Below are 72089 nucleotides of genomic sequence, written 5' to 3' on the forward strand. Positions count from 1 at the left end.
ATTTTATAGGTCCTCCTTCCTATTTCCCCTTCCATCCTCTCTCTGCGGTCTTACCCTCCCTTTTGAAAAATGAACTAGTGCCCAGAACACATGAAAGCAGAGTGGTGACCATTCAAAGGTAGGCAAGAGCCAGGAGAAACCTGGCTGGGCCATGATAGTGATTTGGTTCCAGCTTTTGGGCACTAACTTCCTCCTGTGTGCAGGGCATGATGGAAGGAAACACCAGCCACTCGATATCCCTTATAACTGACGTGCAGAATCATCCCATGCATGTTTAAATGACTGAGGGGTTTTCTTTGGTCTCTGGGGGGCTGTGTATCACTTGAAGAGGAAGCACATATTCTGTGAGCTGGTCAGGTGAATGCTGGAATGTCATTTGCTAGTGTATCCCCACTGTTTGCTTTCAGTAATACAATGTTATCTTTCGCCCCAACTGCCTTGAGGGTGGCAGGGCACCAGCATATTAAAGACATGTGCTGCAGCATTCTGGTGATGGCCTGGATGAATGAGACATGGGGCAGTTGACCTAGGTCTTATTGGAGTCCAGAGTGGCAAAGAAAAGAGGGAAAACAGGTGCTGAAATGAAGGATTCTGGGCACATCATGGGGACCTGACCAGCAGGCACGGCAGAAAGGATGGAATCCAAGGAGACATCCTCCCTTTGGTGAATGGAGACTTCTTCAGTGGGCACTTGGTACCAGCTCAGAGAGCCCTTTAGCCCTGTTTCCTGCCATGATGTGGGCCAGACGCTTATTCCTTATCACATCAGGAGGCCAGTGCTAATGTATGGCGCTTGTGTGCACCCTAATAAAGAAGTATATTCATAAAACAGATATACTATTTTACCACATTTCCATTTTCTCTGTCTCTTGGTAGTGTGAGTTTCTCAAGGACGGGGACCAGCCTATTGCTCACTGACTGCCCTCTTCACCCTTCCCCCGTGCCGTGCCCCGTACCTCATATGTAGTACGTATTTAATGTATGTGTCTTTAACAAAAATACATTTAGAACAGTATAGACGCTAAGTCCGTAAAAGATGACTGAAAGTGGACCTCAACAGCGGGTCTGGATTTCAGCTGTACATGAAATAATCTTTGCAGATGGTAGTGAATTCAGATTCTGAAACATTTTGGCTCACCAGATAGTTTCCACCAAAGGAAGCATTGAAAGATGATAGGTTTTCTTATCCAGGGAAATTTGTAAAAGGGTGGATAACTCCAACCATTGCCAATTTTTCTTTGCATTACTGTACTACTTTGTTCATATCATAATAGAATACAAACTGTTAATTGTATCCTAGTCTTTTTTTTTTTTCCTGCTAGCTGGTGAGTTTTTTTTTTTAACTGGAGGAACTCTTAGGTTTTACTGAGTGCTTAGCAAATAAGTTGTCCTGACAAACAGGAGGTCACTCAACAAATGTGGTGAATTAAAATGTATTCGAAGAATGCCTTACTGTTGTCAGTGTTGTTGTTAATACTTTCAGAACTGTGCTATCAGAATCATTCAGAGTCGCTTCTGGAACTTTAGCCCTAATGCTTGTCATATCACAAAATGTACAGATCTTTCATATTGTTAGGCATAGAGACAGTGTGCTACAAAACACAAATACGTGTACAGTATTTGTTCAAGCAAGTATATCTTGCAATGTAAATAGGCAGGTTTCTGGCACAACATTCGACTATGGATGGAACGTGTGTCCAATGCTGAGCTCTTCTCCTCAGACGCACCCCAATGCCTCTATTTCCTCTTACAGATTAGAACCAGGATCTGCCGAAAGGTAGGAATTTATGCCCCCTATGTAAAAATCACTAAATCCTGTTGTTTCAACATACATAAAATTTCTAAAAATCTGTTGTCCTGTTACCATCTCTCATCCATTTGGTCTCCTGCCTATAATCTGGTACAAGGAAAAAGAAAAAGGCATGGACAGAAATAGAAGAAAAGTATTATTTGGGTTAAGATATAAATGTTTAGATATTAGTTTAGCCAAGCCAAAGAAGAGTGGTGAGTTTTAAAAGAAAGGGACAAAATGAAAGAATGTGAGATAAACCCAGCTAGAATGAAAGGCAGGATCAGACCAGAGATGACATCCTTTGGGGGCAGACAGTAGTAAAATCCCCACATGGTTTGTACTGCTCTTATTAACAATGCACATTTATGTGGTTTTCAGTTCATAGCTTCTTTACTGAAGTCTACCTTTTATCTGTTGACAAGGTTTTATTTGCTCTGGTATTAAGGAGTAAGTAGGATTATTATTTAGTTATCGCCACAAGGAAAATCTCATCAGTAATTTCATCAGACTAAAATACTTTGTCAGTATTTGCCAACATTCAAGTAGCTAAAGTAGAAGGTGGACTGACGGCCCTGCTGAGATACCTATGTATTAATCCCTGGACTTGTAAATATATTCAGTTACCTGGCAGAGGCCAATGGAGGTTGCAGATGAAATCAATGTTGTTAATGAGCAGACTTTAATGAGAGGGTGCTGGATCATCCAGGTGGGTCCCATGTCATGACAAGGCTATTTAAGAGTGGAAGAAGAACTCAAAAGAAATAGATGATAGCATGAGAAGGAATCAATCCACTGTCACTGAGAACTGAAGATTCTCAAGGAAACATGAGCCAAAGAGAGCAGATGGCCTCTAGCAGCCAGAAAAGACAAGGAAATAAATTCTCCCCGACACCATCCAGAAAAGAATGCAAGCCTGCCTACATCTTGATTTTAGGCTTTTGAGACCCATGTCAGATTTCTGAGCTACAGAACTATAAAATAATAAATGTGTTGCTTTAAGCCTCCATATTTGACATACTTTGTTACAGCAGCCACTGAAAACTAACACAGCTGTCTTCAATAACCTCCTCATTTGGGAACTTAAAGTATATTTTTTGTTAATTTATCCTGGCTCCCAACCCCTATAATAAAGTAAATGTTACAGGTCTATCTGGTTCAAATCTAGCCTTGATTTAATCAACAGCTACGTCTGGGGTGTTTGCTCTGGACTGACTTACAGTCCTTTCTCTCATGGGCCTCACAGTCTGATGAGAGACTAGGGTAAAAAAATAAACCAATGGCTTTTTTATTAAGTGCCACCCAAGAAAAAGCCCCATGTGCAATAAACAATTAAAAACAGAGGATCTAAACCAGTTAGAAGTTAGAAAAGTTTCCATGAAAAAGTAATATTTAAGTAGTAACCTCAATGATGAATAGAAATTATCCATAAATATGGGGGGAGCTGGGGGGATGGGGGTGGAGAGGGCATAGCTCAAGTGGTAGAGCACACGCCTAGCATGCACAAGGTCCTGGGTTCCTTCCCCAGTACCTGCTCTAAAAATAAATAAGCCCAATTACCTCCTCCCCCATCCCCCCAAAAAGGCAGAGAGAATTACATTGCCAAAAATAAACAAATAAATAAAATAAAAAAGAAATTATCTGTAAGTAGGGCTTGGGTTGAGAATTCTAGAGACCGTGGGAAGGAGGTGACATTTCATTTCAGGGAGGTGAAAGGAACCACAGTCTCTTCTCTAACATAACTCCTTGATGAGATAGCACTCATAGCCTCCACTGACCCGTGTTCCGACCTCGGTCTGCATAGAAAACCTCTTTCCCTCTGGTTGTACATCCCTACCTTCTCTGCTTTTCAAGGTCTGTGTAAAAAACCATCTCCTCTCATATCTCACGGCTGGAAACAACCTCTTTGCCTACTGCTTTAGCACTGTATCTGTTCCTCTCCTCCAGCATTTATCACTCTCTCCTTTGTGGTACAGTTATTTTTGAGCATTTCTTACTTCCCAGTCTAAACTATAGATTTTAGCTTTTCAAGTGTTCTTGGAAAGTGTGAAAGGGCAGAAAGCAGCATATGGTGTGACAGCGCGGGGTGCAATAGAGAGATTCAGTCGGAAGGAAAAAAAAAAAAAATTGGAAAGCTGAAAAACAGGAACATGCTGCCAAAGGATTAGGAGCTGAATAGAGGCACTGGTAGCATTTTAGCCTTTTCAATTTCTCACAAGCCCTGTAGCCACATATGGATAATCGTTTCTCAGTTAAACAATTGTTATGACTGCTATTCCCAGCTCCCTGCCAACGACTTCAATCTGGAGATAGACTACTCTGATCTATTTAAGTAAAATGTATCCAAAGGATTTTCAACCCTCTGCCACCAAGTGAGCTGGCACATTCTAAGTCACAAGCACATACCTAACGTGAAAGCATATGGAAGAAAGTATAAAATATAAAGAGTTAACTGAGTTTTCAGTGCTTAGCACAGAATATCTGAGTATTTGAAAACACTCCCAGATTGCATTTGGCTATTTTAGTGGTGGGCAAATTCTGAAGTCATAATTTTAAAACTCTTCTGTAAGATATTGTACAGTATCTTACTATAAATGTCAGGATATGTTGGAATAAAACTTTTTAAAAAATCAACGTTTTAAAGCAATAAAAAAGAGTTCTCACTCTTACTACATATAATTCGAAAGTTGCATAGGGTCTAATCCTCACAGTCCCCAGCCGGGGACCAGGAGATGAAGTTCCACCAGCTACAGGGCGAGCTGCTCTGGCGGTAGGAAGAAAGCACGAGGAACCGCGTTTGCGGGACGTCTCAGCTGCATCTTGTTAATAACTTTACGGTCTCGCGGGATCCCGCCGCTCCGCTCTCCGGGGCGCCGAGGAGACGCGAACCGCTCACCGACGCGGAGGCCGAGGGACAGGGGAAGCGTCGGTGAGTAGCGATGTCTGCTATGTTTATTTAGTGATAAACACTGTTTAAAAACAGTCTTTTAAAATCAATGTGTTAAGAGCCAGAAAGTAAAACAGAAAAATGCAAAGAAAAATCTTGCCCACTACCAGCGTGACTGTTAAACAAGTAACTTCTACTGAAAACTGGTATTTAAAGGTAAGAATTAAGCAGATATCCTAACTTTTCAGTGGGAACCATATTGGATAATCGAAAAGGCCACAGTTGGTGGAGTCACCTATTTGCAGAAGAACAGTAACTAACCATTATAGAACGAATATCACTAAGCATTTGGGAGTTTGCAACACTGAGGAAGTGACTGACCCAAGAAAGGAAGGCAGTGGTACTAAAATCACTACATGACAGTTGATTGGACCTAGATGTTCCCATAAAACCAGATTTTCCTCACACCGTGACTTGCTGCTCACAGGCAGGAAACTGTGGCTCCACAGTGGAGAGAGTTAGGTGCCTCTGCTTAACCCTGTCAGAAATCCCGTCATTACCGACAGTGGGGAAAAACACGTGTCGTCATTACATGGTATCACCTGTGAAGTCTTCTGGCCAAATACAGTTAAGCTGCGTCTAATACCTTTTAATCTAGTTTTGTTTGTGTGACGTTCAGAAAATAGAGACAGGAGCTAAATCATGAAAATCAGTAATAAATGTGTTTATTCAGATAAAATCAGAAGATGAAATAGTCTACAAGATAACTAACCCAGCCTCAACAAATTCATATCCTAGAAAAACAAAAGCTGGGGGAGGGGAGATGTTCTAGATGGAAAGAGAGTTGAGAGACATAGTATCCAAATGCAAACTACGCGGTCTTTGGTTAAATCCTGATCTCAACAAAATGATTTTGGGAAGCGCATAAAAATGTTAATATACTATGCTTTTAGGTAATTGTGGCCAATTTTTATGTATGATAACGGTTGATGTGGTATGTAACATAAGTAGAACCTAGTTTTATAGAAGTGCTAATATCTTTAGGGAAAAAAATGCAATGGTACAATTTATCTATCTAAAAATATTTCAGCAAAAATTAAGCATATATGGCAAAATGTTAACAATTGTTCACTGTAAGAAGAGGCTTTGTGGGTCTTTTGACTAGAAAGATCGAGAAGATTGGCCAGGTCTGAGTCTTGTTTTGTCCATCCTTGAGGATGGAAGTGGGTGACCAGTCCAATTCAACGTCATGGACCAAGAGTAAAAGGGGGATTGTTTCTTAAAAGAAAGGGTGTGATTACTTGAAGAAATACAAATGGTTTCTGAGTTGGGATAATAGTCTAAATTAGTAAGGGTAAGATCCATGATTCAAATTTAGGTCTGTCTGACTCTACCATCTTCTTCCAACCACACTACACTAAGGAATTAATCACCCCCTCTTTGTTCTTCCATAGACCTTTGGACGTGATAGAATTTGACGTTATCTTTTGTTGTACATGTTTATTCCTCTTTGAGATTTTATGTGAGTTGAAATTAGCCTTACTCATTGCTGTATATTTAGCATCCAGTATGCTAGTAGCATCCAGTGGTATCTGGTTATGTGTGTTAGAGTGAATTAGTTGGTACTAGTGCTCAACGAATACTTGTTTGATTATGAGTAAATGAGGTAATTCAAACGAATTACCTTTTAAAAAACTTTTACAGTGAGTTTGCTTTGTAATAACAAACTCATATACTCATATAAATGTTTCAGAGTTTCTTGGTAGGTTTAGCAACTTTGTTTTTACCACAGTGAAAAAAAAAATGGAATTGGATAATGTCTGGTGAAAGTTGCAAGATGTCCTTGTACTAAATCATTTAAACACACGCATCAAAGTTTACAACTGAGTAAACTTTACATGCTTGACATTTTTAATACTTTTAATCACATACTGGCTTGTCTCCCAAACTGGAATTAATAGCCTCTGTTACCACTCAATGTTTATGAAATCGTCTGAAGAAATATTGTTTTTTTAATTTCACGTTTTGGGGAGTAAGCAAAGCACTACAATAATTATTCCCATGAATAAACTATAACTGTTTTTATCTGTATGTTTATCTTAATATTCTCCTAAGATGTTTACTTCTGTCTACCAAGTCTGCACTATTTAGCATGTTAATTCATCAGTTAATCTCTGAATTTTATTTGTTCTGTCATGCCAGAACAACTTTGATTTTGAATATAAGGCATACCTCTGCATTTACATTACTGTAATGTTTGATCTGAAGTTTTTAAGTGAAAGTGTACATCTATGGTGATATCAGCATCAGATAAGCTGGCTTAAACTGGATGAAATTTGTATTGCTGGAAATAAATCGTATCTCTTGGCTAGCTTCCTATTAAGTTCTTTTCTACTGCAGCAAGTGCACTAAATATTACTTATAAAAGTAACATTTATTGCTTGTTTAGTTTGTGTCTTAAATAACCTCATTCAATACTCCAAAAACCCTGATGGAGATACATGTAGTACCCCATTTTACAGACAAATTTCTATAACTTCACACACAGTCACTCAGCCGCAAAGTGGCAGGTAGATGAATGCTTTCATGCTCAGCCTCTATAAATTTGGATTTTCCTAAAAGGCAAGCATGCACTCACTGCTCCTTCTAGTGACCATGTTGGTTGGTGGAGGAGCCTGGCAGAGTTGGCAAGGAGCCTTGGACGAGATGGTGAAGCTGGGTGGATGGTGACGGCGGCTGAGCTGACCTGCCTTCCTCTATCAGCTGCAGCAGGGCAAGTGCAAGAGCAGCAGATCCCCCAGCATCCAGTTTGCTTATAAGCACAGGTGGGGCACTCTTTAGTCTCTGGGTAAAATTAGCAGACCTTTACAGGTACACGTGGTTCTGGATGAGCAGGTAGAGTAAGAGCCATCAAAATCCCACTATTCTGTTAACTGTTGTCTCACCTGATAGCATAGGGACAGGTCTACCATTAACTTGGTTTATTTCTACCTGGATATGCTGTAGGTTAGTCGGATAGTCAGTAGTAAGTATATCCTAATTTCTGTTCTAGTCAGTAAAATTCATTCATCTCTAGAATTCTCCTAAAATATAAGGATCCCACACTTTCCTTTTGATGTTTATATTATGGAAAAGCTATTAGGAAGAAATGAATGGAAGAAGGCAGGAAAGTGTTGGAAACCATTTAAAATAGAACATTCAGCAAACAACAAAAATATTATTGAAATTAACTAGTTCCCTTACCACGTTAGGTAATTTAACTTTTTCCAAACATCCTAAATATTATATGGGATGGTGTTAAATCCAGGAATTGCTCTTAATTTTTATTTTTATTTAATTACTCCTACTGACCTACCAAATTATTCTCTTCTCTGAGTAAAAAGACTGTGTTTTGTGTATTTAAATTAACAAGTGATCTAGAATTATGAATTCCCACATTATTTATATAAAATAAACAATTCTATCCTTCTAATAAGAGATCCTTATTTCATATTAGGACTTAGGTCTAAGTCTAGATCTGGGTCTCTAGTTAGATTTTAGCCCTGCTAATATGAAATAAAAACTTACTGATTACTATGCCTTCCAGGTTCATAAGCAATTTTATTCCTTACTTATTTTGATAATATTAAGAATCTTGTTTTTCAACTCATACAAAATTATTGAGCAAAGGGAAAATATGAAAATCTTCATGCTATAAATAAGAAACCATTTTAATGATTATTTTTAAAATGTACAATTATATATTCAGTATAAAAGACAATAATATTATATTGCTAATATTTGTGTAATGAAGTTTGACCTATAAAATAAAAATTGTGTCGAGATTAACTCAAATATATAGAACAGAGGAAAATAAAAGTAAGAAAATCCTCAGAAATACTTCATATCAGTGAAAAGTAACTTTTAGGATTTTTTTTCCATCCTCATGAGGATTTTTTCATGAGTATTTTTCACAAGGATTTCATCATGAGGATTTTTTTTAGGAGAGAGAAGGCTAAGATCACTGGAGATTCTGGGGCTGAGCATAGTATTATGTAGCTGCCATAAACTGAGTTTGGGGGGAAGTCAGGTAGTTGGTATTGACTAGCCAATTCTGTTTTGGACATGGTAAATCTAAAATAGCAGTCCAAGAGGGGATATTAAATAAGCCATTGGATATATGTGCCTTGTATTCAGATAGGTGGGCAGAATTAGATATATGCATTTCAGTAATCAGCATATATGTGGGTTTCAGTTTAGCTCTTTTAGAAGACTAATTTACATTTCCTTCATATATGTTTTTTTGAGTTTCAGCATTTTCTTGATATCTTAATGGCTTGCAGGATCAGATAATATCCCTTCTTTTCAGCAACTCAAATCCTGCATAACTCCCAACAATTGGAAAATTCTAAGCCCTCTGCCTCATAAATCTTTCCTATCCTTTTTCTGGAGAATAGGATTTGAATACAGCTGAAGGAAAGACAGATATAAAAACAATTTGAAAGATAGTTGAGAAATAATTGAATAGTCCACTGCTGAAATTAATAAAAAACATTCCAAAATATGAAGTATTAATGTTCTTTTTTCTTTTTAAAATGCCTCTGTAAAAATATAGCCAATTCTGTTGTTTGAGCTATTCTCAACTTTTAAATTCACATGTGTAAGCTACACTAAATAATTTATATTTAAGGATGTTCTTTTTCAGATTAATGAAAACTAATTATTTTTAATTATCCAGATTCTTTCCCAAAACTCCTCTTGTGACCATTGGCATTGATACTGATAAATTGATGCCTATGGTTAGGAATGCAAACTTTTGTTAACAAACAGAATAAAGTGTTTGTTTATTAAGGGTTTAGTTTTTAACTCCTTAATTACATTTATTTATAATAGGTATAACTGAACAAAAAGTTCCACAGATGTTGTGTCATCTGTTATCACCCAAGTTCACATCATCACCTCTAGGAGTGGACAGGAGACTATATTGTCTTTAGTACTTTCTATGTGAAAGTCAAGGTTCATTCATTCAGTAGTCAACAGATGTTTCTTGAACACCTACTCTGGGTTGAACACTGGTTTTGGTGTTAGAAATACATCAGGAAGAAGTCAGATCTAAAAGCAGTTTATTTTTCAGGTAGTGGTGCTCGTAGTCCTTCTAGCAGTTCAGTATGAAGTATGTTAGGCATTTTAATAAAAATTCTAAGTAACAGACCAACCTAAACCCCTGTGATTTAAATATTTTTCAAGCTCATATGTCTGCATGTCGGTTGTGGATGTGTTGATGTGGACTGGTCTCAGCTGGGTGGAGGCCTTCATGTCATGGGTTGATAGGAAAAGGCTCTTGGCTGTGATTCGGTCTCAAGGCTTTGTATGTGTTTTTGTTCTTGAGCCCAAGCTGAAAAGACATTGATACACCAAAGTCATGCTCTTCGCAGAGTTGATTACAAGAGTGCAAAGCTCATTTCGTGATGCTTCTATGTCACATCTACAACATCCCACTGGCCAAAGCAAACCATAAGGACAAGTCTAAAGTGAATGAGCACAAAGCACAGCAAGAATCTGGGTATATTATAGGGAAGGGAAGAATTTGGAATGAGAATTAATTATATCAGAGTAATAGAAATTTCATTACCATTTTAAGGTAAGCTATAGAGAGACTACTGGCTGTTCCAAGGGCACAGTTCTAATAAATGGATGAGGACTGTCTGGCTCCACAGACTGTGACCTTAACCACTGTACTGTACTGCCTGAGAATTTATGTTTTGGTTAGTTATCTACAGAATGACATTTGTTATATATTTATCATTAAATCAATTGCTGAGATATTATCTTGTGCTCTTAAGTTTAGTTTAGTAGACTGATTTTTTTGTCTCTCTCTTCCTGTCTCTGTGTGTATATATATAAAATTTTCTGAAATAGATTATAGAATCTAAGAACATTATTAACGATAAGCAAGTAAGCCTACTGTAAAAGAAAGAATGGAAATTTGGAATCAAAGATGGTTTTGTATCCTGGCTTGGCTGCTGCACAGCCATATGATCTTCAGCAGTTTGTCCCTCTGAATCTTGATATTATTTATTAGCTTAAGCAATTTTATTTATCTGAAATATTTGTTATTAAGACTAAATAGAAAATATATTCAATGTTCCAGGTTCACAGTTCATAATTTACAGTTCCTGATTCTTGGTTTCCACCCTTTCCCCTCTTCCTGGTAGTAAATTAAGTTGGTCTGCTAGACATGTATCATCTGAGAAGGAAACATTATTACAGTTTAGAGAAAGTATATTAGAGCTATATAGAGATATATTAAATATAAGATCTTGTGATACCAACAAATGGCTTCTGTAGATCAAACATAATTTATGTATCTTAGAGGTTTTGTTATTCTCATTTTATGGTACTGTTCAAACTGTAAGAATGTTGTGTTTATATTTTTTCCCATAAATATACCTATAAGTGTAACAAAATATTACCTAATTTTGGAATTTATTAAATAAAATTTCCATGCTTATGGCCAGAGAATTTGAATTCACATTAGTGGATAGAAGAAAATTTGTTTTCCATACACATTCTATTTATGGACTATCTCCTGAATTTCATAAATTATCAGGGTTTAAAAGAATTTGTGAAAATTAATGTGTACAAACCTAAGACACACTCCTGAATGCTATAGTCCGTATCTTATTGCCATGAGGATAACCCCCCATTTATTTTTCCTATTTGTGTAAAAAAATAACTTGTAAGATTCATGATTTTAAAAGAAAAGACAAAAACATGGAATTTTCAGGACTAAAGTTACTAATGAGTTGGTACATTGTTTTATTAATTTAAGTAAATTTTCATAAGAGTTTCTATATCAGAAAGCCCCCTTGCCTATTAAGATGATTTCTACATGATATGGAAGATTTTGAGGAGACAATATTATGACAATATTTGACACTGAGAATATCTGACATGAGAATATTTGACAGTGTCAATGGTAAGGCACCCTGGTCTCTCCAAAATTGGGGACTCTCAGGAGATGAATTCCTTGGGTGGCTACTGAACATCTGATTTTTAAAAAGTGAAATAATTTTATAGAATAGCTTGAAAAGTATTGTTAATCAATTTTAAATCTTAGATGAAATGAATCATTCTTTATAAAAATCAAATTTTCACATTGATTTAAATAGAAAAAAATGGGATAGACAATAAACATTAAAGGTATTTAATTGTTATCCAAAACCTACTTATACACAAAAGGTGACAAGGCCCCATGGTTTTACAGACACATTTTACCAGACTTTAGAAAATATAAAAACAAAATAGTTTATAAGCTCAACTTTGAGGCCTGAATAACAATTATAGTAAAACCAGATATAGTATGAGAAGGGAAAATTATTTGCCTATCTCATTTAAAAACATAAATGCCGTATTATATAAACAAATGTTACCAGAAAATATATAGCAAATAAAAGCCAATAGTGTGTGTATTTATAGGATTTATTCTAAATAGGATGTATCTAAATAGGATTTATTTTTGAAATACAAAGATGATTTAACATTAAAAAATCTAAAAATCTATTGATAGAATTCATTATATAGTTGAATTATATATATATAATTAATAAATTTAAAAATCCATATAATATGTATAGAAAACTTTGACAAAAAGTATTTTAAAAAGTCCTTAATCTAATAAAGAGTGCTATAAAACCATGAACATAAGATGTCTTTAGTTTATGTCTTTTGTTTCTTTGATCTAAGTTTTGTAGTTTTCAGTAGACAAGTCTTTCACTTCCTCGGTTAGCTTTGTTTCCAAATATTTTATTATTTTTGATGCTGTTGGAAACAGGATTGCTTTCTTAATTTTCTTTATGGGTACTTCAAAGTTAGTGAAAAGAAACACAAGAGATTTTTGTATGTTGATTTTGTATCCTGCAACTTTACTGAATTCATTTATTTTAACAGTTTTTTTTTTTCTTTTGGTGGTGTCGTTAGGGTTATCTACATATAACATCATAAGGGTTATCTACATATAACATCATACCATCTGTAAACAGAAATAACTTTACTCCTTCCTTTCCACTTTAGATGCCCTTTATTTATTTGTCTTCCCCAATTTCTCTAGCTAAGACTTCTAGTAATATGTTCAATAGATGTGGTGAGAGTGGAAATTCTTGTCTTATTTCTGATCTTAGAGGAAAAGTGTTCAGTTTTTCACCATTGAGTATGTTAACTGTGAGCTTCTCATATATGGCCTTTATTACGTTGAGGTAAATTCTTTTTATGCCTTATTGTTGAAAGTTGTTGTCATGAACGTTGTTGAATTTCCTCTACTTTTTTGTTTTTATTGAGATGATTATGTGATTTTTTTATCCTTCGGTTAATGCAGTGTATTATATTAATTGATTTTGATATGTTGAAACATCTTTTCATCCCAGGAATAAATTCCACTTGATTATGGAATATGATCTTTTTAACATGCTGATGAATTCGGTTTGCTAGCATTTTGTTGAGGATTTTTGCATGTATATTCATCAGGAATATTGGTCTGTAGTTCTCTTTCCATGTCTTTTCCTTCCTTTGTTATCAGGGTAATGCTGGCCTCATAAATGAGTTTTGAAGTGTTCCGTCTTCTTCAATTTTTTAGGAAAGTTAAAGAAATATTGGTGTTAACTCTTCTTTAATGTTTGGCAGAATGAATCAGTGAAGCCATTTAGTCCTGGGCATTTCTTTGTTGGGAGATTTTTAATTACTGACTGAATGTCATTACACATTACTGGTCTGTTCAGATTTCTCAATTTTTCATGATTTTATCTGGATAGGCTGTATGTTTCTAGGAAGACAATATTGTTAAAACCAATAGCAAATATTAGTGGCAAATAACTGTATGCTATCCCTTTAAAATCAGATACGTACTGGGCAGACTACCATTGTTATTTCTACATGCTACATTCTATGATTACAATGTATATAACGGCTGAGCAGGCTACCTCAGGCTGCTGGGTAGTAGTGTAGCTTTGTAAAGCCTCAAACTTGTCACTTATCTTCTTTTTACCTCATTTTTGTCACCTGTAAAATTTAAATAATTATCCATGTCTTCTAGGATGTTGTGAATTTTAAATAAGTTATTACATGAACTTTGGATGAAACCTAGGACATAGCCCTCAGTAAATGTTACCCATTGGTATTTAGCATTGTGTTGGAGGTCCTACTCAAGTGCAATTTAAAAAAAAATCAAATGAAAGAAGTAAAGTTTTGAAAAATAAAACTGTGTTACTATGATAAAAAATTCAAGAATATCTACAGAAAACTCTATAAGAAAAGCTCATTTGCACTATGGCAGCAAACATATACAGTACCTAAGAATACATATAACAAATTATGCATAAGACTTTTAGAAATATTATGAAACTCAATGGCATAAGATAAAATAAAAACTAAATACATGCAGAGATATACCATGTTAGTGGATCTGATGACTTAATTTGTTTAAAAAAAAATCCCATGTTTGTATCTTGAAAAGCTTGTTTTGACATGCACACAGAGGTATATAAAAAATTAAGTCAGTTTAAAATACTGTATATCTTGATATGACTTACTCTACCAGATACCAAAATATATAATAATTCTGTAGTTTTAAAATGTGGTGGTTTTTATGTGAGATTAATCAAGTAGACCAATGAAAGAGAGCAGAACACCTGAATAAAAGTCATTGCCATATGCAAATCACTCAGGAAGAAGAAAGAATGGGCTATTTATTGAATCATGTTGAAAATAACTAGCTCTGTTTCTGAAAGTACAATGAATTTAGTGCTCTGTCTCATATTATAAACAAAGACATATTCCATATTGATTAATGACCTAAATGAAAAGCACTTCTTTGAAACATTTCTCCATGAAGCATAAAATGCATTAATCACAAAGAAAATTAGTCTTATTTAAAATTAAAACTGTAGCACAAAAAGCAGTAACAGTGTTTTAAAAAAAATCAAAACAAAGCAATAGCAAAAACAAAAACAAGTCATCTATTGGTAGAAGGTATTTGTAATGTCTTTATGAAGGACAATGGACTCAGAATTCATCCCGCAAATCAGTAAAAATAAAAGACACATGACTACCTCAAAAATTGCAAATATAAGAATAGGTAATTCACATAAGAGGAAAGAGGAATGGCTGAAAATAAATGTGACAGTCTTGCTATTATGTGTGGAGGGTGAATTTAAATAATGATACAGCATTTTGCATTCAACAGATTGATGCCATTTGGTAGTGTTCAAATCAAACGCCGTTGGGGACGAAGGGAAATAAGAATGCAAATCTGGTTCTTGGGCATTACTCTTCCACTGAGGGGCTCCCTCCTGAGAGGGCTTATTTCAGGCCTTCCTCAGGAAATAGAAAAAACTCCATCTAAATGATTTTGCAACTCTCAATTAAGTGAATAGCATCCTTCGATTTAAAAAATGTTCAAAAACAAAGCTATAATTTGTCTCTTGGAAGCATCTTCTGTCATATACATTTTAAAGTAAAGATTTGCCTCACTGGAATCATAATACATCCTGAATCAGAAAAAAATAAGCAAAGCATTTTGAAGTGAACAGCCAATTAGGAGCTGAAACCACTGTTGTGGTTTAGACCACATATACAACATAATCTCTTCACGTTTGGTATCCTGTGGTTCTCGCCTTTTAATACACAATTCCTTATTTCAAGATTAAAATTGCAGATCTGTTTTGTAATCATAACATCAGCCAGCAGATGAGCAGAATATTAAAGTCCCACAGCAGCTATATGATCAGATAATAATTAGACTATATAGGGACGTTTTCAAGAACCTAAACTAGAATTTATGTATATATATCCATATCAGGCTTTAACCCAAAGAAAATAAAAATCAAGTAGATCAGACATTTCCACAAGACTAATCAGCTGTGTGAACTCTTACAAGGTCTCACCAAAGCATGTGGAAACTTTCATTTAAGGATCATTCAGTGCCTTCAGGATCACTTCAAGGTCCTCAACACTTCAGTTAAAAATGCCAAATAAAACAATAAATAAATAACTCTGGAAAAAAAAAAAAACTGGAAAAAAAAAATCCCAACTGATGACTTCAGTGGTAACTGAACTTGTAATTGCCTATGTTGCTTATCATTTCTCACAGTAATTAAATGTTTATGAATATAAAATCCTACTTTATCCCTTTTTACATGAAATTAGTGGACATGGCTGAAATATTGTTGCTCTTTTTATATTTGAATTATATATTAAAGCTTAAGGCAAACACTCCTAACACAGGAAGAAAGAGATTTTGGCTTTCTGAAAAAGAGCTGGAAATCATAAGAGCAAGTAATACAAGTTCTGGAGTAAATAAAAAAAAGTGCAGAGATTGAATTCTGGCTTGACTACCTCACGCCAATACCCTGCTTGAGTTACTTGTGTTTGCTTATGCTTTGTTACGTTATATCCGATACGAGGATCTTATTCTCTGTCTCGCAGTGATGTCTGGGTCCAGTGGAAGGTACATAGTGCTGCCCTGGTGCATAAAAAGTGTTTGTTTCTGTAGTCCTTTCCCACATTGAACCTGGACTGGCCTGTGTCTTGAATTAACCAGCTGAAGGTGGTAGAAGATATGTCCCAGGACTGAAGATTCTAGGTATCAGGGAAGGTTTGGCAGCTTCTGCTTTTGACCTTTGGGAATTCCTGAGCCACTACAAAGAAATCCAGTTACCCTACTGGAAAGACCAATTGGAGAGACAAGGAGAAGGCATATGAAGAAGGAGAGTCTCTGAGAATACATGAGAGGCAAAGGAGCCTGGCCACCCCAACGTTGCATGGGAGTCCCCGGATCACCCCAGCCCCAGCCCCCATCTGTCCGGACCTTGCAGAGAACTAAGTGAGGGGAGCGGAACTGCCCAGCTAAACCCAGTGGCTGCTGTCTTAAGCCATTAAATTTGGGATGATCTGTTAAGCAATGCAAAACACAAACAAACAAAAACCTAAAACCATTATATCAGCGTCTCTGGTAGAGCCTTCACTCATTCGTTAAAATAGAGTTTGTTGAGTCTCTATTATGAGCCAGGCCCTATGATGAGGATACCATGGTGAACTCAAGCAGTAAAAGTTTCTGCCCACGTAAAAATGTTCGAGTCCCGTAGAATACACACACGAAGGCAAGGGGTTAAAATAAGGTGCTGTGAAGGAACATTACAAAGGCTGTGAGGAAATAGATGGTCCAAACTGTCCTGCAGGATCCAGAAGAAGTAAATTTGATGACAAAAGGATGAACAGGGGTCAACTAAGTGAAGTGACAGCAGGAGAGGCATGTGCAGGTGGAAAGGAATGTGTGCAAATGTTTTTAACAAGAAGGAAACCCTCAAGGGGCTCAAAGGGAGCGACTGGGGCTGAGCGCTGCTGAGAACAAAGGGGAGCAGAGGACAAGATGGGTTTGATTAAGGCCAGATTAGGATGAGCCTTGCAGACAGTGATGTTGGAGAACTAGTTTAGGAGCAAAGTGCATACCCTCCATCTCTTCTTTGTTACATACAGAATGATCTAACTCTCACCTTAAGAGGGTTATTTTTTGGGATGTGGGAGGTTTTTCTGGCAGAGAGGGAAAGCTGTCTTTACATAGACATAGATTTGCAAGTCACACTTGAATTGTACCAAATGCAAATTTTCAGAAGCTGGACATCAGGATTCAGTATATATATATATATATATATTTTTTTTTTTTAAAGTTCCTCTTCACTTCTGAAGCAGAGAATCCACAGACTGGTATTAGGGAAACAAGGTCTAAAGGAGCAAGAGCTAAGTGTATGTATTCTTGTTACTTTATCCACTTTATCTTATTTAATCCTCACAGCTCTGGGAAAGAATTGCAATCATCTTTCCCCATATTTTATAAGCAAAAAATCAGAAGTAAATGAGGTTCAGCAAGATGACTACAGTTGCACAGTTAGCAAGTAGCGTAGCTGACATTCTAACTTGGGCAGCTTGACTCCAGAACCTGTCCTTTTGAGCCAGACTGGAAAGGATATCTCTGATCCTGCTGACCTGAACAAGTGGTTTAAATGTCTTTGTTTTAAGTTTCCTTGTATTTAAACACAGAAACTGGACTTAAGATTCCTGCAATTTCTCTAAGCAATTAAGACTTTTTGTCTACCTTGCTTCCCAAATTTGGGGAAGGAGCATCAGTATACAATACAAGAGCATGAAGGAAACTCATGGAAGCTCACAAGTGCTGACTTACTTCCACACACAGCAGAGGCACCATCAGTTCACATTTGCAGGTTCTAGGACCCCGGAACAAAACTGGCCTCCAAGCAGCTTTCAGAGAAGCTAAGATCCTGTCAAAACAGAAATAAAGGAGCAGGATACCTGGATTATTTTCTCAGAAAATAGATCCAGAGCTGGGTTTCTGGTTATTGGTCTGGGTGGGAGGAGCCCATGGGTGCGTGGGAGCATGGGAGCCGAAACACAAGTGTTAGTGTGAAGGCTGAATCAGTTCAAGCACATGTCAAAATAAAGCACCAACTGAAAGAAGATGCTGAGTTTTGAAAACACTGGAAAGGAAAGAAACAACTGATAGGAGACCGTGAAATCCAATCTGGAGAGAGGCATTGATCTTAGAAAAATTGGTTGAGCTTAAGGAATGATGAAGTCATACAAAGGCTGAAGTGCTGCAAGGGTTTTTTATCAATTCCCTGTGGCATCTTCCCTGGGCCGATGGGACCACACTAAGAGGAATCAAAATTCTTCTCTCTGTACCTATATCATGAGCCAGTCCATTTTATCTGCCATGTCTTTAGGGCTGAATAAATTAAAAAAGGAAGTTTTGAATACACCACAATATTTTCACCTGGAAAATCTCTACCAGTGTCTTAGCTTATTTGTTTCAACAACTCAGTTCATTGTGGCAGAAAAGAGAATAGGTACACTGCTTACTTGAAGGATCTTTAAATAATATTTAGGTAATAATTAAAACTTGAATTTTTAAAATTTCTTTGTAAATGCTGTTTAATTCCAAGGGATTATTTAGACACAGGAAATTCCAAGCCATTTTTCATTAAAATAATAATTACCCTTCCTTCTTATATAGACAATTTAAAAAGTTGTTCTTGAATGTCACTGAGCCAAAGTCTAAGACATGAGTAATTATAAGAGAAGATAAAGACAGAGGATTTTTCTATAGTTTATTGTCTAGTGAACAATTTCGAATCTTCTTGTTCCCTCCCCACCCCATAGAATAAATATCTGACAAGAGATAAATAATTTTTTAGAACAGACTTTTAGAAGACTAAATTATAGCGAAAATTTTCCATCTCAAAATTAATCTGTGATGTCAGTTTTGTTTTTCTAAAGAAGCATTGCTTTCATGGTGGAATGGTATTTTAATGTCTCCATAGATAAATTCAGTTATCAAAGTAAAGGAGAAATAATCGATATTTTTCAATGGTCAAAGAGACACAGTTGTTTGAGGTCTGCAGTTGGTTTTAACAGTTTTCAATAACTTTGATCATATGCCATCAGAATATTCTGAAGTGATATGTCTGTTAATTTGGAAGTAGTCTGAGTTTATTTTTATATATGCTATCTTTCAGCGTGTCATGTAAGTAAAAATTGAGTATTCCATGTGCCAGTTTTCTCCTTTGGAATATTTTGTCATTAAAATTATATAGTGAAATATTTCCATATTTAAGAGCTATAAACCTGGGGAGACAGATGGCTAAATGCTGGGCAGATAAATAAAAATGATGAATAATTCAAGAAAGGTTAATAGCAGTACATTTGTCCACCACATTAGTTCGGTTTACTTCTGTCTAGACTACAGCTTGAATATTGAGGAAATTTTTAATGAGGGAAATAATTTTTATACTTCATTTCCCTGATGAAACTCTTCTTTATGTGTTAGTTCAAACCATATAACTACTTACTTACATATCGTTTTATTTTTAGATACAGTGTTGCCTATATTTTGTATCCATCCCTGAGTGAGAGCATATATTAGTATTATATGTGTTAGGCAACATCTGTTATTGAAATTAATAGCTTGTTTTTTCAAAAATTCTCAGATTTTTATCAAGTTTGTATCTTTTTTTGTCATTTAACAAGAAAGTTTAATTTGCTTTAAAAAATTGAAGTATAATTGATTTACAGTGTGTTAGTTTCTGGTGTACAGCATAATGATTCAGTTATACATATACTTTTTCAGATTATTTTTCATTATGGGTTATTATAAAGTATTAAATATAGTTACCTGTGCTATACAGTAGGACCTTGTGGCTTATCTATTTTGTATAGGGTTGTATCATTTTAATGTTTCATGTGTGGAGAATTTAATTTAAAAATTTAAACTATCTGCATGAATGAATGCTAAATATATTGAACAAAAATTACCAGAATAGAATTTAGAATTTGAGCTTAAGGTATATTTCAGTAAGTTGAAAGATTATTTCAATTCTGTTTTTCCTGCTTTGTCTGACAGAAAATAATAAATGAATAACTGAGGAAACAATCACCCAGAATTAAAAAAAAAAAAAACTTTAAAACATACTTAAAAAATAAATATTTGAAGACATATAATTAAATTTGATAGCTTAAACACAAGAGCTTTTAACTAGTACTTCCTGGAATCCCACTAAAGTTTAATGAGTACATGAAAACCTTATAAACTTCCGGGTAAAGATGTGATAAAGAAGGTAACACCAAAGAATTGATGTCAAAAAGTATCATTAAAAAAAAAAACAGTGGATTGATGGATCCAAAATGAATTAGCAAGATGCAGAAGGCTGAAAACTTACAAACTTCACAGGGAAGGGTATAGCTCAGTGGTATATGAGGTTCTGGGTCCAATGCCCAGTACTGCCACTTAAAAAATAAATAAACAAACCTAGTTTACCCCCCCCCCCAAATAAAAAAACCTTACAGACTTCAGAGGAAAGGCCAAAGCAAGTTAAAAAAAAAAATTGGCACTAGTTAACTGTGAAAATAGGTAGGGGGTTGTTTGATAAAAGAGTATGTAGTGAGATGCTCAGAGCATCACTAAACCAGGTGAGTACCACTCTCTGTTCTGTCAAGAGAAAGGAGGCATGTTCGTGGGACAGCTGGAACCAGACAGACTCTGGTCTCCTGTCCCCAGGCACTGCAGAAAGAAGGGGTTTGCTCGTCTACTGGAGACTGAAAAGTGACAGTGAGAGTCCATCTAGGAATGCTAGGAGTCCCCACCTTCCTCCTTTAATTGGCTACGAGGACCCTGGCCGCCGTGTTTATTATCACTGCCTCTCCCTCAAGCCCCACTATTAACCCATGCACACACACCGCCCCCTGCGAGCTCCATCACACCAGCAGAACCGTGATGAGACCAAGAAAGAAGACCTGTGCAGTGGCTTGGTGCTCACCTGATTATCCTACTCGAGGATCTACATAACCAATCACACCTCATAGAAGGTTCTGTAGTCCTTTGCTAGGGCTGCCAGAGCAAATTATCACAAACTGAGGCACGAGTCAGTGGGGGTGAAGACAACAGTAATTTATTCTCTTTCAGTTTTAGAGCCTAGAAATTTGAGATGTAGGTGTATGCCAGGCTGTGCTCCCTCTGAAGGATCTTGCTTCTTCCTGGCTTCTGGCAGTTGCTGGCAATCTTTAATTTCTTTGCTTTGTAGCTGTTATCACTCTGATCTCTGCCACCATCTTCCTTCTGTGTGTCTCTGTGTCTGAATCACCCTTACCTTATAAAGACACAGTCGTTGAATACAGGGCCCACCCTAACCCGGTAGGACCTCATCTTGACTTAATTAATTACATCTGCAAAGACTTTATTTCCAAATGAATTCAAATTCTGAGGTTTCAAGTGGATGTGGATTTTGGAGGACATCATTCAACCCAGTGCAAGTTTCTTGCATTTTTAATGTGAATAGACATTAAAAAAGAAAAATTACAATGCATTTGAGAAAAGCGTAGGAGAAACAGACCTGGATGATCAAACAAAAAGAGGAACTTGAGAAATGCATAAGAATAAGAAGATAAGGAACCCAAAATCAATATTTTTAAAAAGCCAAGAGAAATGAGTATACTTATGAAATAAGAATAAAATGCTATTTTATAAATATAGAACAAGATATCTTAAAATTATAAATATGATAAAAATTTTTAAAAAACTGTTAGCATTTGGAAAATAAAGTTGAGAGAGTCTAAAATTTTAAAACAATAAGGAAAAAAGTGGTGGTAGAAAGATAAGAAATTTAGAGGCTCAATCCAGGCACTTTAGTATCTAATAGAGTTTCCAAAAAAGAAAGAATAGAGAAAATAAATGGTAGAAAAATTGTTTCTTCAGAAAAAATGAAAAAAAAAAATCCCAGTATGTGTCCAACAGTATTAAGATAAAGAGGCATATCAAGGTGTATCATCAGAAAACTTCAGAAAACCAAAAAAAAAAGTGGGATGATTTTTAAATCTTTAAGTAGAGGTACAGGGGATAGAATATGTAGTGTGGATTGATCATCAGAATTAGTAGCAAACTCATTCAGAGCTATACTGGAAATTAAAAGACATTAAATGAATGCTTTCAAAATTTTGAGTCAAAGTAATTTCAAATCTATGGTTCTAGACCACTAAGCCAGTGTGAGGGCTGGACTGATAGATATAGATGTATACCGGTAGCTATTCTAACATGTATAATCTCAAAAATATGCATCTCTGGGTGTGCTTTCTCAAGAAGGTGCTAAAGCTATCTTCCACAAAATTATAGTACACATATCTTTCATAACCCATTTGATTGAATGTGAAAGAAAACTGATTTCATTATTGCTTAAACAAAATGAACGAAGTGACGTTTTCAGGTAGACGTTCTGGCAGAGCTGGATCCAACTTATAGCTTTTAATAGAACCCTGTCTCTAAGTGTCTGTTAACTCTGCTTTCCTTCATTTGGCTTCATTCTAGGCTGACTCTCTCCCTCCCTCAGAAGGACCTTCCTTCAGTGTCCTCCTGAAAGAACCATTGCTGATTCCCTTGGGGGTCACATGTCTCCCTGCATTTTCCTCCCCTACTGAAAAAATAATCGCTGGTATAACCACTAGTTTCTCTGTTTGTCCAACCTGTATCTTCTTTTCTTCTGCGAATAGAGGAGCAAGGTCATGTGACTGACAGATAGAGGCAGAGCCACCAGAAGGAAGAGAAGGATATCTCAGCAGGAAGAACAAAAAAGATCCATTCAAACAGATAAAGATGTCTGTTAGAATAACTTTCACTTCTGTAACATTTTAAATCTAAAACATATTTTACTCAGCTGCTAATAGAGATTATATGCATTACAGGCACTTGGGACAAATGTGATCAGTATTTACAGGGATCCTCTACTTTTTGCAAGTTTGCTTAGGCCACTTCACTTTTAGGGAAGACCTACATGAGGACCTGTTTTTGCTAACCAGAAGACATCTGAAGAGGAGTTTCACTTTTATGAAAAAAGGCAAAAGTCAACAACAGCATTCATCAGTTGTTTTGCAGTCAGCCATTGTAGAGAGCAGTGCACTCCATCATCGTGGCTCCCCAAGCTCCTTTCCCAGGAACTACACTGGGTGTCTCAGCATCAAATCCCCATAGCTTTGAACTGTGTCTGTGAGCATCTGTGCTTTATCTTGCTTTATTTTGTGCATCCCTTCGCAAGATGTGTCCTAAGGTAATTACTTCTTTGCTTTCTACCATTTTGGCTTACAAGAAGTTTCACAGGAACATTCTCCTTTCAGAAAGTGGGGAAACTTGTACTGAGATTTATACCTATTAAAAAAAATTATACCATTTTCCCCTTCTACATGAGAAACACAGTCTAATGGAAATGTTAACTTAAGAGTGATTGAAACACTCTGGAACACAATTGGAACACATGACTTCAGTCACTTAGAAAATACTTTCCCTCAGCTGGGGTATAAAGATATGTTTTAATTTATGTATATATTGTAGATATAAGAATTAAATTATTTAATTAAGAATCATTCAGTTTTTTTTCTAAGATCATGATTAAAAATAGCTTCAATTTAACATTTAATTTTTTTCACAAGAATCCTATTTCCTCAGGAAAATACCAAACAAACAAAAAAGCAAATGCAAAGCCATGCATCTGTAGGTAGCTTTGCATGATTTATTTTTGAAAAGAATAAAACAACTATATAGATTTATCTTTCCTTTCCAAATCTCCTAGAAGTACTAAGCTTAAATACACAATTCAAATTTCTGACAACATCTTTCTCTCCAATATAATTTCTCTTTTATATTTCAAGGTATTTACTTGTTCTGCTAAAATGAATTTATGATGGTAGAATGGTTAAGAAAATAGTTTTCCTATAACTCCGGTGCCTAATACTTATATAATCCAGCAGGCTACTTAACCCTAAGCTTCAGTGTTTTCATTTGAAAAGAGGGATAAAAATGTCTACCTTACCGAACAGTATGAGAATTAAATGAGACAATGTAGTTACAGCACTTGGCACCAGGACAGACAAGTCCATTCATTCATCTATTCATACTAATTCTCTAAGCACTTATTAAGCATATATTATGTACCATTTACTATTTTTAGATATAATTTTTAGGAAATCGATGTAAAAAAAAAGACCATGAATTTTAGGTCTTTGAATGTCTAATAAATGGGGACTACAATTACTAACACTGTAACTAACTATGAAGACAAATGCTACTATAAAAGGACCTACATAGCATGCTATAGTTATAAAATCATAAAAGTAAATTTTATTTGCCTCAGATGCATCTGATTATTTTTATTAAGCCAGGTGTACTCTGTAGGTCATACCTCCAACTATTACTTGACCCTCATTGATGTTTCTACACGCGATTCATCTTTGAAATCTTTACACAAGCCAAACGTTTACGCTATATCATGACGAAATAGTACAACAGATGAACATCCTTCCTGCTATGACTGTACTGTGGTGTAGCTAGACTGAGACATCCCTCTCTCACCCTCACACACAGACACTGCTGCAACCTTGTTGTGAGTCAGCAGAGACAAGATTTCATGTCTTTTTATCTTTCATCACTCAACAGAGTGATAAGTCCAATGCTTCATATTCCAGAAAAGTAATTCTGGAATTGAAGTGAAGTCTGTAGATTTGGTGTTTAGTCACCACCATGAATTGAGCAAGTTCCTCAGTTTCTTGCCGCAAAATGAAAGGGTTAAACAAGATTGACCCCTCCTTTCCCTGTCCTGCTCACAACTATACCTTGTGTCTACCGTTATCACTGTCCTCATTATAGGCAGTTAGGATTTTCCTGTTATATAGTAAAAACTACAATATATCATTTCATTTATAGTGCCTACTTGATACATTCAGATACTCAGTAAATATTTGTTGAATAAATAAGTGACCTGTAGACTTAAAGAATGCATCCTTATTATGTTTATAATACACATTATAGTAATTTAATGCATTACTTACATCATGCCTTATTTTAATTATTGAATTGTACTTATTTTCTCCTAAAATATTTGAGAATGCATAATGAGCAATTAGGGAAATGTAATATTTTTATGAGGGTTGTTAGATAAAATATTGAGTAAGGATTTTCCGCCCACCTGCAACAAACTCATTTGAAAGCAGAAGATATAAAGTTGTTTGCCTAGCAGAAGAGTGCCATGGTGATAAAACAGAAAATATATGCTTTGTATTTTATTTCCAGATGGCACAATGTTACAGAAGTTCAGTCCAACTAAATTATTGTGGAAATGTGTATTCTTTAAAAATATATCTGCATAAATTACTTCTAAAATTCAAGGAACTAAGTTTGCACTATTCATACAATGTATATTGCATAGCTAACAGTGAAATTCCAATTAAATATCAGTGATTTCTTTTTTCCTTTGGCCATCAAAAAAATCAGAAGAGCTTCATTGAAAAGAGCGGCTTGTCCAATATATCATAAGCTCTAATTTACAAGTCAAAATGATTGAACTGTTTAACAAAAGGAAGTGTCTTTGAGAACGCAGAAAGGTTTGTGTAGTAAAACAAAATCAGTCACTTTAAAGAATTATTGAAAAATACATTTATGTGAAAACCCAATAAAGCAAGGAAGGAAAAAGCTGCTTTTTGAAGTATAGTTGATATACAATATTATATTAGTTTCAGATATACAACATAAAATGATTCAAAATTTTTATAGATTATACTCCACTTAAAGTTATTATAATATATTGGCTATCTTCTTGTGCTGCACAATATATCTTTGTAGCTTGTTCATCTTATACACAGTAGTTTTACATCTTAAACACCTTCCACCATCTTGCCCCACCATTTCCTTCTCCCCGCTGATAACCACTAGTTTGTTCTCTACATCTATGAGTGTTTCTGTTCTGTTATATTCATTTATTGGTTTTATTTTTTTGATTCCACATATAAGTGATAACATACAGTATTTGTCTTTCTCTGCCTTATTTCACTAGGCATAATGCCCGCCAGGTCTGTCCATGTTGTTGCAAGTGACAAAATTTCATTCTTTTTTATAACTAGGGTAGTAGCCCAGACATTGTCTTTATCCATTCGTCTGTTGAAGAACACTTAGATCCCTTCCATCTATTGGCTGTTGTAAATAATGCTGCTATGAACATTCAAAAGCTACTTTTTTAAGGGAAAAAAGTACAGCTTTTCTTTCTTTGCTATAATACTCTCTTCACCATTGGGCAGCACATAAACATCCTAACTGCTGACAAAAATAAACCCTAAAATTTCACTGACTAGCCAACAGAAGTTTACTTCTTGATCACATAACAGTTAAATATGGACACTCCTAATTCATGAGTAGCTTACCACTGCAGGGCTGGTCAGGGACTCAGACTCCTTTCTACTCTGTAGTTTTTCCATTCCTAGGGTTTCAGAGTCATCTGCGATTAGCTGGCGGTTGAGGGAGTAGAGGGAAGATAATATATACAAATGGTACCATATAGGTGTAAGCCAATTGGACATGTAGTCCCTGGAAAGACAGCTACCTTTCAATGATATCATTATACTATGGAAAGGGGAGTGCAGATTTATGTTGGAAAGTTGATCATTCTACTTTATGCATTCAGGGTCCCTCTCACATAGGAATTTGTCAGAGTCTTACCTATTTTTTTTTATCATTCTGGATTGAAACTCCCTTGTCATTTGCAAATATGTTTCTCCCATTCCATAGATTGTCTTTTTGTTTTGCTTATGGTTTCCTTTGCTGTGCAGAAGCTACTAAGTTTAATTAGTTCCCATTTGTTTATTTTTGCTTTTATTTCTATTGCCTGGATAGACTGTCCTAAGAGAACATTGCTAAGGTTTATGTCAAAAAATGTTTTGCCTATTTTTTTTTTCTAGGAGGTTTATAGTGTCTTGTCTTATGTCTAAATCTTTAAGCCATTTTGAGTTTATTTTTCTGTATGGCGTGAGTGAGCGTTCTAACTTCATTGATTTACATATGGCTGTCCAGGTTTCCCAACACTGCTTTACCCCATTTAAAAAAATTCTTTCAATCTACCTTTTATATTTAATTTATCTATTATACACAACATATAGTAAGTAGGGTCTTATTTTTTAATGTCTGAAAATAACTGTCACTTATTTGTATTATTCAACTTATTTACATTTAATGCAATTATTAGTATATTTCCATTCAGAACTCTCATCTTGCTATTTGTCCCACTTGGTTTTTGTGTTTCTCTGTTTCTTGTTTTGGCCATAATCTAGGCTAATTAAATTTTACTTCATATTGGCTTTTATTGATATTAAATATGTTAAACTTTTCTTTTTATCTATTTTTAATTGAAATATACTGACATACAACACTGTGTAAGTTTAAGATATATAATCTTTATTTCCTGATAATTTGTATGAAATGTTTAGTTTTGTATGCAGAAAGAATGTTCCGAATAACAACTGGTATGAAAATACTGTATTCTTTTTTCTTTTTAGATGTTTTAAAGTGTATATATTTTAAAACTTCTTATCAAGTGATAAAAATTGGTAAGCAAGTGATTCTATAGATTTCCAAATCTTTTTGTTTTTATAAGTATTTTGTGTAATCATTTATCAGATGCAGATTGTACTAGCTAAATGAGGCCACTGTCTGAGCCAGGAACTAAACCAAAGTCTTCTATTAGATGATGAACTGTTTAATTTGGAGATAGTTTTTCTTAATACAAATAATAGTGTTTGTGACACTTAAATAGATCTCCAATTCTGCTGAAGAAATGCCATTTACATTCAAAATTTTCCTAGCCATTACACTGTTATCTGAATGACTTATATATTAATTATTCACTGAGATTACTTTATTGAACTCTCATATTTAAAATTAGGTGAAGCCTAATACTTTTGGTAAGATGCAAGATGCCATAGCATGGTGCATATTCCTTTGTTGGGCCACCTGCGTTTGAATCCTAGCTTGAGACACTTAAGTTTTCTAAAATAAATAAATAAATAAGATAAACTCTCTCTTTCTCTTTGTTTAACTCTAAAATTATAGTCATACTTACAGTATATAATAAATTCGTATTCAATGTTTAGAATGCTGCTGGGCTCAGAGAAAGATTAAAAAACGTTTTAGTTTTCATACTTAGTAATATCATTAGTGTTAGTATTTGTCATGGACAGATATTGGTGGGTTTTAAGAAACTCATCTCCTTAAAAGCAGGTGCTACTCAACAGGGATGGTAAAGAGGAGGATCCACAGTGCAGGCATCCTCTGTCCCACTACCTTTCTCCTGGGAACTCGTCTACCGCCAACTATCTTCTGTTGTGGGAATGCCTGTCATATTGTTGGACTTCATAGTGGTCCACCAGTAGCTTCCTATTGAAGAGACTGCAGTAACTATAAGCAGTCATAGTAGGGCATCTCCCAGGGAATAGTAGCTGGGAAGCAGGTGGCCATAGTCCCATGGATCAAAGTCACCTTTGATTTCTATGGTACTCACATTGTTACTTTGAGTCCTGAATCTCCAAAGGTGTTTACTGTTTGAATAATATATAATTTTTTCCATTTTGAAAATTTTCATTCTTCAATCTATTTCTTTCATATTTAATTTGCCTTTAATACACAACACATACTAAGTAATGTCTTGGGTTGGGGAACATGTGAGTATGAGTTTGGCAGTGGTGACCTGGTAAGCAGCCACCAAGCATTATCCAGGTTGTTTCTGTGATCTTTCAGGGAGCCAGTAGTGGTACCAGGCAATCAAGATTTTTGTAGGCTGTCTGCCTTTAATACTCACTAGTTAAACAAATTGTATCAAATCTGGGGATAGAAAGGAATTTGGAAGTTAGAAGAGATAGCTTTTTACCAGCAGTTCAATATATTATTAGCTGATGCAGTTCTACAGTTGTGCTGGACTAAATGTCAGCCATGTTTATATGCAGACTCTCATCTTCAAATAATAATTTTCTTTAAATCTTAGCAATCTTTACTTTATTTGCTTTTATATTTCTGCGATACCTATTCTAGTCCATTTAGTTATTATTTATTTTTGCAATAATATAATACTATTTTTATTTCCATGCAGTTGTAAAATGTCTTATGTCTAGTAGGCCATTCTTTTCCTTTGTTTTTTTTTAATGATTGGACAGTTTTCCTTCCTTATAAATATTTAGATGAATTTCTTGCCCTCTTACAAAAGTTCAAGTAGTTACTATTACTTGAACTATTACTATTTCTTTAAATATATAGATTGTTATACATATTTGTTATATTCAGTGCTATATTGTCCTATGCATGAACATGATATATTTCTTCCATTATTAAGAATTGTTTTTCCTATAGTGATTTTAAATTTTATTCATAAAATTTTACAGTATATTTTAAGCTATTTTCTAATAACCTCATGATTTTTATATTTTTAATTTGTATTATATTTTAGTATATTAAACCTGGTAGGAGATAACTGAGTTGCTCAATAAACATTTCATTGCATAGTAACATACAGATGGGAAAGTGTATAAATCATAAAGTTATACCTTAGTAATCATCACAAGATCAAACGCAATTGTTTAAACCTCACCTAGATCAAGAAATAATACTAAACTTTTCAGTGCTCCCTACTAAACACTGTTGTCCTCTCTCCACTACTCAAATTTAAATATCCAGATTTTTAATGCCAAAGATTTGTTTTATTTTTATTAACTTTATATAAATGAATTCCTGTAATAAATAGTAAGCCGTCTGGTTTCTTTTGTTCAAAATTATGCTTGCAAAATTTATTCATGTTTTCTGTGTCTCATGACTTCATCTATTTTTATGGTTTTGTGGTATTCCATTATATGAATGCATCACTATTTTTAAATCTATCTATATTTGATGTGCTTTTTTAGATGTTTCTAGTTTTTGGCTTCTATTAATAATACTGTTTAAGTGATTTTTACATCTATTTTGGAACACATACGTCTGCATTTCTGTTGGGTCAGTACCCAGGAATAGAATTGCTGGGTCTTAGAGGATGTGTCTTGACACTCCCATCAGCTGTGTATGTTAGTTCCAGTTGCTCCATATGTTCATCAAAACTCGTGCCATTAGGCAAAGCACATGCTTCTTTCAGTTTCTTCATAACCTTTTCCTGTGCCATTAGGCAAAACAAATATAATTTCTAACAGCTCTCATCCTCAAATCTAGAATTCTCTTTCCTATATTTAAATCCTTGCAAGTGTTTGGCACTGGTTTATGTTTTGCTTCATCTTTGGCTGATCTTTGTGTCGGCCTTTTTAAAAATATGTCTTAGTAGACATGTGAATGGGAAGTCATGAGCATGTCTATAAGGAGCTTCTGACCGCCATGATTTAAAATTGGAATTTCATTTCATTTTCTTGAAACTCATTTTTATTGTCATCTGAAAAACTTTATTCTATTTATATTTCTACTAATCTTCCTTTTTTGCCATCTGAGTCAGTCTGGATCAAATCAGGGAAAAGAAACCATAGAGTAATTTCAAGCCGGAAAGTATAACATAAGGCAGTATTGACTACAATAGGGAAATGAGGTAGTGAGGGATCGGCTAGTGAGCAGTACAGAAAACTTCAAAGAATATAGGAGTAATAATATAAATAATATGATAGCCGCTGCTCATAGGGCTGATATAGAGCTCCCAGGGAAGATTTCCCTTCACCCCAGAAATGTGATCCAGACCTTGTTGGATAGAGTATAACTGTGACTCACTGAATGGCAGAGAAATTGCTGTAGTGATAGTAGAACTTGCATGAAAGCCACTCTAAGATGCCAGAGAAAGACTTTCACAGGGAGATGTCTCATCAGAGATCTGCACTACAAAATTGTCTAGTGAGGTTGCTGGCAGAAGGTGCTGGCTTCGGGTGATGAGAGGTACTGTCAATTGAAGGAGCCAGGCTCTGGGGAAGCCGTGTGCATGGCAGGAAATTGATGCTGGAGAAGCTGCTAGCAGGTGCTGGGGAAGGCTGCCAAGGGAGCACACCCAAACCAGGAGGCCAGAACTGTTTTCTCCTGCAGTGTCTCTCCATTACCCTTGACTAACAAAACTTAACATCATGGCAGCTGGCAAAGAAAAAAAATAGTTAAAGGGCCAAGATTCATTTTCACTGAGCAGACAAAAAGGGTGAATTTGGTGCTGAAAGGCAATCTATTAATAACTTGATAAAGCCCTTTTCTGGCTCTTCTTCCTTTGTCCAGGCATAGAATGAGCTTCCTCCCCATATTTTGAATTTTAGGCTATCATTTCTTACCCCTATACAAGGAAAATGACTGTTTTTGTTCTATTGTGTGCTCCTTAACTTCCAAAGCACCTGGAATATAGAAAGAATTCCATGAGTATATCTGACTTAATGAGTGAATGCTGAATAAGGTAATACCCAAATGTAAATCTCAGCATGACGCTTTTCCCTGAACTACTGAGCACATTCACCTGAATGTCCGTAGTGCACTGCAAGCTGCACTTGCTGCTTCCAGATCTGCACCTCTCTTGGTAAATGGCATCGCTTCTTGCCCAGTGAACTCAACACAGAAACCTAAAATCTCCCTTCTATTTTCCCCTCATTCTGCAAATTCGATCAACTAATCAGGTTTTAGCAACCCTATTTCTCACTTGTTGATTATATTCCCAGTTTTATTTTCTTGATTTGGGGCCTTGTCAAAGCTCTCCTGGCTTGTTGTGATGCTCTCCCTGCTGGCCTTCTTGCCTTCACTTTGCAAGCCTCTGATTTATCCTTCTTGCCCCAGCGATCTAATAAAGTTCAAATCTCATCATGTAACTGCTTTGCTTAAATTCTTCTGAGGTTTTCTGTTGTTTAAAATACTGCTTTTCAACCTCTGGTCTTAGGAATCCCGAGGTGAAATACTGTGACCTCCAGGTTATGTGAATAGGAAAAGAAACAAGAGGGAGGGCACAATTCTGGGACTTCTTATTCTTTTCAACCTTTCTAGTTGCAAATGACTGACATTTTCCTTTAAAGAACTGTATGCAGGACACTTACTGATAAACCTAAGTTTAAATGGATAGCCGCAACTACCTTGGTCTGATCTGGTGTGGGTAGGAGAGATGTTTAATACTGGATGTACTATGGCCTGGTTGTGCCTGAAAGTTGCACAAAATCCCAGGCCTGTGGTGAATCAAGTTAGTGAAAACCCTAGACAAACATAAGCGAGGTGTTCATGCAAGGTGCACAGGTAATAGCTGAGAAGTCCTGCCAGAGAGTACAGAGACAGTAGTCTGAAGATCCTTATGTAGCAGTTTTATCATTGAATTTACAGGGTAGGTGTAAAAACTGTTTTTTTCATTTTATTGTTTGGTAATGCAGTAAGCAGTTTGACAGCAGTGAGGTCAAATAAATAAGAGTGTTTACTGAACATTTTAATACTGAATTTTTGTTTTTCAAGAAAGTTGATAATGAACATGTACTTACAGAATATGTGGGGCCTTGTCTCATCTGCTATCTGGGTGCGATAGAATGAGCTGTGTCCCCCCAAAATTCATATGTTGAAATTCTAATCCCCCAATATGACTGTTGGGAGATAGAGTCATTAGAGAGGTAAATGAAGTTAAATTAGGTCATAATAGTGAGGTCCTAATCTGATAGGATTGGTGACTTTATAAGAAGAGGAATTTAGAGAGAGATCTCTCCTTCTCTGTGTGGACACAAAGGCAAAGCAAGAAGGGGCCATCTGAAATTCGAAAGAATCTTCACCAGAAATCAGCCATGCTGGCACTCTGATGTTGGACTTCCTAGCTTCCAGAATTGTGAGAAATAAATTTCTCTTGTCCGGGTCACTCAGTCTGTGGTATTCTGTTATGACAGCCTGAATTGACTAAGACAGTGGACCAAAGTAAATCAGAAGGCAGAAATCAAGTTCAAACATTTATAGTTATTTGAAATCATTCTGCTTAATGATAATGATTTAATGCATACAACTGCAGAAGGTGTGTTTAATCACTTTCTGATGTTTGACTTTTCATTTAGATGAGGGTTTTTTTGGGATGAAATTTCTCTTCTTCTAAATAATTTTGCTCTTTTAGGACTTTGAGTTTTCTTGTGCACATATGAAATGTGAAGTGATAAGATGCATTAACAGAAGTACTTCACAGTTAGATGACACCAGTTTTCTACCAAAGCCTTTAAATATTTCAGATAGGAAAAAAAAACCCCACTAATTCCAATAATGGTTTGATTTTTATTCATTCATATGCATAAGGTAAAAGTAAAAATGTTGAACATTTATAGTGATCAGGTGGAATATCTGAGAAAACTGAGGTTATCGTCCATTATGAACTCAACTAAATGGTTCAACATTTAAAATAGAATGAAGTGATGTTAGGAAGACAGATTTTGCTGTAGAAAATTGGTAAGGTAACAATTGTAAAAGTTACTAAATTAAAAAATGTGGAATCAAGTGCATTTACCTATACATATACATGCTGTATCACATAGTAGATTGGCTGTAGCCCGAGCATTTGAACACAAAAACGTCTCCAAGTATAGCAGGGCTTTTTCTCTTTGATGTTTCTGTAGAAGTATTTGAGCCTTCAAAGAATTACTTTGTAAATGAACATAAATGCCCTTTAATAGTATTGAATGATTTTGCAAAGGAGTCCTCTAAATTTTATGTGTATTTTATTCTCTTACTTTTAGCACTATTTTTATTTTCTGAAGCCCCAGTTAAGATAAATTATATGGGCACTAACTTTAGACGTTCAGTTGTACGTTTCAAGAAAGCACTTGGGTACGTAGGAAATGTGGGAGAGTCTAGGCTAGATACGCAGTTTGAAAGTCAGCAGTATGTCGATGGGAATTTAAGCCATAAAACAGGACTTTTTCTCTTACTCTGAAAGGATGGACGGATCACTAATCTTTTATATGTAAAATTACAATCCCCCTTTAAGTGTGTATTGTGAAACTACCCTTCAGCCTGAACGCCTTAACACTAGCTGCTTTCCAGACTGTCGGGCGTTAGAGAGTGTTGTTCTTCCACAGCAGCATGTTGCCTCGCTTAGGTTAGTAGAGCTGTGAACACGAACACAAATACCTGGTACAATAAAATCATGGGACTCGCTCGTTCCATATTTGTCAATACTTAACGGGAATTCCTTCAGAAGTAGCAGTTGCGTGTATTATTTTTATGATTGCATTCTCTAAGTAGTTTAGAGTAGCCACTGAGAGTTTTAACCAAAATTCTGTACTTCATTGCAAGAAAAATGCTGAACATAAAAGAGGTTTATACCTACGTTTCCAACTGCTTTGTGAAAAACAAAAACTAAAACTCTTATCTGCTTGTTCTGCCAGAGACTCAGAATTCAACGTATGAAATGCTAACAACAGTTTCCCACTTCTAACTATTCCCAAATCTTTCTCCTCTGATTTTCTGTTTCTACCTTGGAATCTTCAGTTTTTCATTTTCTTAGCTTTAACGTATTAAAATCACTTTAGGTTCTCTTTATTTTTTTCTCTATGAGTCCAGGTGTCCAGCCTCACTGACTGTTCCTCTGCAATAACTGTAACAGCCAAGCGTCCTCTCTGCTCTTTCTGTCCTTCGCATATTCTGACATCCATTTGATTTACTGAATGATTAAAATACGTTTCTAAGTAGTATCTCTGTTTCTGGTCTCTCCTATCCCCAAACCTTCTTCCTGCTGTCAGTTTAATCTTTCCGTAAGCGTGTCACTCCTTCACCTTAACAACATTTACTGTCTTTTTATGGTTATTAAAAAAATTTATATCCCTTAACTTAACTCTTGAATCCCATTCTGCTTTCTAATACTACCTCTCACTTCTATTGTACACACTGGGGTCTAACCAAGCCACTCCTTCCCACGTATACACTTCCTCTCCTCAATTCCATTCCTGAAACGATTTCTTCTGCCCAGTTCTTCCTTCTCCCACTTCAGCATATCAAAACATACGTCGTGCAAATGTCACCTGGTCTCATCAGCTCTTGTATAAAATTGAGCTGCTAACTATTTTTGTACTTAGTACTAATTGTTTATCCCTATAAAAGCTACACACACACACACACACACACACATAGTTATAAAAATTCAAATATTTGTTCCATTTTCCCTAAAAACCATCTTCCCTGTATGTGTTTATTTGGTGGTTACTTCTATAACTCCAAAGACAATGTTGGATTTTATACCAATTTTTAAAAATCTAGATTAAAATGGAAAATTGAAGGCTTCAGGAGTTTTCCCTTCCAAAATCTACATATTAGATAAATCGTTCTTGATTGTCACTTGCTTGATGAAAAAGTGGTCTCTAGACAGTGGCTTCCCAGTCTGTCCAGAGGCTATTGAATGCTCCATGTCAGATCAGCTTCAGTACTGCCTGGCCACCTGTCGTGAGCGCTCTGTTTCTTTTCCTTCTGTATTTTACTTCAAATTTGAGGAAAGGCACTTTCCTAGACTCCTCCCAGTAATAGTTAATAAAAGTGAAAATTTAAATAAGATCAGAGATAACAAATTGCCTTTGAAAGCAGAGGACAAGATTTGGCTATTTCTAATTATAGTTACTCTCAGATCCAGTCCCGCATTTCAAAATGCTTGGGAAACATCCCTCCCAGCCCAGCTCTTGGTCTGCCTCCTGTGGTTACTGTCAGCACACCTCTCCCTAGTGGGCATGCACCTAGACATGTCTACACTGCTCACTGTAGCTGCAGAAACCTCCCAGGGCAGAGAAAGGCATGCTGTGCCCCTCCTCTAAGATGAGTGTTTCTTCCTGAGGCCTTGTTCTCTATCTTCAGATCTACTCTCTTAAGACAAATGAAAAATCAGAATATTTTCTTCCTTTAAGAGAGACCTACACGGTGGTCTTGCCTTATAGCCTGTAAAGTTGTAATCTCCGGAATATATATTATTCCTGTTTTCCAAAATTAGATTGTTCAGCTGTATTAATACCATTTGTAGGATAACAATGCTATATTCTAGACAGAGTTTTTGTTTCATTTACTAACCTTAAGTGAGAATTGAGTATTTTGTTAACTTTTTCTGAAGTCTTCCCGATCCCTACTCTTACAGGATGCTATGGACACACACATACACACACACACACAGACATACAGCCACAGGTGTCACATAATCAGATCATAATAAACAAGTATAGTAGAGATTAAATCCATGATTAAAAAGGAAGATTTTTCTAAGGGAAATATTATCTGTATAAATGCAACTTTTCTTGTAACAAAGGTGGCCTCTTTAATTATCATCATATATAGAAAATTCAGGTCTCTTGATTTCATAGCACTTCAAGTAATTACAAAACTCAGTCAGGTTGTTTCTGCACTCTGTATATTTTACTAAAGAGAAAGCTATTTAACCACTTAAATCATTAAATTACACTATTTATTTCTCTATTTTGTAATTTTCTTACTACGATTGTAAGGTCGTTAGGACTAAAACATGAAAGTACCAGCTCAAAGAATGAAGTTCTTCCTCAATTCCTTGGAAACTGCAAGAAGGAAAATCTCCTGTTCTTGTGGCTGAGAAAGGCAGCTTTATTTTGAGTATCTGGAGATTTTACTCACATGTGTAGAGAAGTTGGTGCCAGATGGTTGTTCCCAGGTGACAGAAGACAGTGGAAGAGGTACTTTTTATACTTTTCTGTAATAAGATGTTAAAATTTTATTTAAAAAAGCCATGGAATATCAAAGTTAGCTGATACTTAAAAATGCATAATTTACCAAGGAAATGCATAATATAATTAATAATACTTGAACCTCTCATTCATCTCACGGTTATTAAAAAAAAAAAAAGCCAAGATGTGTATTTTGAAGAAAGGATTTTGTTAGTAGAATTACTTTAAGAGAAAATATAGTATAAGGTATTTTCAAAGTTGGCCACAATAATCTTTCTCTTCTCAAAAACCCTTTTATTTAGAACATCAATACTCGTTGTCTAGAGGCAAAGTCTAATTCTCTCTCCTTGAATCTGAGCAGTGCTGTGTGTGACTCACTTGTAACCAATAGAAAGGGGTGGAAATGATGCTGTATGTTTTCTGAGGCTATGCCCTAAAAGCTAATGAAACTTCCACCTTTTTACTGGAAACAAGACAAGAAATTTCTTGCTTTCTCTTCCCTTGCCTCTCCTCCAAAATTGCAGTTATATTTAGAGGAAAACTAAAAAGTGAAAAAACAAAAGCAAGCACACAAAAACCCCCGATCTTTTATAGAAAAGGAGCATGTGGTCCAGTACGCCTGCACACTTACCCCACAGTAACCGGATAGAAGGCAGAGTATCTGGTCCCAGCGCAGGTGGGTAGACGTGGTTGTCAGAGTCAGCGGAAGTCCCCTTTTGATTTCTCCCCCATTTTCTCAATTAAACATTTAGTAGGATCACATCAAGACTGAGGGTGGAGGAGAATGTGCATGTTTGAGGAGAAAGAGAAGCTATAAAATAGTCATCAAGAAGAGTGAGTAAACTAGTGAAACTCTTTGATTAGTGACTGGTATTAATAGTTCCTTTGAGGTTGGTAATCAAGAATTTAAAGTGATTAAGACTCACTATGGTTATCGTTACTGTCCAGCCATTTGGCTGTTGAATGGACACAGCACTTAAGTAAACAGTTGGATCTGACAAACTAGAAAGTTTTACTGGATGAGGGTACTGAGCAGGAATGTAAAAAGGGGTGATTTTAATCAAGACCTCATTTAAACTGAGTAAGGAAAAGAGTGAGGCAGTGAAGCATGGTAAAGGAAAGTAGGCGGCTAGTAGGATCCAAGCTGGAGATTCTGAGCAGTTGGAGTGAGGACAGGAGAGGAAGTGAGTTAGAAAGACAGGTGGTTATCTTAATTGAATAAATCAATGATAAGCTTGAAGCCTAGAATATGCTGACCCATTATTAGAAGTCTGTATTGCATAGAATTATATAATATATAATATTTTGTATTATATATATAAATAATAATTAGGTTAATCAGAAAATTATAAGTTACCAAGAATATATTGCTGAGTTCTTTATGTCCCATATGTCACATGCCTCAGTTTTGCTGGTTCTGGAGACATTCAGAGGATGCCTTTCTACTACAATATTTTACAAATTTTCACTCCTCTCAAAATATACTTTTATTAAACTTTATGTCTGTTTTTAATGGAAAAGTTTGTTTTATTCAATCTGCCTGTATTAAACTTTTTTTTAATGATCAAATGCATCTGTTTTACATGGCAAACTTATGACAGGCATTGGGAGGGCTGATGATTATAAGTCTTTTGGAATTTTTGAAAAATGTATTTTGTTATTTAATTGAAATGAGTTCACAGACTTCTCTTTGTCACACATACATATTCTGACACACTCATCAGCATTTAAGAAAGATGAAAGACAATCAGGGAATTAATACAGAGAATTGCATTCCCCCCTCAATATAAATTACCATCTAATTATTAAACTATATATATATATATGGATTAGTATTCTGTATTCTTTTCCAATTTTCCTTTTTAAATGACTTAATTTATTTACCAAAGCCTGTAATTTTCAGATTATTTATAGATACAGAGGCCATTAAGCCTTACTACATAAATGATAAATAATGAGACCATAAAAATAATCCTTTAATATTACTTTATGAATATATATGATGTAATTGTGAGTAATAGTCATTTCTCAAAACTTCCTTATAAAGAGCTAAAGTATAAATAAAACAAACAGTAGGTACTCCAATCAGATTGGTTCTGTACATACTTTCTATATGAATAATTTATATAAAAGTCCTTTGAAATTTTGAAATTTTAAAATTTAGTTAGTTCTCTAGTACTTTTTTAAAGTTTTATAAAGTTTTCTTTGCTACTAAGTAATAGAAAAGGAGAAAAAGCATATTGTAGTATAGGTGAGTGACGCCAGCTGGAAGTTCCACTTCTTTGTTTGTAGTGTTCAGAAACAAGGTTGAAATTAATTTAACAATATTTTAACAATAGCAAGCCCAAATCTACCACCTGCTGAATTTTATACTTCAAATTTGAGTGCAGTTAAGTAAGAATTTTATTTTCAGCATTGTTTACATTATTGGCTTTGAATCCCAACTATATTGAGAGATTTTAAAGTATTGTTATTGTCAAGGTATTAACCTTGAAAAAACTGGATGCATCATGAAAGCTGAATTGTTACAATTTTCATTTATGAACATTTTTTTTCTCAAAAATAGTTTATAAGTATAATTATTAGATACCTATTGTAAGTGCCATACATACCAATATGACTTTAAATTTGATCCAAAGCATGGTTAGACGGGAACTCTTCAATGGGACACAGTTTCCACTCAGTGATGTCTGGTGGTTTCTCAAGTGATTATCTAAAGTACATGTAGTTTGGTGGAAATACACAGTTAAATCTTATTAACAACTAATGGGATATCCTCCATGAATGAGTCTTGTACTCCACTTTAGATAAATAATATAAATAGCTATTGCAACAAATGGTGGGGTAGATTTTAAAATTATGACTTATATAAAGAAAATCTCTTTGGGAAGCAATTTACTATTCAGGAGTTGTACAACCATCATGACAATTAATTTGAGAATATTTTTATTCCCCACAAGAAACCAAGTACCGATTAGCAGTCACTTCCAATCGCCTCTCTCCTCATCTCCTGGCAACCATTAATCTACCCTCTCCCTGTATAGAGTTTTTTCTATTCTGGACATTACATATAAACAAAATCATACAGTATATGGCCTTTTGTGACTAGCGCCTTATAGCATATAGCATGTTACAGCATATATGTTATAGCATATATCACTACTCCATTCCTTTTAAATAATTACTAATACCCCATTGTATGGGCATACCGCATTGTATTTACCAACTCATTGGTTGGTGGACATGTGGGTTGTTTCCACATTTTAGTTTATGCTGAACATTGTGTGTGTGGACATACGGTGTTTTTTATTCTTGGGTGTATACCAAGGAATAGAAATTGCTGGGTCATCTGAAAACTTGATGCTTAGCCTTTTCAGAAACTGCCAGACTGTTTTCCATAGCAGCTGCCCATTTTCTGTTACCAACAGCAGTATGTGAGGGACTCAAGTTCTCCACATGATCACTAACTTATGTTTTTGTCCATCTTTTTGAAGGTAGCTCTCCTGGTGATTGTAAAGTGATATCACGTTGCCATTTTGGTTTTCATTTCCCTAATGACAAATGATGTTGAGCAATTTTCTATGTGTGCATGCTCATTTCTACATTTTATTTAGTGAAAAAACATTCCAACCACTTCCTTATTTTAATTTAATTGCCTTTTAATTGTTGATTGTAGGTTTTTAAAATATATTCTACTAGATCCTTATCAGATATGTAGTTTGAAAATATTTTTTCCTGTTTGTGGTTTTCTTTTTATTTCTTATCCTTTGATGCACAAAATTATTTAATTTTATGATGACCAAGGTAGTTAACTTTTCTTTGCTGCTAGTATTTTGGTGTCACATCTAAGAAAGTATTGCCGAATCCAAGGTCACAAAGATGGGTTCCTATGTGTTCTTCTAGGATATTTATAAAGTCGTATCTTATATTTAGGTCTTTGATCTATTTTGAGTTAATTTTTGTATTTGGTGTGATGTCGGGGGTCCAGCTTCGTTCTTTCACATGTGGAAATCCAGTTGTCACAGCATCATTTGTTGAAGAGACTGTTCTCGCCCTATTAAATGGTCTTGGCACACTTGTCAAAAATCAGTTGACCATAGATGTATAGGTTTATTTACTGGACTTACAATTAATTCTGCCCTGTTGATCTGCATGTCTATCCTTATGCTGTCTGGGTTACTGTGGCTTTCTGTGGTGTTAAGTTTGAAATTGGGACATCTGAGTCAGGCAACTTTGCTCCTCTTTACGAGACTATTTTGGCTATTCTGACACCCTGGCATGCCCATATGAATTTCAGTATCAGCCATTCCAAATTTGTAAAAGTAGTCATTGAGATTTTGATAAGAATTGCATTAAATTTGTAGATAAATTTTAAAAGTGTTACCATTTTAATAATATTAAGTCTTATGCATGGAATTACTTTCCATTTATTTAGTTCTTTAATTTCTTCTGATAATATTTTGTAGTTTTTACTATGAAAGTCTTGCATTCCTTTTGTTATATTATTTCCTAAGTATTTTATCATTTTAATGCTGTTGGAGATAAAATTGTGTTCATTATCAGATGGTTTAGTGCTAGTGAGTAGAAATACAGTTGCTTTTTGTATTGATCTTCTGTTTATTGTCACCTCCACCTGAATAACTGATAAGCATCTCATATCATGGCATAAATAGAACATAATTCTCAAGTATCCCACCTCTACACAAATAGGCCCTTCCTCCTTTTTCTCCATGTTAGTAAATGATACTTGCAGCACGGGTTTTAAGCCCCAAACTAGGAAGCCATCCTAGATTTCCTTCTTTCTCTCTTTCCAAGTTCCTCTTTCCTTCATTAGCAAATCATCTTAGTTCTACCTTCAAAATTTATCTCAAATATATATATATGTAAAACATAGATCTGTCTCATATATTCATCTTAAATATATATAAATATATTTATCAAATATATGTGAGTATATTTATACTATAACTACAATTAATACAGTTCAGGACTCTAATGTTTCTGCCTAGAAAGTTATAAAATCTACAGCAGTGTCCTAGTTGGTCACTCAGGCCACTTTCATCTCCTGTAATACATTCATCAATTATTATCCTGAATAATCTTTTAAGAGTCTCATGTTCTACAGACTGAGGCCTGAGGGTCCTTTTAAAACATAAGCTAAACCAACCCACATCCCTACTTAAAACCACCCAAGGTCTTTACACTGGCACTTAGAGTAAAATTGGTACTCCTTACACATACACACCTTTTTGACTTTGTGTCTTTGTGGCTTCCTGTGTTCCAGTCACATTCTTATTCTTCCTTAAGCACATCCACATGTGTTATTTATGCATGTTGTTCCCTCAAGCTGGAGCATTCTGTCCTCATGCCTTGCATGACAGTCTCCTTCCTGTCACTGAGGTCTCAGGTCAGCTGTCACTCTCTCAGAGACTTCTTCCCTGATCATCCTGTGTAACTAAGTGGCCTATCCCCATACTCTCCATCATGTCAATTGGTTTTATGTTATTTGTAGCATCTATTAATAACTAAACTAATTCTAATTTGTTAATGTGACTAATTATAGTCTACCTTCACCCTTTGTTATGTTTGGTTCAGGAACCTTGGCTTTCTTACTCAGGACTCTGTTACCTGTACTTGAAACTGTTGCGTGAACAAAGTCTTAGCATTACCATGACAGATTTGACACTTAGAAATCACTGTAACCACTTGTCAGTATGAAAATCCCCTGCAGGTTGGATTATAATTAGTATAGAATTCAAGAGAGGTGCTTGTCTTAAGTATTGCCTTAGAGATGAACTTTTCTGTTTTCTTCAAGCAGTGTTTTCTGTTTAAGTCAAGATCCTCTGCACTGTACGCCAGCAATAGAAGGGAAGGTAAACTTATGCTGATGCCTGGAGCGTCCTGGAGTATTGCTTCAGAAGGTAGAGGATTAAAACAAAAATTTACTTAAGCATTTGGGGTACCGCATTTTCCTTTCATTTTAAAAAATACTTAAATAGCCTCTATTTTAAGCTCCCTCAATATCCATTGAATTGATTCACATTAAATCAGTTAATTGTGGTGGAAAAACAGTAAAATGAAATCTTTACTCCATTCACAGAATGAATTCCAGAATAATTAAAAGCTTAAGTGTAAAAAAACACTAAGCTTTAATGTTTCAAACAAACATAGGGATTGCTTTCACAAAACACCAAAAAACAAACAAACAAACAAACAAACAAACAAAAACCCCAATCCCGTAAACCACAAGAAAGATAAATTTGTCTTCATTAAAATAAAAAAACAAGCAAACAACTTACATATGAGAAAAGACCTGATAAAAAAGCAAAGCGTAGGCAACAAATTGATAGAAGACACTTTAAGCATAAAACTAAAAAAAACTATTACTCATAATATAAAAATAGTAATATGCACAACTTGTCCTCTTCCACCCCCAACGCACACACACAGCATCAAATGATATTTATTGGAAAATTCAAAAATCCAAAGCAAGAACAATAAGATCTGTGAAGATCCACTATAATTTGTAATTAGGGAAATGCAAATATTTTTTAAACTATGAGGTACCATTTCCCACAGAATGTGGAAATAGGAACAGTCATGTACTCATAGTGAATTATATAATGGTTTAAGTCATTTTGTATAGCAATTTGTCAATAGCCAACAGAGCTGAATACATGTTCTTCCAACAGCTCAGCAAAACCACTTCTAAGACTATTTGCTAGAAGAGATCTCAAATAATGCACAAGAAGACCTGCTCAGAGATGTTAATTGCATGGTTTACAATTACAACAAGGTAGAAACCACACAAATACTCATCAGAAGAAAATAGAGAAATGGCTGCTCAATCATATGATACAAAATGATCTTATATTTAAAATGAGTGAACTAGAGCTATAGGCATTTAGATGAAAAATTTTGGAAACATAATGTTTAGTGACTAAACTGCAGAATCACATAGGTGACATGATACTATTTATGTAAAGTTAACAGTTATTTAAAATTTAACACGGCACAGTACTGCATGTTGTTTAGGTACATGAATGTGTAGTAAAATATGAAAACATGCATGGGAAGGATTCAGACCCACTTCAGGGCAGTGCCTGTCCTTGGGGAGCTTGGTGGTGTGGGAGGAGGTACTTCTGTATCTTTATTGTTTCGTGTCTTTAAAGACATCTGAAACATATAGGATAAATACGAATATTTGTTACATTTGGGTAGGAATAATAGGAATTGAATTATTATTTTAATTTTTTCCATGTTTTAAATGATAGGTTTTTTCCCTGTGGCTGCTATAATAATTACCACAAAATGGTAGTTTAAAACCACAGATACTTGTTATTTCACATGCTAGAGGCCAGAAGTCCAAAATCAGCTTTGTTAGACCAAAATGTAGATGTTGACAGGACCACACTTCCTCAGCAGGTTCTAGGGGAGAATCCAGTCCTTGCTTCTTCAGCTTATGTCAGCTGCTGGCATTCCTTGGCTAGTAGCCTCATCAATTCCTTCTCTACCTCTTGTTTTCATATCACCTTCTCTGTATATCTAAGCTCCCTCTGCCTCTCTTAGTAAGACACTTGTTATGGCATTTAGGGCCCACATAGATAATATAGAGTCATTCTGAAAAAAAAAAAAATATATATATATATATATATTAAGTGAGGTAACATGCACAGGTGTTAGGGAATTTCAGGGATTAGAACCTGAAATCTTTGGGGCCACCATTTAGTCCACTACCTCTTATTAAGAAAAAAAAAATAGAGGAAAGAAATCAAACTGAAAAACAGTATTTTCTTCTTTCCTTCTTTTTCCCCACAGATATTTGTAGAGGACCAATATACAATAGGTACACTTCAAGCTGTGAGGACACAGTGGTGAATGAGATAACTAGGTAGTAGACTTAAGGAAACTTATGTTGGAGGGTGAGAGACACAGCAGGTAATTATGTAAATGAAACCATTATAAAGCATGATAAATACTCCAAAGAAAATACTAATGTATGGTCAAAGATACAAGAGAGCTACTTTGTGTTATTTTCCTTGTGAAGGTCTTTCCAACTGGGTGCCATTTTAAGTTGCTACCAAGGTTGAGACGAGCTGATGATACAAAGAACCAAGGAAGGAGCCAAAGTAGTACTTGTAAAATCTCCAAAGTCATATGTTCAGCATTCTGTGTCCAAATCTCTAACACTTACAGCTGAATTACTTTGTTGTCTTTGAAAATAGGAACAATCAAAAACCATGATTCAAACTAGATATTTTGTAGAATGAATTTTTTTATTTGTATGCAACAGAAAAAAAACAACTTATGTTTCTCCTTCTACTAAGTCCCATTGACTAATATAATGTATTTAACTGTGATGTGGTAGCATATGGCTAAAATGCATAGATAGAGTAAGAGATGCATTTTTATGTATGCTAAAAGGGGTCACAATATTTACTGCTAATGGAAAGAAGAAAAAATTTCTACTGCAAAACATTGACAATTTTTAGGAATAAAAATTCATGAGAGTCCTATCCTTTCATATATATAAAAATAAATAAATAAATCCATGGAGATGATGAAAATCATCATACCTGCAAGAAATAATAGCAAGGTCACTTATTGAACAAAACTAATTTGGGGGTGAGGAAAGGTGGATTTAGCCGGAGGATACTGAAGAGAGAGAAAAATAAATCAGGAAATATAATCAATAGAAGAAGGACAGGAGGTCACTAACCATGGGCAATGCTGATTTTTTTGTCTGAACTTAAAATGAATACTATGTAAAAGATTCTTTTTTGAAGTGTATGTTTTCTAAATCTCATACTCCAGAAGATAAAACATTGCAGAGAAACTGTTCAGAAACAATGAACTTCCAATTTGCAACTAGTCCCTTTGACTAGAAATATTTTAAGAAATTACTCTGAAGGTCAGAATTTAACAGCTTTGATGATCTCGCTGGGCATATGAGAGGGTGGCAGCATCAAGAGAACTCATGTTCCAAAAAAAGGACTAAATAAGCAATTCGAGTGGCCTGAACTCCTAGTGTTTCTATTTGCATTTGATCTCAGAACAGCAAGGTACCATCTGACTCAAGGAAGCAAATTCCTGAGTCAGCCAGTCCTACATTTACCACAGTACACCAGGAGAGGGTTTTAGCGTTTAACATGGAAAGAGATTCTATCAGTCTACCCAACAAAGTATATTTTATGAAGTTTGTGTGTACAAAGCAATTGAGTATACCTAACTGAAAACAAAAGGAGAGTTGTATCAGTTCTCATTTGGAGAAACACTACCTTTATTATTTTTTTCCTTATGAGATTTTACTTTTAAAGCAATTTGAGTTTTACAGCAAAAATGAGTGGGAAGTACAGAGATTTCTCATGTAACCCTTACCCCACACATACATAGCTTTCCATGTTATTAACATTGCCCCACCAGAGTGGGGGTACATTAAATTGGGGAACCAATATTAACATCACATCACATGAAAGTCCGTAGTTTACATTAGGATTTATTCTTGGTGGTGTATGTTCCATGGGACTGGACAAATGTGTAATGACACACATCCACTGTATAGTATCGTACAGAGTAGTTTCACTGCCCTAAAAATCTCCTTCCATCCAACAACCCCCGAAAACACTGATTTCGTTACTGTCTCTGTAGTTTTGCCTTTTTTAGAATGTCATATAGTGGGAATCATATGCCATGTAACCTTTTCAGACTGGCTTATTTCACTAGGCAATGCAGTTAAGTTTCCTCCATGTCTTTTCATGGCTTGATAGCTCATTTGTTTTTAGTGCTATGTAGTATTTCATCGTTTGGGTGTGCACAGTTTATTTACCTACTGAAAGACATCTTGGTTACTTCTAGGTTTTTGAAATTATATCAAAAAATTGCTATAAACATCTGGCTACAGGTTTTTGTGTGGACATAAATACTCTGCTCCTTTGGGTAAATACCAAGGAGCATGATTGCTGTATCATATGGCAAGAGTATGTTCAGTTTGTAAGAAATCAGACTATCTTCCAAAGTGGCTATAGCATTTTGGATTCCCACCAGGACTGAATGTGAGTTCCTATTATTCCACATCCTCGTCAGCATTCTGTGTTGTGAGTGTTCTGGATTTGGGGCATTCTAACAGATGTGTCATGATATCTCATTGTTGTATTAATTTGCATTTCATGATGATATATGATGCAGAGTATCTTCTTATGTGCTTATTTGCTATCTAAATATCTTTTTTGGTGAGGTGTCTGTTAAAGTCTGACCCGTTTTTTAACCAGCTGGTTTTTTTGTTGAGTTCCAAGATGATTTGTGTGTTTCAGATAACAATCCTTTTAAAAATATGTCTTTTGCAAATGTTTTCTGCCAGTTTGTGGCTTCTCCTTTTTTTTTTTTTTTTTGTTTATTCTTTTGACAGTGTCTTCTACAGAGCAAAAATATTTAATTTTAATAAAGTCCAACTTATAATGATTTCTCTCATGGATTGTGTCTTAGACTGTACACCAAAAAACTATTTCTATATTCAAGATCATTTAGATTTTTATCCTGTTATTTTTTAGAAGTTTTATAGTTTTATGTTTTACATTTACATTTAGGTCTGTGATCCATTATGAGTTAATTTTTGTTGCATGTGAATGTTCAGTTGTTCCAGCAACATTTATTGAAAAAGCTACTGTTGCTCCATTATGTTGTCTGCTCCTTTGTCAAAGATCAGTTGATTGCATCAGTGGGAGTCTACTTCTGGGTTTTCTGTTCTCTTCTGTTGATCTTTTTTATTTTTCCATCAGTACCACAGTCTCTTGATTATTGTAGCTTTATAAAAAGTCTTAAAGTTGAGTAATGGCAGCCCTCCAATTTTGTTCTTCTTCTTCAGTACCATGTTGGCTATGCTGGATCATTTGCTTCTCCCTATAAACTTCAGAATCAGTTTGTTGATATCCAAAAATAACTTACTGGAGTTTTGAGTGGGATTGAGTCTATACATCAAGTTGTGAAGAACTGATAGGTTAACAATCTTGAGTCTTCCTTTCCATGAACATAGAATATTTATCCATTTGTTTAGTTTTTTGATACTTTTCATCAGAGTTTTGTCATTTCCCTTGTACGGGTCTTATACATATTTTGTTAGATCTAAGCCTAAGCATTTTATTTTCTTGGGTGCTAATGTAAATGGGTATTGTGTTTTTAATTTCAAATTCATCTTATTCATTGCTGGTATATAGCAAAACAATAGTGTTTTATATAAACACTGTACAACATATATACATAACATGTATATATGCATATATATACATGTACATATTTATATACGTGTATATATATACATATGTATAATAATCACTCAATATTTCCAGTTTTTTTCAATTCTTTTAGATTTTCTACATATACAATCATGGCAACTACAAACAAGGACAGTTGTTTTTTTTTTCCTTCACAATCTGTGTGCCTCTTACTTACTTTCCTTATTTTATTCCATTAGCTAGGACTTCCAGTACAATGTTGAAAAGCAGTCGTGAGAGAGGACATCCTTGCCTTGTACTCTGATCTTAGTAATAAAGTGTTGAGCTCCTCACAGTTAGCTATAGTGTTATCCGTAGGGTTGTTTTATAGAATATACCTAATCAAGTTGAGAAAGTTCCCTCTATTCCAAGTTTACTGAGAGTTTTTAATACGGATGGGTGTTGGACTTTGTCAAATGTTTTTTCTGCATATATTAATTAAATCACGATTTTTCTTTAGCCTATTGATGTGATGGATTGCATTCATTGATTTTGTAATGTTGAAACATTCTTGCATAACTGGGATAAATAGCATTTGCTTATGGCATTATAATTCATTTTATACATTGTTGGATTCAATGTGCTGATATTTTGTTGAAGATATTTGCATCTGTGTCCATGAGAGATATTGATCTGTAGGGATTTTGTTTTCTACTGTAATATTTTGGTTTGATTTTGGAGGTGGGGAAATGCTGGTCTGATAAAATGAGCTAAGAAGTCATCTCTGCACTTCTATCTTTGTAAGATGTTATAGAGAATTGGTATAATTTCTTCTTTAAGTGTTTAGTAGAATTCATTAGTGAAGCCAATCGGGACTGCTTCTTTCTGTTTTGGTACATTATTAATTGTTAATTCAATTTCTTTAATAGATAGAAGCCTATTCAAATTATCTATTTCTTCTTGTGTGAAATTTGGCAGATTGTACCTTTTAAGGAATTTGTCCGTTTCACTTAGGTTATCATCTAGGTGGTCACAGAGTTGTTCATATTCTTCCTTTATTGTGCTTTTAATCATAGTGTCTATAGTGATGCCTCAACTTTCAGTTTTCATATTAGTAATCTGTGTGGTCTTTTAAATTGTCCTGGCTAGAGGCTTTTGATTTTGTTGATCGTGTCAAAGAACTAGCTTTTGGTTTCATTGATTTTTTTTTCTATAGATTTCCTGTTTTCAATTTCATTGATTCCTGTTCTTTTACTTCTTCTAATTACTTTGGGTTAAATTTGATCTTTATTTCTAGTTTCTGAAGATGGAAGTTTAGACTGTTGATTTTAGATCTTTCTTCTTTTCTAACAAATGCATTAACTGCTACAGATTTCCCTGCTTTTTTTCCATCCCACAGATACTGTTAGGGTGTGAATACTATCTTTTGAATATAGTTTAAAAACATAAACATAGTTTGAATGAAGGAGTCAGTTTTTCACTTTTAAAGATGTGTGTGTAAATGTGTGTGAATGTGCGTGTATTTTTGATTATTATTTTTATTATTTTGTGAGGAAATTAATTTTAAAAATATAAAGTAGTAAATGCATGGGTAACAATGAACTCGGGAATTCGTGTCACGTTTTAATCTTGGTATTTTTCCTCTTCTGGCATCAGAATCATATCTCATAAATGGTTTAGGAATTTCTTTTTCCTACTTTTAAATTTCTTTAGATTTACTGTCATTTGACTACTGTTTCAGCCAATTCTCAGTTTTATTTACATCAGTTTAAAGAAAAATCAACAGTTCACTGTTGGAGCATCTCCACCTTTTATAGGTATCTCTAAAAATTACTGTCAGTCATGTCCCAGACACACTGATGACTGGATCTTCCAGAACCAGGTAGCATGAGATTTCCTCCCTTTATTCAAAGTATACTATTACAATATTGAAAATAATTTTTAAATTTTTTTTCCAGAAGTCAAATAAGGAGAGTATTTACTAAAATCTACAAACATTGTATTGACATAAGCAGCTGCTGCTCCCTAACAGACAGAAGTGCTGGTATGAAGCCAGAGAAAGGTTAATGTCTAGTTATCTATATATTTTTCAGGACAGCACTTGATGTTGAACATCGTACAAACGTTTTGCCGTTTATAAAGCAAAGTGGGATTTGATGAATAGCTAAGTCTCACTGCTGTGTGACTACATAGGAAAATAATAGGTTTCTTGAAGGGAGCATATAAGTTGGAGAGTTTGAATAGTATCTCCATTTTTGTTTACCAATCAGAGTACACTTTTTACAAAAGAAGCTACAAGTGCCAGAACTGCCCATGTTTCTGCTTCCTTCATCATAGGACATAGGTATGAATTTTGATCATAGACAGCAGGACCTTAAAGGGAGTATGCACAGGAGCTACTAGAAAATCTTTTTCATTAACAGAGAAGCAAAAAAAGAAAGAGATGATTCCTTCTTCCAATTTCTGTCATTTATATGTAAGACATAGGCACCTATATCAGCTGTCTGTGATCATGAAAGAACAAGCTTCAGAATCAAGCCAGTAATTGTGACAGTAGCAGACATAAAGGGACAGAATGAGCCTGGGTGCTTGATTGAATAACTAAATCTGGAAATATCTCCCTCTGTATTTCTTGTTATATGAGATTCTTTAAGCTTCTTTCAGTCAGACATTGTATTTCTTTCATTTGAAAGTATCTTAACTGATACACACACCTCATCCATCCCATCTATGTGCCCTTTCAAGTATCCTTGAAAAGCACATTTTGAATTGATGTCTCTTCACCTCTCTTAATTCACTAGGCTACATGACCGTCACCTCTGACTTGGAATACTACCACAGTCCCCTGAATGCTTTCCCTGCTTCCACTTTTGTTCCCGTTCAAATCACCCACCGCCTAACAGCTAGAATTGTCTTTTTTAAAACATGCATTATTATGTCATCTTCTGGCTTAAAATTCTCCAGAGCTTTCCTGTTGCTCTTAGGAAAAGAATCTAAACTGCTTATTTTGGCCATGACCTTATGTCATCTGCTCTTGCCCAAATTTCCATCCTTAAACCATGCCATGCTCTACCTCATTCACTCTGCTTTATCCACGCTGGAAAATTTTGGCTTCAGAAATATATCAAGATGTTTCCGTTTTAGGATTTTTCCATGAACATTGCCTGCTGCCTACAATGCTTGTCCTGTTGACTTTATAACAGAATCCTTTTTGATCTTCATATCTCAAATTAACATGGCACCTCCTCCAGGAAAGTTCCCATGACAGTATAGTTTAAATTAGCTACCTGATGACCCCTTTCAGAGCTCCCATTTTAGTTATTTGGATAGTATTTAGTGCTATATGCTTTCTTTTGTCCATATATTAATTACACTTTTTATTTGACTCCCTTTAGTAAAACGTAAGCTTCCTAAGAGGAGAAATCTTGAGTTATCCTAATCTCATGTTATATACATCTGTGTTACTGAGCTCAGAATAGGCCTTCAATTTATATTTTTTAAATATGAAAAAATGTTCAGTCTCTCATCATCTCTCCAATCTCAGTTATATTTTATTTATATATCAATCAACTGGCATTTTCATGTTTTCTCCCTACCTTTTAGTGCTTAGTTAAAGTCTAAAGAACTTCCACACTTGGATATATTGGCAAAGTAAAATTTTCAAGCCTAGAAAATTAAATACAGAATTTCTAGGATATGGTAAAACATCTTGTGGCTTTTATAGTATTCCTTTTAATTATCCACCCCATTTTTATTCAAAGGAAAATCCTTTACTTTTGTCCTGAATAACCTTAAATTTCATCTTAGAGTTTCTCCTATATGCATCCTTTGCTCCCCAATTCCCTCTCCTTCAAAGCAGTGTGATAGAATTCTTGATATAAAAGATTATTTTTTTTCCCTTTCTGAATTTTTTAGAGGAATTACTGAATTTGAAGTAAGTAATTTTTTAAAAGGAAATTTTGCAATGTTTCATTTCCCCATTGTAAACCCTGGTTTAATAAAGACATTAAATCACAGTCAACATATTACAAAGTGCTTAGTTCATTTGTAAGTAGAATATGGTTCCAATAAGTTCCATGGACTTTGATTTCATAAGGAAAAGTCTCAAAAATCATAATGTGATTTCAGTATTACTAATTAAATGTTAGTGTAGGTTCTTCTATGACACCATTTAGAGATTGGGACATGGCTTTAGTTCTCAATGTGTTACCACTTAATTCAAGACTTCTTTAGAATGCAGTTCATTTTAATAACTCCAGTTCTTTGCAAAGTGTCTGACATTGAAGAATTCTGCAACGATTTTGATTAAACTAGTCTGCAGTGCTCATGATGTCTGCAGTGGCAGATTGAGGGGGAAAAACAGAAAATCAAAAATCTTCTAAGCCATTGTTCCGTGAAAAAAAAGTAATGACAAGGCTTTATGTAGTTCTATAACCTTTAGAAACTACTATTTTAATATATTTTAATACAAACCTTTATCCTACTAAACACAGCTAATGCTGTGGAATTCATAGAATCTGTGTGTGTCATTCCATTCTCATATCTACCTATTTTCATATCAACTTTTCTGTGCTCGTATTTCCAAGTCCCCTTGTCTTCGAACTCATTTTTTTCTTGGCCTTAAACTTCACTTCTCGATTTCTCAGTATGATGATTCTCTGCTCAACTGAGACTGACCCGGTAGATTGGCTGAGTCACACCAACCACGTTAACCCTTCTCCTTACTGCCTTTCACTCTAGAGGCTCTAGACAAGCTCATCTCATATCCCCTTTCAGCTCAACATGGCCACATGGCAAAATCCTCACCAGTGGGACATAAAAACTGTTTCATAGTAGAAAAATACTAGTTTCTCTATTAAAGAGGCATGTTTTGCCAGAGCCTTCCATCTAGTTCTTTCCTGAATCTGGACATTTTATCTGGAGATGCAGTGTCCATTTTTGTAAGTGTAGAGAGTTCAGTTGAATCAAAGAGATGCTGGGCTTGACTTTATTGCTCAACAGTTGTTGCTCACTGACTCCTCTTTTCATCATTAAGAAAAATACATCTCTACTTAAATATTCTAGTGTAGGCCAAGTTTTGTTTTACCAAGTAATAGACATCAACTGTCCAGAACTAGCCAAGCTATTACCACTTCAGTGATGAATTTGCAACCCTCCTGCGCAGAACTGGTGGTGCCCTTACCTGACATCCCACCAGTCTTTGTTTATGGTGCCTCTTGAACATCAGAGTCCTTATTCTTCAGTGCTATACCTGCTATGGCATTTTTCTTACTTGCTACTAGACTGTAATCTTCATGAGGGCACAGGCTGTATTTTATTTATTTTTGAAACCGCAAAATCTAGAATGTGTCTTGGGGAGTGTAGCCATACAGCAAATGTATATTAGATTGAAAATATTTTTATGGAGTTGGTATGGGGGTAAAACAATTACTCAACCTCAGAAAAAGTTATTTTTAACCATTGTGATGGTCTTTTGTACAACAGCTGGTGTAATGAAGAAGCAAACTCTTTCACACAAGAGTGAAATGGGGCCAAAGAAGGATGTTGCAGGCTATGAAGTCTTCAGTAAAAGACAATAAAATAAGCTATCTTACTGAGGCAGCTTGATTTATTCATCCTTGAGAAAATCACTGCTTTCTTTATGACAGAGATATGGAACCAGAATTAGTGCTTTAGTTGTCTGTCCAAAACCTAGAGGCCAGAGTTAATCTTTGTTCCACTTAAGTCAGACATACCTGAGCATTCACATCCAACCAAACCCTCAGGGCTCCAGAACGTACTTGACAAGAGGTGGAAGGACAGCTGAGACTTCTTTCTTGCAGAAGACATGGAGTTCCTGATCAAACAGTTGGAAATGAATGTTTAGATGTGAGGCTTGAGAAAAACTCGGTGGCCAAATAATAAAAAAATCTTTTATGCTTGTAAGTACACTTGAACTTATACTTTAAATATAATAAGACATTGGGAAAACAATTCAAACAGAGTGGAGGTATAGGTGGGAACTTACGGTTACCACTAAAATGACGAACTTCCAAAAGAAGAGTGAATAAATAGGCCACTAATTCCTTCTGCCAACACGACTGTACTGGCGAGACTGTGAGCAGGAGCACAGCCTGCTTGTATCCGGCCCTCTGAGGACACAGAACAGGCCACAGGCCAGAAACCACAATGGCAAGATAGTATGTGATAAAACCCAGAGTGGCCTCTCAGCTCAATTGTTGCTCAGTACTTCTCAAAACAACGGGCCTCATTTGTAACAGCGCACTGGAGCCTTCCATTGATAAAACCCAGCCAGGACTTTGGACCATGTTTCCTCCCTCATGTTTCTTTTCTTTGGTTCACTCATGGAAATTAAACTTTCTTTTCAGGGAAAATAGGAGAATCAGACTTTAAATAGGAATCTTCAGGTACTCCAAATTCTGGTTCTTTTCAGTTTTCTGTATCCTTTTCTGTCAAGTAAACCACATCTGACAGAGACCTTTTAAATTGCATTAACAACCTGTGCCAGAAAAAGTCACAATAGTAAGACTTCTCATTTGTGTGTCAAAACTCATCTCAGGGAAGTGGACCAGGTATCACATAGGAGAAATAAGTTAGAAGAGAGCTTTCTACCCATGTCCATTTCTCCTGTTCTGTCCTCAGCCCTTGTCTGTATTCCTTATGCCACCACCAGGTGGGAAACAGCAGCACCCACCCAGTGTGGGCCAGGGCAGCTCTGAAACAGGGTCTGGGTCCGGAAAAGATGGTAACAGGTGAGCATGGTCTTACCAGCCTTTGAGAATCCCATCATCCCTTAGCTCTTCTGTACACCAGAGGTAGCTGGCTCTTGCTGAGGAAAAAGCTATAGTCTTGAAAAAGAGCAATGCCAAGACAGAGATACAGATGATAAAACCAGAGGCTTTTCAATCTAAGACTCTCTACACCAAGTTTATTGGAAAGGGCATAGGAGACCACTGAATTGAGTCTTGCCTCTAGGTACTCATCACTTTTGCCAGCCAAGGCAATATATGGTCCAAAATGTCACATTAAAAAAATTAGAAAAAGATTAAAAATAAAGAGATGGGCATAGATACAGTAGGGAAGTATAAATCTAAAAAAATTTGGTGTATGTATTTTGATTTTAAGGCAAAAACATCTGGTAAAGAAGAAATACTGTATGCAGTAAAAGGAATAAAATACCAAGAAAATATGAAAATTATGAATACATATATACCTAACATAATAGCTGTAAAATGTATCAAGTGACAAAGAACTGCAAGAAAAATGAAAATACAGAGAGATCAACAGTTATAGTTGGAGATTGTGATACACTCCTCTCAGAAGTGGATGTATAAAAAATATATATAAACAAAACAAATATGAACAAATACTATATTTATATGTAAATATGTATAAATATTATATATTTATACTTACATAAATTTATTTATATTATATTTCATTATATTAATTATATTTATATTAAATATATCTCATAGCATTAGGCTAACTTCTATAATTTATTTCCAATCAAGAATTCAATTGAAACTTTCCAGGATGTTCAAAATTATAACTTTAATCTTAAGGCTATCTTATTAAGAAATAACTTACATGTGAAAAAAAAAACAAGTACTTCTAAGTACATGTTGTAATTTATTTATTTCCACTAGTACAGATCTCATTTTAAAAGTAATTGAAATTCACATAAGATGCTACTATTGAGCTGTCTTTTATTTTGCAACCAAGTTGCTATTTTTATATTAGAATACAAAAAGCTTTTTCATAATATGAAAATGAATTAAATCATTATTGACTCCTAACTCTTATTAACATAGGATTAGCTTTCAAAGAATAGGATTGAGTCAGCAAACATCTATTCATTTTAACTCAGAACAAAATTACCCTGTAAGTGGTGCATCAAATGATAAATAAATGCATACCGAAAATTAACATTTTTTTATTCAATGCACATGAAATACGTAAAATTAAATCTAAGAAAAGGAGTAATTTAAATGTAATCAAAGAGGAGTCTGAGTGGTTTAGATAGAAAACGTGCTTTTAGTCGGTTCTTCCATTTGTCTTCTTACCCTTAGAAAAATAAAACTTTTTTCCCCATTTACTTACATGAATCTTTACATTTCCAGATTTCACGAAACAGAAGTTTAAATGGCAGAAAACATTGGTTTCCCTCAACCCTTAGATAACATAGAGGTCTCAGGGGCATTCTTCTTCCTTAAACACACGTGTTAATTGACCTAGAAGTGCACACTACGGCCAAGGGCTGTTCAGAGGCCCTCCTGTGATTTCTGCTCTTCCCTTCCTTGCTGCCCTAAGTTATCCTGGCTTCTCTGTCTGATAACCCCAACTTACTTCATTAAACCGAGGTGACCTCCTCATATTTCTGTGTACTTTCCAATGGCACACAAGATCACAGATTGTATCCATGATTATATTGAATATGTGGGGGGAGGGGATAGAAAAATTACATCACACACCTAAAGACTTCTGTCTACAGGAATCATCCTCATTTTTACTACTTGGGGCTGCCTGAGTTCCATTCTGCAGACTTATGTAGCGGAGAAAAAAATAATTTTCTTTTTATCCTCTGTGTTCTTAGCTGAGACCCCTGTAATAAAAGACAGATTAACAGAAGAAAAACAAACAGAAATTTATTAACATGTGCATCTCATGTGTGTGTGTGAGATACCCAGGGAAAAATGAGTAACTCCCTGAGGTAGCTTAGAATTCAAGACTAAGTACCATCTTAATAGGGAAAAGGAAGAAGAGATGTAGGCCTCTTAGGGCTGAGTAAACAACTTTTAGGAAAGATGAATGGGTCCTTAGAAAGAAAGATGGTGTTGTCAAACCCATGTTTAAATTCCCGATGCACAGTGAAGCCAAAGGAACTGAAATGTTGGAGTTTGGAGTGGGGAAAGCTTTATTGCCAAGGGCAAAGCAAGAAGAACAGGGTGACTCAAGCTCAGAAGACCTCAACTCTCTGATGGTTTTTGTGGAAGTGTTTTTATAGACAAAATTTCGGGGGAGGTCTGCAGGTGTGTGACCTTCCTCTGATTGGTTGATGATAAGGTAACAAGGTGGTGTTCCAGGAATCTGCCTTCTGGTTGCAACGAGTCTGAGGTTCATGTGTTTATGCTCAGCCTGAAGTTACCATTCTGCACCTGGGTGGGGGCTTTAGTTCCCACAGAAGAACTCAGAGATATGTTATGTATGTTGATTGTATATACACACCGATTGTTACTTCCTGAGGAGGAACCAGGACCCTGGCCCACCCCTGCACCATTGTTTCTTTCTGCATCCCCTCACCCCCCTAATTAGTAACACTTTGGATCTGCCCTTTGGAACTCAGGGAAGGTCTAGGAAGCTGAAAGCCTTTTTCCTACAAACAAAAAAACAAGGGACACGGCAGGGCCCCAAAGCGTCCTGCCCAGTTTCAGTCCCCCCTTATTTGATACTCCTCAATCTTGAAGGAAGAAAGTGTTGCACAAGAAAGGGAGTACCATTTTGGGTAGAGAGGTTAATCATCATCTCGGCAGAGGAGCTCGGCTTTAGGGGGACTCGTTTTCAGTGGGAGGTGTGATGCTCTGCGACAACGTTTGTCTGGGTGAGGTGTTGACTTCCAGTCTCCTCTCTGCTGGTGCAGAGTCAGTCTTCCCTGGTTGATGACATTCTTGGGGAGAGCATTTATGACAACTGAGTTCCTGTTTGAGGATCTGTCTTTAGGCAGATAAGGGGAATTTGGAGAGAGCCTCTCCCTGCATTTGTGTTCAGGTGCCTACCTCTCAGAATTATATACCGAAGTATATATTTTGAGGTAGTATGTCCTGAGCTCCTATAGTCACGTGCTGGGGTATCATATCCTGCTGATCTTCGTTATAAAGCCTATCATCTCAGCATTTGTCTTCTTTGCTGGAAATATAGTTCTGTCTTCTGCACTTGCTACTCTTCTTTCAGGAAAGTGTGATGTTCTGTAGTCCTGGTAAATACTACTGTGTATTTATGTGCATGTGTGTTTTGTTTTGCATGGCAGGGGCAGACAAGAGGCTTGAATTTTACTCTCCAGATCTTAGCACAGTATTGTCATCAGTGTGTGGAAGACCCTGCTCTAGTTAATTTTTGCTGTGCTGTGGCACAGTATGTTGGTTTTGTTTGGTTTATCAAACACTATTTTCCCCTCTGCTTTCTGTTTTCCTTTTCGATGTCCTCTAAGGAACCTCCTCTAATGTGCTTGGGCTCTGCCCTTGGACGTGAGATATCTTTGAAAAAATATTGGGTATAGTGAATGTATGTGTCTTATTTAAGTAACTTTTATAATGTTAAAAATATTCTCCTGTTTCCTGCTTTAAAAAAAAATAAACCAGAGCTGTTTTTTTATGATCTATCCACATTGTTGTGTGCTTATCACAGTTAATCTAATTGCTGCATTGTATGTCAAAGGATGCCTTGCTACATTTTATTTAATCGTTTCTCTCTGATGGAAACTAACTAACTACATTCCCTCTAGCCCAAATGTAGTTCCATAAGAGATTCCTCTGGGCTATATATACAGGAGTCAGAATATTTGTCCCTAGAGTTGATGCTTACTGATTTTCCAAGTGCTGTCAGATTGCCCCCAAATGGCAGAAACTGGTCACACTCCCACCTGTTACCATGTCCTGGACAGTTTCTCATCTTTTTCTACTGATTTTGGTCAATTTGAATTATTGCACTTTTGTTGAATTTTACATTTTTCTGATTACTAAAATAGTTGCATTTATCTTCATAAATTTATAACCATTCTGTGAATTGCCTTTGCAAATTTTTTTTGAATTTTTTGGTTGAATTTCTTCTCTTGTTAATTTGGGAGTTAAACACACATTAAAATATTAATTTTTGGCAGGTTTAGCTGCTGAAACCTTTCTTCCTGGTGTGCTAACATCTACTTGCTAAATGTGTCTATGGTTTCTATTGCTGAGAAGAAATACCTACTGTTTAATTTCTGATGTTTATTTTAACTTTTAAATGTGTGAAAAAGAGTATAAGGCTGAATAATCGCTTCATAATGAAAGAGATGATTTGTCTGTTTCCTGGGAGAGAGAAAAACCTCCCAAATGAAACAGAGGGCAAAAAAAAATTTATATTAAACCCAATTCTTACACCACTCAAATGCGTAATTCATGACTTTGTCCTACAGGATGAAGTTGGCAAATCACCTTTTTATGAATTTGCAGTAAACTCTTTCAGCAGCAATGAACTCCATTAAATAAAGGTGCATGGTTAATGAAAAATTAGGTGCTGAATTTAGATTTCTCAAAGAAGGTGACGATAAGTGTGTAGCCTACCCCAAATACCTGTTGGCATTTACTGTCCACTCTGAAGACTGCAGTGATATCACTGGGCAGCAGCGAAAATGGGAAGATACACATTTACTTGTAAAGCATCAGATCTACTCCACAAATTAATAAGTATTTAAAACACTGTGTCTGTAAGTGGAAATTTAACAGGGGCAATTGCAGAAGGTTCATTTACATAGTACTGTGTAAAATAGGGCTTTTTAATTGTATCAGATGACTATTCTGCTAAATTAATTGGGCTCATTTTTGATATCAAGTTTATTTGTGTGTGTTTGCACTTCTGAGAAATGTGAGGATTGCAACTGATGTGTTAGATCCATTAACAGGAGAGCTTTGCAAACAGTTACACGGTACCAGTAGACCAGAGCCAACAGATGCCTCAAACAGAAAGTCAATTAATTCTAATAATGGGTCATTTGTTCATCCAATTTGTGGAATCAGAGAAAGATTTTAGAAGTTTGTTCTGTCAGAAACATCTGACATTTTTGTGAATGATATTTTAAAATTCAAATTAGAGGCTCAGTGTTAAATATGAAATGTTTTTTGTTGTGATAACATAAATAAAATTAAAAACTTGGGAGGAGCAAAATGTCATGGTATAAGCATTTTTATTATGAATTTAAGAAACTTCTGAGCAAAAATGTCCTTGGCACTTTGGGAGTTATATATATTTTTTTGTAATTTTTGGAATTTATAATCACATCTGAAGAAGTGGAAATGATCTACCAATCAAAATAGAAGTGGTAATAGTAAAAGATAGCTACTTTTATTTTTACGCAGAGTATTTTTAAGAGGACTATGTGTGTGTGTATGTGTGTGTGTGTGTATATATATATATATGCACTGTAGGACATTTCTTCACTTTCTGCTTTAAAAGGAGCTTTTCATAATATCTGAACTTTAAAAAAATTTGTAAATTAACATTTCTAGAATAATGTAAACTTTTTTGTGAATACATTCTCTAAAATTTTGGATACATTTTGTTCAGACCCAGCTGGGAGGAAATCTTTAATCAAAGTATTCACAACCAAAGACTGAGGAAAATTCAACTTTTAAAGTTTTTCATAAGTTTTAATTACTGAAATTAAGCTTAAAAAAGGAAAACATTGAACTGTATTCCTTCAAAATTAAGGTAGTAAATAAATTGTATGATAAAAACTCAAATAGTGTGTAATATTTAATTTTAAAATTTGATCTTTGTTCTTTAGATTATAAATATCTGTGGGATGAATTTTTCAGTGCTTCTTTTATTTTTTAAATAGATTTATATTCTACTTGAATATAATGGAATTAAGGTTTATATTTCACAAAATATCTAAACTTGGTGAAACATTGAAATAAAATTATAGGAAATTATTCAGTTAATTTTATCTCATAAAAATCCTTTTTGAAGAGAAATACTCTAAGGGCAGGCAAAAGTATGGTAACTGTGTAAATATTTCAGCTGAAATTTCAATACAAAAAGAAAATAATGTCAAACCATATTTTTTCTTTGAGCCTACCAGCTACCTCAGCATCTGTGCATAAATTATTTTTCAATTTACAGAATATGGTCTATTGTGAAAACATAATTAAAGTTTTCAACAATTCCAAATTTATTAATATAAAAGGCATTTTTGGAGGAAATTTCAGGGAATATTATTAAAAATTAAGAATAATAACACACTAGACACCTGGACCCCAATGTTCATAGCAGCAGTATATACAATAGCCAAGACATGGAAACAGCCTGAATGTCCATCAACAGATGACTGGATAAAGAAGATATGGTATATTTATACAAGTGGAATATTATTCAGCCATAAAAACTGACAACATCACACCATTTGCAGTAACATGGATGTCACTGGAGAATGGAGAATGTCATTCTAAGTGAAGTAAGCTAGAAAAAGAAAGAAAAATACCATATGAGATCACTCATATGTGGAATCTTAAAAAAAAAAAAAAAAGAACATAAATGCAAAACAGAAACAGACTCATAGACATAGCATACAAACTTGTGGTCGCCAAGGGGGTGGAGGGTGGGAAGGGACAAACTGGGATTTCAAAATTTGTAGATACTGACAGGCATATGCAGAATAGGATAAACAAATCATACTGTATAGAACAGGGAAATATATACAAATCTTATAGTAGCTGACAGTGAAAAAAAAAAGTGACAATGAATATATGTATGTTCACATATAACTGAAAAATTGTGCTCTACACTGGAATTTGACACAACATTTAAAATGACTATAACTCAGTAAAAAAGTTAAAAAAAGGTATACTATACATATGGTAAGAATTAGACATAATTAATAAAAGTGGTTTAGAAAAATAAAGAATAGTAACACACTGCTGGAACCCCTGATTTACGCACACGGTTTTTAGTTAGTGTCCTTTCTTCAAGTTCAGCCCCATGATCCTTTGACTAGTCCTCTACTCAGCTTTTCTCTTGATAATCTGTCTGCCCTTAGCATCATCATATTTAATTTCTAAATTTATATTTTTTAACATTTATAATCAGAAATGGATGAATTTGTGTCAGCCTGACATTAAACACAGGTAGTCTGTCTCTGTTCCTCTGTCAAAACCCTGATACATGACATTGATATCTGCAAATATTTGTATATAAGTCAAAGGCTTAATTATACCTTTATTAATGCATTTTTTAGCTTGTTATGCTATTTAAAAATTGTATATGCATAATATTTCTTCGGAGTCATCTCAGAAATGAAGAACACTCATATCCATTATAACCCTAAGCAGCACATCTTCTAAAATTAATGCAGGCTGTGTTTCTCTCAGGTTTGGTATCATAATTCAGATGGGCTCTGCTAGCAGGATAAGGGACTATTGCCACATGTTCCTACACTCCAGTCTGCAGCTCAAAATAAATAACTATCTATTATGTTCTCCACTTGGGTCTTTACAGTGAAGAGGGCTCTCTGACTAGTGGACCCAACTCTGCTATGAGATTGATTTGCTTCTTTAGGTGGGTATTTTTTCTGGATTTCTGCTTCTGGTAGTTTTTGATAATAATAGTTTACTCATTTGAGTCCCAGTGTATTAGATCACTCTGGTTTAACAATGCCATATGCTTAGGAGATCAAGAAACTTATACCAAGCTTGAGACAGTTTCTTCCCAAGAACATATAGATATTGAAATGTTCTAATGAAGTTTAGGGTTTTTTTGTAACGGCAAAGCAATGAAGTAGTCACATAAATAGCAAGTAAGTAATTTTTTTTTAATTCAATAAAATAAGTTAAGAGCTACTTAAAGACAAAAACTTAGGAACGTTATCTCAAAAGTTGTAACAGGGAAGAGTAAGAATGACAAATTAACAGTTTCCTGGGTCAAGATGACAACCTAACCCTCTTTGGACTTAGCTACAAAACACAAATACAAGTGAGGGCTCAGGAGAACAGAAGCTTATCACTTAAGGTACCAGCTATTATAGTATTGAGCTGGAAATATGGAGGGAAAAGTCAGCATCCTGAAAATCATGAAGACGTGACTACTAAATATAAATTACAGATTGCACACAAACATGATTGACAGCTAAACTATACACATGTGAGAGACTCCTGTTGGTACAGAAAAAAAAAGCAGAGAAAAGAAAAACAATCTTTTTGAAAGATAAATCAATGAACTTGAAGCTAAATCAATAGAAATTATCCAATTTGAAAAACAGAAAATAGTTTCAATAATAAGCAGAACCTCAGAGGCCTGAGGGACAGTGTAAACCAGTCCAATATATGGTCAAATAGATTTGCAGAAAGGTAGGAGAGAGAGGTGGGAAAATACTTGAAGAAATAATGGCTGAAAACTTCCCAAATTTGTGGAAAACATTCATTTACAGATCCAAGAATCTCAACAAACCCCAAGTAAGAAAAACACAAAGACTTTACTTCCAGACGCGTCAGAGTCAAATTGTTGAAAGGCAAAGAGAAGGAAAAAATTTTGAAAGTTAAAAAGGAAAATGAAACAATACAAACAGGAACAATCAAATAAATGGATGACTTTTCATCAGAAACTATTAAAGCAAGAAATATTAGAATGACTTATTTCAAAGGATGAAAGGAAAACAAAAAATCTGTACTAAGAGAATTCTGTATCCCGCTAGGCTATGCTTCAAAAATAAAGGCAAACAAATCTATCTTTAGAACCAAAAGTCAGGAGTTTTTTGTTTTGTTTTGTTATGTTTTTGTCTTTTTGCCAATAGATTGGCACTACAATAAATGCTAAAGAAAGTTCTTCAGTCTGAACGGCAGTATCATTAGATGGCAATTTAGATCTGTAAGTTGTGGATGGACTTTGGGGGAGGAAATATTTTTAGGGTATTGGATATGTTTTATGTTCAGATTGTGGTAATTAAGTAAATGTATTTATTTGTCAAAATTTATCAAACTGCATACTTAATATATTATTATCTATGAATTATATCTCAACAAAATAAATATTCCAATAAATATTGTACTCAGATGAGTACAATAGAGTGGAGTTCATGATTTGGTTCTTACTGTGAAGTAAGAAAATAATTTCACATCACTAGCTATACCATCATACTTCTAATACTCTCGACAGAACCTGGAATAAAATTTTTATTCGAGCTTGGATCATAGTAAAAAATGCCAATAATGAGAGTCCAGCATAATTAGAAACAGAATAGTTACAAGTGCTTAGATAATTGACATCTCTCTAGTGTAAGATACTTCCAATTTAAAATGCTTTAACTGGATAATTTGACTTAGATAAATTAGTTAATCTTCTAAAGGCACTGGAAGTACAATTTATCAGTTTATTCCATAACTGAACAGATTGAACACACAAAGTGTAATGAACAGAAATCTCCTCATTTTGGCTTTAAAACAGAATGCCCCAACTTTTACCTCTAAAACTTATTTAGAAAATTAATGAGTCCTAATAAGATAAGAGAAATTGAGCAAATTAAATCCTGAGGCTTATATATGGGATAGAGTGAAAGAAAGTGAAGACTTGCTCTAGTTTTAATGAACCCAAATTTCTCAGTAAGTGGAAAAAATATTATAAAGAAAAAATATGGAAATAAATTTAAAAGTTGATATTAACATCTTTGTATCCTATTATAATTATTTTGTTGCCTATGTTTAATCAAAAATGAAGCATTTAAAAGGATCTTATATATTAGACATTAACATTTTTGAAACATTAATTTATAATAAGTATTTATGTATTTGGGAAAATATAATTTGTTGAAATTCTACTTTTTATGTATTAGCTCTATTCATGTATCTATTTATAAAAAATTATTTTTTAAGTTTAATAAAATTTAGTCAGTGGATAAAACTAATCATAGTGATAGAATAGTGATAGTGAAAGAACTAATAACAATTGCTCTCCACGCATCTGTGTATTTTGGGGAGGAGAACAACAATATATAGAAGAGAGAAAAAGATGTCTTACCTTGCCAAAAAAAAAAAAAAATCACCACTGCAGAAAACCTTGGCCATTTCCTTCCGTCAGCTCTCCTGAGCTATGGCAATTTTTCTGTTTTATCCTATTTCAGGAAATAAGAGGGGCCCACAAAAAATGAATGATAGTCTAGAAGCGTGGGGATATTAACACAGCATGATAAATTTGACTCCTTATGAATCTCACTCTTAGATGCAGAACCCTTTCCCAATATGCTGTGATGGACTCTCTTAACAAGCTTGAGGATCCTTCCCTGGAATAGCAGAGGGGAAATGTTTGATAAAAACATTTAAAATTCACCCTTGGCTTTAATCGATTGGTAAAGGCAAAATTATACTATCCATAATAATAAAATCACATTTTCACAAAAATCAGCAAGCTGGGGAACAGCCACCAGCAGCAGGGAAAACAGTGTGCAAACAATGTGCGAGGGCGAAACATTAAACACAGAATTATAATTGAGTAGTTCTGATGTGAAACTTTAAAAAAAAATTCACACACTCAAGTGAAAAATATTTTAGATAAAGGTGGACATGTGGACTCTCACAATACTAGTAATAACAGTAATTCTTTTGGGGTTTTCTTCTGTGTCTGGCACTGTTCTAGGTCATCTGCATATAGTAACTTCTTTAAACTTTGAGTCTGGCCTGTGGCTGACCATTTCTATGAATGTAGAACTAGGGCACACAGAGTTTAGGTGGCATACTCCAGTGACATAGTCATTAGACCAAATTGTATTATAGTAAAGGTTGAGATAAATGGCCTAAAGATCATAGATTGTTAATTAAAAAAGGCATTTAAATACTACTACTGCTAATAGATATGTCCTGTGCACCAGCCATGTTGATAAAAAATACTAGTAAAATAATCCAGTCTCTCTACATTGTACGTTAAAGACTTAATGCATAATTTGAATGTAAAGATGCTAAAAGAATTAATTATGAGAAAAATTAAAATGTAATGGCCACATTAGTTCCTTTTACTCACATTTACTGTGAAACTCTGTTTTAGAATCTGTTCTAATCTTTCTCCTTTATTGAACTCTGGCAATGAAAATCTGTGTTCAAAGAAGAAAATAATTGGGTTCAAAGCAAAAAACATGTTGAAAGACACCAACTAAGAATGATCATTTACTTGGACTGGATGCCCTCCAAGTTCAAAATCAAAAGTACTTAATTAAGACTTGAAACATCTGTTGGTATGGTGTGAAAAAGCAATTTCTCTTGTTTTTCAGATAAAAATATGTTTTGTAAGTTTCCCGTCCTAGAAACAAAACTAGCACAGGTGAATATTTTGATTAAATGTATATAAAAATTTATCGACTCTCAGTTAAAATATATGGGAACATGCAATTCAAATGTTTAGTAACTAATTTTTCTCTCTCAGGCCTGAGTGTTTTGGCATGGGACTCCTAGCTGCAGTAAGAGGAAAATGTGAGTATACTTGGTCTTTGCCAAGGTGGCACGTCATGGAACAGGGAGAAAATGTCTGAGCTGGGAAAGAAGGTAAGTTGGTCAAACTAATTTCTATTCCTCCTTCAGTGAAAGATGTATTTATTTGTGGGAGAAGGGGAATCAGGGCCATTTTAAACAATGGAAAAGTCTATTAGTAAAATTATTTACCCAAATATCTAGCAAAATATGCTGAATCAGAAGCCTGGGAAAGAAAGAAATGTTGGTGCTTTTGCAGGTTAGGATCTGGTGGGCAGAACCAGCAATTTGCCCAAACCTCCACCAGGCTGACGTCCTGCAGCATCTCTGTGCAGAGCCACGACTCAGCCAAGTTAAAATAGACAAATTGAGTGATAGGTGCAAAGTCAGTTCTGGTGAAGTAGAAGTTGAACTTCCCTGCTTCTTATCGAATCTGGGAAACTATGAGGAAGGAGGGGCTCAGGTAAGACACTGCTCAAAGTGAAGAGCCTCAGAGGAAGCAACTAGCTCTTCCCAGAGGCACCATGAAGGGGAATCTAGGCATCTTGGCCTCTTTCCTTGAGGAAACCAGTGACTTTTCCTGAGCATGGCAGGAGAAAGGCCCAAGAGTGGGACTACAAAGTGGATGCAGGTAGAGGAGCCTCCTTCCTCTGCTTGAGTGCAGGTACTAATTGGACATGAACAATTACATCATTTTTTTATCATCAGCAACAATTTAAAGTGGTTAAATATCTGAGGGTTTCATGGGCAAGGGTCACCTCTACAAAACCCAGTCTGTTAAAAATAGATTACTGAACACACTCAGGTAAGTGCCAAAACCAAAGCCAAATGTTTGGATAGCCACTAAATAAAAGATAACTGCATTAACTTAAGTATCTTTAAAAATTTTTGGCATTCATCACTTTGTCACATAAGATTAAAGAATTAAGTAAGAACTCTAAGCAAAATTTCAAAGACGTTATTTCTTTCATTGCCATTTTGTATTCACTATATGAGGTTCTGGTTTTATATTAGGTCTTTTACATTTTTATTTTCTCTAATATACCTTTGGGGAGATATTAAAATTTCTTCTCTCTTTTAAGAAGCTATATTGTATTGATATGCCATTAGGAGGCTACATGTAGATTTGTGAACTATAAACCTAATTTGAGATAATTTGACAATATTTTCAAAGAAAATTATTAGTAAGTTCTTCCAAAAAGATACGTTAGATGACTCTGATTCTGCATCTTCTTTTATCTTCTCGGTGGCTCTTTTCTTACTAAAACTAAATATACTATTTCCCAAACCTTCCCTATAAGCCATGAAATAGTTTTAGGATCACATTCTGAATTCAAACACATTTAAATGAAAGAGAAAATTTAATTTTACATGCAGAATATTTCTGACAAGCTCTGAAGGGTTGCTTGGTGGTGCCTTGGATTATTTTTTCCTTGTCATGCTTGCATGGTCATGGGAAAAGAGATAACATGGCACATTTGATTTAATGCAAGGGAAAATTGACATGCATGCTCTCTACCAATTATTTGCTTATTTTCACATTAATCCAGTCTATCAGAAAAATGGACTCAATTAGATCATAATGACAAGTTCTAATGATTCCATTCCTCATTATGGATTGTCTGTTTTAACTGCCAGTGACTGGCAGACCCATTTCCCAGATTGAGTAAAATTCAATTTACAGCAAGTTCTGCACTGCTCATCTACTTGTGAGAAGTAGTTGAGAGTGTAAGCAGATTTTAAATATCAAATTAGCTAAACTGTGGCAACATATACTTAAAACCAATCTAAAACCCATAAAATCATAAGCACTTATGAGTATGAAATCTATGCCGAACAAAGCGCTAGGAGTAGCCCTTCTAAAATCATTACAGGGAAGCGTATATAGACGCTCACATCTGCACCACAACCATATCCAACTTACAGTTGTAGATGCCCAGAGAGAAAATAACCTCATGTTATCAGGATCTTCTAAGTCATTTCCGAAGGTCAAGTTCAGCTTCTTAGATCTTTTTACCTGTCTGTTTCCTGATCAGGTCCTGGCCATAAAAAACCATGTCAGAGCCCTGTTGGATTAAACATTATCAGATATTGTCAACGTTTCATGATACCATAAAGTGCCAGTAATGAAAATTTAGACACCTCTGTCCCACTGAAAGTCAGTTGTTTGCTCAGTGGAATATTCATCTTGTACTGATTGTCAAATAAACACAATTACCAACACCACCACAAAAGCATGGTGCACAGAGGCAACTCTTCAGCCTGCACTCACCACTTAAGTCTGCATGATGAAAGTCTGCTTGTCTAGATATAGATCCCATCTCTTGGAAAAGCAAAGTTTTGAAAAACACACTGTAACTTGTGCTCCTGGTTGGCAATAAGCATCTTTTGAGACTGAAGTAGCTCTCTGAGGTCTAGGCATTAAATTAAGCAGAGAATTGATGATGAAACCCTAAAAAAAGCTGAATCATGAAACAGACCAAATATATGCCATTTGGGATTGCATGAGAGAGATTTGAGGCAATGTTATTAGAACTTTTGATCACCTTCATTATATTTATCCTCTGCATAATCTTTGGCTTTCTTAGTATTTGGTTCCCTGATTGATTGATTTCATCTACCCTATAAGCTCCCTCTGAGACTCCAGGTCAGGAATATGGTCCTGATTCCAGGAAGCTTTGGTTTCTAGATAGCACTTATCCAGAATAAGTATAATTACATTCATCCTGTTCATGGGCCTCTTCTGGAGCATTTTCTTGTTCACTCTACTAGAAACCTTATATTTTATGTATTCTCACTTAAGAGGATTCTCCAGAAATCACAAGGTAGGTCTTTAATAAAGCCAGCAGTTCTGAGGCCACTCTTCTTGGGGTAAAGAATTTACCAGACTTGTTTGATTTAATCCCACATTGATCAACCAGGGGAAGAAAAAGGAGACAAAGATTTCAGAGTAAATCAGGGAGTCTCTAGGAGTCTACGTGTTTTCCTTACTCCTGCAGAAAGTTTAAGGATGAGAACATAATCTGTTTTTTCACTGTGGCATAAACCATTTCTACTTTAGGAAACTAATCCAGTTGCTGGACTTGTTCTCATTTGATCCCTTAAGGATCATAGCTTATCTCTTATTATCATTCCTTCTGGAGCAAAAATCATTTTAGTTGTTATCTAAATATGTTGTTTTGAACTAACTACATCAGCCATGTAAATAGAACAGCGTGACTGACCATCAACAGATGAAAAGTTCATCATTGTGTCGATGCCCCATACTTTGTGCATAGTCACAGGGAGGATTGCAGATTCCAAACCCATTGTTGCTGGATGTGTTTTGCATTTCTCAAGGACACGTGTTTAAGCTGTTTGTTTTGGGTAAAATGCCCTGTTAATTTCTCATTCTCTTTGCTCATTAATTGAATATCAGCACTTACTAGAACAGACACTGTTCTAGGTGCTGGGGTCTCATAGGGAGCGAAAGAGACTGTGTCCTCATCATCTTGAAGATTACCTTCTAGGGGAAGGGAGACAGTGCTGGAGCTGGCGAAGAGTGCAACAATGAAAAATAGAGTGAAAAGGGATAGAGGATGGGGATACTATTTTTATAAGGAAATAAGAGACGAGGTAAAAACATTTGACTTTAGGTAGTGAGATTTACAGAGTCTAGCAACAGATTTCTGAGAGCCACTTATGAAGTTAACCTATCAACAGCCTTTTAGTGACAACAAAATCATAGACCTTTTTAGTAACCATTTTCTCTTTCCTTTCTGTGAAGTGTTCTTACTCAGTTGTTCAGATTGAAACACACCATGGTAGTTTTTTAAGCTGAGCACCTCATAATAATAGAACAATTAAAATAGGTGTGTATAGAATATTTTTCTATTGTAAAAAGAACAAAGAGAGGAAACCATGGTGGTGTTTTGGGTGAATTTTAATCACTTATAGACATGGAAATTGCAGATTTTCAGATGAGTTTGTGTCCTAAAGTCTGTCTGTCATATTGATGTACGACGTTCTTAACTCTGACATCTGGCGCTGATAGTGGTGAATGTTTGTGGAAACTTTTGACCCATATGGCCCTATGCTTGTGGACCACATCTCTTTGCACATGTCTTTTGCTTATGAAGTGGGGTAGGTTTCTAGACTCTGCTCAGTGTGGAGCATTTCTTGGCCATTCTAAATAAACTCAGAACAACTGTTAACAAATCTGAATGTACTTTACACATGACAGGTGAAACACTTCAAAATTGGCAGGCTACTTTTTGGATGTCTTCTGTCTTGTGCTAATTTCAACTGGTAGCAGATACAACTTGCTGACTTAGCATTGTGAGAATATAGAGAAAAAAAGAGTATAGAAAATATTTCCATGTATTATTTCATTGTGAACTGGTAGACAAATCAGATCAAAATAAGCATAAGAATCTGGCAAGGAAAACTTATCATAAATTCAGGCCATGAATATGTATGTAATATATGTAATATATAAATATATGTATATATATGTATGTGCATATGTACATATAGGTATATAATATATAACTATATGTAACCTCTGGAGTAATGAAAATTAGTATGTATACTTCCAGTTAAACACGGTTGTTGTGGGAAGAAAGGGGCAAGCTGGTGACACGTGGGTTGGTAGAAGAATTACCAGAGACTAACAAGAGTTTAGGAAAGGGTTATAGTTACACTGCTATAGGCAACAGTGGGCCTCACAGGCAAGAGATACCTGTGTGAGCACCGAGGGTAAACAGCAGGGTCTTTTACTGGGGGAAGGGGGCTGTGCCCACAAGGAATAGGGGCTGCATGGTCATTTCCTACACAGATACCTGATTGGTTGTAAGATCTGTCCGGGACTCTCTGAACAATAGGATTTACAACTTTGTTAAGGGCAGGATGTGAGACCTGACCAACTAGGGTATTGTGAGATGGGCTAGCTCCTGGGGCTATGAGTCTTGTTAGGATAAACACACATCAAGAGATGATTCTTTATCCTGCAGAAATGCAGGCTGTGGAATGGTCTGAGGGGTTAAGGTGTTAATGGCTCCAGGCACACTGAGAGCCCAGGAGTGGGGAGTTTTATGACTCCAGAGAGTGCCAGCCGGCTCCACAATGGTGGGTTGATTAAATGTTTGCTTTCTGTTTCCTTCTAAAAGTGTGCTTAAACAATCTTGAATGTTAGCAATGGTCTTACATGCACAGCAAAAAGAGAATGGGAGGGATGACAACACCAGGTGAGAGGTTTTAGCATAATGTTGGAGGATAAAAGTAGATGGCAAGGTGGTCACTGAAAGCTGAGAATGCTAAAACCTAAATGTGGCAAAGGGGGAAGGAAGTCAACAAGAAGGTTATTTGCTTCTCCCATCCACACTGATCAGGATTCCAGGGCCTGGATACTTCTAGGGAGTGGATGCTAGTAAGAAGTGGTGCTGAAAAGACAGCAGAATTTATTGAAAAATATAGGTGGCCTCTTCCATCACAAATCACCAAGTGACTACAAGTCTCTCACCATGAAAAGAGAAGGGAGGTTTATATTCTGGGGAAATTGAAAAAGATATTCTACACTTAAAAACTCCACCCATGGCAAAGGGCAATGGACTGAGGCACCTTACTGAAAACAGAGGAATTAATAAATGTCTACATTCATGGTAAGTAAGAAGACTATGTACTCCCCCTTCTACTCATCATTCCAGAGGCTGCCAGTCCAACTTAAGCCTTTACATGAGAGAGTGGAAGATTCCTTTTAAATCCGAAAATTGCCTGAAATTGAACACTCCACAGAATTTAGATAAGGGAATTAGTGGTCTCCCAAAGGAACGGCCAAGGCACATTGTTCTTTCACAGGATAGTGAAGCACCTCCTCTACCACTACCACCTCCAGGTTAGCAAAAGCATATCACTGACTTAAGATTTTCAGTCCTAAATATAAATGAATAGCCGTGGATCTGCAGATATTTCAGGCATTTTCTTATATCAAAGAAGAAAGAATGAAGCAAGCTAAATTAAATAAAATT

General features: G+C 35.3%; 1 long non-coding RNA gene across 1 annotated transcript; it reads left to right on the top strand.

The window, feature by feature from the left end:
• The first annotated feature begins 26559 nt into the window (after positions 1-26559).
• LOC116659817 lies at positions 26560-30914 on the top strand. Its single transcript, XR_004315181.1, has 5 exons — positions 26560-26663; positions 27767-27776; positions 30131-30135; positions 30377-30380; positions 30904-30914. It is a non-coding gene; the product is annotated as an uncharacterized LOC116659817 (long non-coding RNA).
• Positions 30915-72089: the final 41175 nt, after the last annotated feature.

Source organism: Camelus ferus, chromosome 25, assembly GCF_009834535.1.
Source record: "Camelus ferus isolate YT-003-E chromosome 25, BCGSAC_Cfer_1.0, whole genome shotgun sequence".
Classification (NCBI taxonomy): Eukaryota; Metazoa; Chordata; class Mammalia; order Artiodactyla; family Camelidae; genus Camelus; species Camelus ferus.